Raw genomic sequence first — 59,703 nt, 5'->3', positions numbered from 1 at the left:
GTGCCTCCATCCGGAGTCACCAGCACAAACTTTGCTGTGTTTCCACCTTCCAGGGCAACTGCATCTTGAGTGGATCCTTCAGCAGAGACCAGCAAGATAGTAGTGCATTTTAAAGAGCGTAAATAAACCCAAGGTACCAGCTCTATGGTCACTACCATCGACCCCAGGTAGTGTCCAGCTGAAGGAGCCAGGATCTTCAAAATCTGGTGTTTTAGCTTCAGTCAGGAAAACAAACCGCTGCCATGTTGACTAATCCCCAAGTACACCAGCGACTTTTCCGGAAAGTGATAATCCAACCCAGATTCTGCAGGAGCTGGACAACTTGCTACTTTCTACTTTGGATAAGGCTCTGATTAGCCAATGGTCCAAATATGGATGAATCCCTGCCTTGTGTGTAAACACACTTCTGTCACCACCATCACCCTTGTAAAGGTGGGAGGTGGCATTGCCAAATCAAAATGGAGCACCACAAACTGGAAATGTCTCTCCAGTGCCTAGCATAAATAAGCTGCTGTAAATTGCGGTGAGGCTTACAAAATTTCCCCCGTGTTATCGAGGCTATGACTGAACATCCGGTCCCCATTCGGCATCTGGGCCCCTTCAGTGCCACATTGACAGACTCCAGGTTTCCAGTTGTCAAACCTTAGTTAGCAAGTAATGTGGTTTACGAGTGTTTTGCAAGACGAGCGAAACATTAAATTTTAACCCGATAAACGAGTGTTGTCTTAAAGTATGAGAACATATACCGTACATGCATCACGTCACCAGAACCCATAGTTCAAGTGCGCACATCTTATGCTGAGCACAGCTGAACGTAATAAAAGTGTCACGCCCAATTTACCCCAACTCAAGCACCTACAGCATACAGTATTTTGTATTAAAGTTTTTGGGTTGTGAAGCAAATTTTCTGAGTTTCCATTATTTCCTTTGGGGAAATTTGCATTGATATACGAGTGCTTGGATTACAAGCATGCTTCTAGAATGAATTATGCTTCAAACCAAGGTTTTACTGTATATACATATACACACGTATATAATGGAGTATCCACCTAAACCCAATGCTGCATCCAGCACACACTATACGACCTGAATCTTCAGAAGCCATTCTGTTGTTGCCTCGGGCTTTGTTTATCTGGCCTACTGGCTGGACACTCTACAAAGTTGTCCCAAAAACTTTGAGCTTATAGCCCTCTCGAATGATATCCAGTGCCCCTTAGAACATAAGATTTGTCGCTGCTGGGTCAGACCAGTGATCCATCGTGCCCAGCAGTCCGCTCACAAGGCAGCCCTTAGGTCAAAGACCAGTGCCCTATTTGAGTATATCCTTACCTGTGTAGGCACTAGGTCAGGCCTCCTTAGCCTCTGAAAGTTTTCCTCCTATTCAGGAGAGCTCAGGCTCTGGCCTAGTGTCATTGGGACTTCTTGTAGATGGCTGCTAAGTGGGATCCTGACGACCGAGTTCACCTGGAGTCTTCGATCCTCCATCTAGATCAGTGAAATGATCTCTGAGCATGAGAATGCTGCTCATTGGTGAGATTGTCTGCAACCACAACTCCACCTCCCTTGGGCACGTGGTCTACTGTCTGGTAAATGCTTAGGAGCACAGTCTGTCCAAGAGCATTTGCTCTTTGAAAGGGAATCTGCTCAAAGTAGCTTTAGATGTAGAATCTCCCACCCATTGTCTGATCCAGAGCATTTTGTGGGTAGAGATAGAATAAGCTGACACCTTGCTCATGATCCTGAACAGGACAAATAGAGCATTTGCAACAAAATTGACCTCCAACAGCAACACCTAGGGGTATGCACTCTCCTCCGCAGACAGAGTCTGGCAGTGCAACTTATGGCAAGCGCACACCACAAAGGAAGCCGCAGCTGCCACTTTCAGACCAAAGCTAAAACCTGAAAAATTTGAGGACTAAGTCCACCCTGTGATCCTTTAAAAATTGCTCCCTCTTAGCTACTTGCACCACTAACAAATCCACCTAGGTGGGACAAAGAAACTGCTGGAAATCAGGAGCCACTGGGTACAATTTTGTCATAGCCTTGGAAACCTGAAGAGAGCCTTCTGACCCCTCCCAGTGCTTCGTCAGCATCATGGTGCTCTCTGGATGTGAAGGAAAAAAATGTGGACTGGGTCTTAGAACTGCTCATAAATGAGATTTGAGCCATGGAAGCCTGCGGTGATTCCAAATTCAATTCCCACAAACATACCGTCATCAGATCTACTGGTTTAAAGAAAGTTTGCATAGCATCAGGTCCTCTTCCTGGTCTAAGGCTGACACAGACTCTAGGTTGAAAGCCCCATGTGAGATCCAGAATCCTCCATTAGGATTAACTTTGAGAGCATAAAGGAACTGACCCCATCCCCCAGTCATCTCAGTCTTTTTCCAACTGGACTTCTGGTGCCCAAACACATTTGAGATCATGAATGTTTTCCTGCAGCAGTTGACAACAGCTTTTGATTTGATGTTTAGAAGACTGGGCTCCTGAGGAAGGCATAAACTGCCAAAACAAAGACCATTTTTATCCACATTTGAGAATTGTTTGGCACCTACAGTCATCTGGATACTTGATCCCACCCCATTTTGTAATAATTATAATAAACAAACTACTTCAGTTGTACCACAGAAAGGTGGTATATCAAATCCACAATCCTTTAGGTACATTCACATATTCATTTTGCTTTAGAAAATGAGCCTGCCTGTGTTGACACGGTGCTGTATTACGGCATTGGTTATTTGCAATTGCCTATCATCGTGCCAGAGGTTCATCGTGCAGACCTGGCTTGACCCATTACTGGTGAAAGGAAGCTCTGGAAGAAAAATGTCTCTGAATTCAAGGAATAATGCAAAAACCCACTAGTTAAATTTAGATGGGAAACCCAGGGATGTTTCACAAGTAATACCCTTTCTGGGTTTTGATTGTGACAGCTGGTACTTTAGGGACTTGTTCCCATTGCAAGCTGTGAGATTGAGGGTATCTCATTCACATCGATTATTAGGTGTAAGCTGTTTTGTTTTGGTTCAGCTGCCTCTACCCTTCACCCTGTTTCTGGGTCAGGGGGGACTTGTTGCTTTTGTTTTGTTTTTGAATTCAAGGAAGCATTGGATCTCTAAGGATGGGATAGTAGATGGCTTAGATAGGGCAAATGGTCTTATTTTTATTTACACAATATAATTAAAATCTCCCTCCCCCATCCCTCTCGTCTCCAACCTGTCTTAATTTTGTCCTTGTTCTGGCCTCAATCCCCCCTATTTTTATTTCAATTTTTTTTTAAGCTATTTTAAATATTTTAATTTTTATTATTGTAAACCGACCAGATACTTGTGATGGTTCGTATATCAAGCTATAAATAAACTTGAACACTTGAAAAAAAAAACAAAAAACACCTGAACAGCAAGTCAAACAGCTGCAAAGATTTTATGAATATAAATATTTTGTGGTAGTGGCTGGATGTGCACAACATCCATTCCCCTCAGGAGTAGCATCCAGGGAGTAAACCACCTCCCCCAATTCCATTACAAAAAAAGCAGTAGATTACAACAGATCTGTCCTTTCACACAGTATATTCTTGTTTCCATTAAAGACATAATACAATCCATGGTTGTTAACGTGTCTTAAAGAAACATGGCTAGAAACTGCCTCTGCAGACATTACTCCATTAGCACCGGCTGTGCGACCTCAGCATCTCGACAGCTGGAGTTCAACAACTCCCGTCGCACCTCGGCTGAGATCTGGGGATGGGAGTGAACCCGCAACAGTTGTAGCAGAGCCTCTTTTTGTTCAGAAGACAGATCCTCCTTATAACGCTGGGCAAAGGTGAGGAGGCACTGGTGCCACAGAACAGGCAGCACCCGACTGTCTGTACGAAAAGCCAAGAAATGGAACACGAGGGCATCCACCACCCGGAAGGGCAACGCATATTTCTTATCAATCAGGAGCCGCAGGAAGATGCTGTTAGCTCCATTATACTCCAGCTCTGCAATCTTCAGCATGGCAGCACTAGTAAGGGAGAGAAGGGATAAGAGCACATGAGGTTTGGCTTATGGATGCAACTGCTTCATTCCTAATTCCTTAGCTTAAGCCTCCATCTAAGAGAAATACTATTGATTAAGGCATTAAACCCCTTCCTTAGCACTGATGATAAAACTGCTCCTAGTCTGTCCAGCCGGGTTACCTGGCGTGAAGCACTGGGATGGAACACTTTGTAACGATGCTGCCCACAATGATGGCCTCCCTAAGGGTACATGTTCCCGATTCACAGAGAGGGATCAAGATTCCTGCAGGAAGAGATCAAACTGCATTTCAGAAACAGTAAATATCACTCCTTCCCAACACACTATAAAGGATGCCAACTGTACCAGGTGAAGACTACAAAGGCAGCTTCTTGTGGGGCCACAATATCATGTGGGTATTAAGAAAAATCAGTCTGTAGCAAATGTTTAGATTGGAACTTGAATTGTGTAAGTTATATTTTGAGAATTAAAAAACAAACAAAAAAAAACACTCAAAAATGATAGCTGAACAAACAAAACAGAGTTGGGAGGTTTGGGGTTGTTTTTTTTAGATGTATGAAAGATAATTTGAGTCGGTTTTGCTGAGATGTTTAAGTGCTGGTCTCTGCTTCAGGCAAGGGATAGTTACATATTTTAAATATGATGTAATTGATTTAGGTTTAGAAAAGTAAATGTTTGTTTTTGACAAAAGATCATTCACTCAGGAAGAATGCAACCCACCACAGTATGCACCTCACTAATGAATACAAGAAACTGCTCTCTCACTTGTGTGCACTAAGGGCTTTACCTTTGAACCAGGCACCAGGCTTGAATAAAGCCTTCTTCAAAGCCATGTAGAGATGAAAGTTGAGGCGCTTGTATTCTGCAATATCATCTCGCACACGAGGCAGAAGCACCAGGTTATAAAACCTTTGGGCCATCCTCTCTTTTAGGTTAGAGGAAAAAATCCTGGGGTCAGAAAGACAATGAGATCAGAAACCGTTGTGTTTAAAGGTCAACCCTGTATGAGAACAGTGCATGTCAGGTAGAGATTCCAAACGAACAGAGCAAGCACAAGCTGTGTGTGTGTCAGGCAGGGCACGTACCGGGTTGCTTGGTACAGTGCAGCTGCGGTCCAAGTCTCTGGCTCCGTAATATATAAAATCTGTTCCCAGTTGGATAGTGCAGGGACAATTTTAAAAGCTTTTGGCAGTTTTCCACTTCGGTATTTTGAAAGTACCTGTCAAAAGACATAAAAAAAGGTTTGCATATATGAAACAGTTTTTACATTGCTGTTAAGATGTTCAATCCAGACCTCTAACACACACACAACTAAACGACAGTATAAAGCAAAGGTCTCCAACATGCAGCCCTGGGAATCCTTCATTGCAGCCCTCACATACCTGCCATTACTGTGGACTCCCCTCTTTGGGAGCTGAGCACTAACACAGAGCTTCTCCACCGTGATGCGGTTCTCTACATAAACTTAACCCGCGCAGTGCTGGAAGCTCAGAAGTCTCGCACCTTTAACTCCCATGAGACCCCTGAGCTTCCTGTACTCTGCGGCTCAAGTTTACATAGACAGCTGAATCATGGTAGAAAAGCCCTGTGCTAGTGCACCTTTTGAAGAGGGACAGTGAGAAAGCAGGTAAAAACTGAAGGGAATTAAGATCAATTGGGTCTAGGGAGTATAAAGGACTAAATCAGAAACAAGGAGAGAGCATTGGGGGGAGGGAGGGTTGGGGGAAGTAATATTTCTAAATTTGTATAAGGTTTGAAGAGCTGAGGCAGGCAGTGGTAGTGTTTGCAGCCCTCGGAGCTCTCTCATTACCACTTTGCAGCTCTTGAAGTGTAAAAGGTTGGAGACTCCCTAGCATAAAGGCTGCAGGAAGACTGGCTCAAACTCTCACATCAGAGACCCTGGGCAAGTCACTCAGTCCTCCATAGCCCCACGTACGTTAGCTAGATTGTGAGCCCACCGGGACACATAGGGAAAATGTTTGAGTACCTGATTGTAAAACCATTTAGATAATCTTGACAGATGGTATATAAACAACTAATAAAACTTGAATAAAACCCCAAAAACAAACCTTAACCAATCTTATATTCTGAAATGTACATATTTCTTCTATGAAGTAGTGTAGCTTAGCAAAGGGTAGAGTTTCAAGTTTCACACTTAGAATACTTAGTGGAAATACAATCAAACTACATTTATAATGCGTAGCAAAAAAGAGGGAGGGAATGTAGAGAATGACCATTTGACATTTCTTCTTTCTACATGCTCACCATTCATCTTCTATCTTTATGTATGTATTGTTCCTCATGTTCAGCACCTCTCTTCTCTCTGTCTGGTCAGCCGGGGACCACAGGCAGTTACCTCGACCAGACACTGTCTTCCTAGCTGCACTTGTTTGCCAGGACTGCACACTGCTGACCCGGTTCTGGGTCAGCCGTGTGCAGTGTTACCCGCGGCTAACAGGTAATAGGGAGGGAGGGTGGCGGGCAATTGCAAGCATGAGAGGAGCTGCCAGTGCTGATCCAAAAGGGAAGGAAGGGTGGCAACTCAGCAGATCCTTTACTGCATGGCCAAGGCCCCACAGGGCGGTAAATGGCCTTGTCCCCGTACCCATAGCAACCAGTTCATTATTTCCTCCATTCCAGCAGGTAACGGTCACCGTGTCAAAGTCAGTCCTCAATCCACTTGGGCTTTCAGGATTTCCCCAATGAATATATATTGAAAGCAGTGCATGCAAATAGATCTCATGCATATTCATTGGGGAAATCCTGAAAACCCAAATGGATTGCGGCCCCCCCTGAGGAGGGACTTTTTCATCCCTGCTCTAGGGAAAGGAGAAATACAATTTAAATGGAAAAGAATAAAACAGTGATAGAACTTTACCACTACATATCCTAGGTTCCTGGACTCTGACCTTATTTACCTTGGTCAACGATTTAGGGGGAGGTGGAGAGAGAAAGAGAGATCTTTAAGTGTCAAAACCCTTACAGAAAAAAATGTTAAGGTCAACCTTAAATTTCTGGAAGGTTTCCAAATATAAAAATGCCAGATTCTCAAAATGGAACATTAAATCCATCTAATCTAAAGTGATGAAACAAATTAATTACTTGAAGATTCTGCTATGAATAGTGGTAATCTATGTCAGAATTTTAATGGTATCTGCACATTATAGGTAACCAGTGTTCTGTTTCCACAAGTGGGGTGATGTAGTCAAGTTCCTGAGTTCCAGTGATGCGCGTACCCCCAGTTCCATCATTTTGTATCAATTGTAAGGACCTAATATCAGTTACACAAAGGCCCTGAAATAAGCACCACCATATTCCATGCTATTTATTAAAAGTGCAAGCATTTTTGCATCAAATAATTTTTAAACTGAGTGCATCAATCTCAGTTTCAAAAAACATTCACTCAAAGAGAAAATACAAAGATGGAAATTCAGTTCCAAGATTCAAAGTTACCCTAAGAATTTTCACAGATGCAACAATAAGGATTGGGCCATATTAATGAAGTCTAATAGCGCTAAATCCTGTTTCCTGGCAAATACCCTTCTCAGTCAAAGAAATATGAATTTATTCACACACCACCTGTAAATAAATTAACAATTCTAAGTATAGAACAGTAGAAGAGAATTAATTGATAATTAGGATATAGGATGCTGCACATATGGCATCAAAATGGAAGAAAACTCAGCATTTGTGGTGGAAAAAATAAGAAGAGGATACCATCTCAGCTAATATGCAGAGTCAAGACCAGGAGAAGAACATTAGACTGAAGAACTGCATTACATCAGCTGCCATAAAAATGGGGATACTCTCTTCCTCATCTAGATTTTAGAAAGTATTTTGGTTTTTATGTACTGAATAGAGAACATGTTATGTTTTTGCACCAAGAATAAAGATACCTAACCTGTACCAGGAGAAGCAGAGTTCTGCGTGGTAACAGATAAGAACACAACCTTACTTCTTTCACTCCCTTGTAGACTTCAAGAACCCGGGGATCCAGCTGAGGCATGGGTCTGCCAGAAACATCCGACATGGCTGTCTCCACTTCTGACTGTTTTTCCGTGATCTTCTCCATAATAAAATCGGCCAGAGTGCGCCTGTGAACGAGGAAACACAGGTGATCAGAGGAAGAGGATTTGTATTCTCTTGGGACTGCTGAATGGGAGGGAAAGCAAGAGCACAGTGGAGACTAATGAAAACAGGTTTAAAGCAGAGAGATGTGCATTTGTTTGAAACACTTCCCACGTCACACCATTTCTTCAAGCGGGGGGGGGGGGGGGGGGGGGAGTCTATGTTGCTACCAAAAGCAGGTGCACGCCACATTAGAGAATGACATGGTGACAAAATTCATCACCGTTCCTGTCCCCATCTTCATGTCATTCTTTAAGGAGAGAGGGAAGAATCAGAGTATGAATGGCCACAACCACTGACCCTGAAGCTTTGCTTTGAAGAATGCTGGTGTAGAAGGACTGAGGCTGAAACAGACACTACAGAATGACAGTCTCTGGTATCCAGAGCAGATATTGTGATGTCATAATGCCTCGTTCCACCAGTGCCTAAGAGCCAATCACATCAGTGATGTCACAATGGCTTCATTATCCTTGGCTTCCATAAGAATCAGAGTATGAATGGCCACAACCACTGACCCGCAAGCTTTGCTTTGAAGAATGCTGGTGTAGAAGGACTGAGGTTGAAACAGACTCTACAGAATGACAGTCTCTGGTATCCAGAGCTATTGTGATGTCATGAGGAGTGTGTGGCGCAGTGGTTGGATCTACAGCCTCAGCACCCTGGGGTTGTGGGTTCAAACCCCGCGCTGCTCCTTGTGACCCTGGGCAAGTCACTTAATCCTCCATAGCCTCAGGTATGTTAGATAGATTGTGAGCCCACCGGGACAGAGAGGGAAAATGCTTGAGTACCTGATTGTAAAAAAAAACGCTTAGATAACCTTGATAGGCGGTATATAAAATCCTAATAAAACTTGAAACTTGATAATGCCTCATTCCACCAGTGCCTAAGAGCCAATCATGATCAGTGATGTCACAATGGCTTCATTATCCTTGGCTCCCATAAGAATCAGAGTATGAATGGCCACAACCACTGACCCGCAAGCTTTGCTGGTGTAGAAGGACCGAGGTTGAAACAGACACTAGAAAATGACCTGGGATTATCTCCCGCGGTTATCCGCGGGGACGGTGATGAATTTTGTCACCGTGTCATTCTCTACTCCACATGGCTGCTCCCTCCCCCACTGCTGGCGACCGTCGAGTCGGGACCCTTTGTAAGCTCTCGGGAGCAGGGTCCGTCTCACCTGGCGGGGGGGTTCTTGTTCATGAACGTCTCCAGCGCCTCCTCGTCCTCCGCCGTCACCGGCAGCGCCTCCGCCTCGTCGTCCTCCGGCGCCGGCCCCTCCTCGTCCTCCGAGTCCGAGGGCAGCGAGGCGAGGCCGGAGCCCCGGGGTCCAGTCCCGCCCGCCCCGTGCTCGGCCTCCAGCTCCTCCTGCTGCAGCCGGGCCTGTTCCAGGATCCTCCGCGACAGCCTCTCGTCCACGTAACCGCCGCCGCCATCCTCCGGCCCGGGGCCGCCCCTTCGCTTGCTGCGGGCGCTGGGCCTCGGGGCGTCGGCCTGCAGGATGTGCTCGGCCAGGGGGGGCGGCCGCGGCGGCGCCCCCCGTTCCCGACGGCCCTTGGGCATGGCGCGGCCGCACGCTCGAGCCAGGCGGCGAAACCACGTGCACTGCGCCTGCGCCACCCCTCGAGGGGCGGGACTCGGCCGCGCGACTGCTTCCGGGGTCAGGCGCCGCTCGGCCTTCTGGGAGCGCAGCGAGCGGCTCGTGGCTGCGCCATGGGGGTCACGTGGTACGAGCTGGGCTCGGGGGGAACCGTCGGTGCTAGAGATCCGGAGGCATTAAAAGCCGTGGTGGATACAGAGGGAGGAGTGGAGGGTGGTACTTTTGCATGCAGAGGCCTAGCAAGGGGGCACTCCCCCCACTCAGATTAGGGGTTGCTGCATGCACCAGGAACTTTAATGTAGTTAGTCCTAAAAGTGATTCTATTGCAATGCTTCCTATCTGTCTTTCTCAGTGTATCCCAGATGCCAGTAGCAGAAGGGAAGAGTGTTCAGCAAACAGTGGAGATGTTGACTCGGAAACTGGAATTGCTTGGGGCTGAAAAACAGGGCACCTTCTGTGTGGATTGTGAGACTTACCACACTGCTGCCAGCACTATGGGAAATCCAGGTATGTGAACCTGATGAGTGCAAAACCACTGCTCCAAAGCCCATAGGGATTTAAAGGGCTAGTCTCTCTCTCCTCTGCCCCCTCAAGTCTACATCTCTCACTCATCTTTCTATCCCCACCCAAGCTAGAACCTCTCTCGCCACCCCCACCCCCAATATCCCCAGCCAGCATGTCATGCTATCTCCCCCTGTCCCACCCAGTCAGTATCTTGCTCACCTATGTCCCCCAGCCAGCCAGCATCTCGCTCGCCCCTGACCCCTCCTAGCCAGCCAGCATCTCGCTCACCCCTGTCCCCTCCACAGTCAGCCAACATCTCTTACTCCTGCCCCACCAGCAAGCATCTTTCACTCTCCCGTTGTGCATTACCTCAGTCAATGGCAGCCTGCTGCCAGCATTCCTCTACTGCAGCCCCCATTGAAGAAAGAGACATCATTAAGAGACGGAATGCAGTAGAGGGAAGCCTGTACAGTCCATGCAGTCAACCTAAAGATTTTGCAGCCTGAATCACTGCTGGCAGAGAGGGAGTGCAGGCCCAATAACAAAATTCTGCATAGGCCTCGGGCATTCTGTACAGATTTAGCATTGCACAGTGGTGCAGAATTGCACTAAGAGTAAAATATATTTTGGTTTAGATATGACAATTTCTTAAGGCAGTCTAAGAAATATGAGGAAATCAAAACATTCACCAGCCTGAAGATCCTGCCTATTCAAACATGTTCCTTTTGTCATCTTCATGAAAACACTTCTCATGTTTTATTTGGGCCACTATGCCTTGCATTTGTTTGTTGCAGTGTTTGCATTTTGCATGCATGCCTGCCTTACTCATTAAAATATTCCCAAACTTGGTCTCTCTTATAGCCTGCTGCCATTATAGGTTTTTTCCTTAAGGTGATAATAATATGATAAATCTCAGGCTATACACACAAGGATCTCAAGACTTCTGGAGTATTCTGCTCAAAAGGTTTCACTTTCATTTTTACTGCTTGACCCTCCTTCCTCACAATTTAGATCCTTCTGCAGATATATAAATTAGCACTTAAGAGGTAAAGGGTGGATTCTGTGTATATTGATTTGCAAAGGAACAATGGGGCTAAAGCTGTTTTCTCTCAACTCTATATTTTATAACATTTTGCTGTGAAAAAGAAGCAGGTTATCTCTGCAGACACAAATTCACAGTTTACAGAAATGCAAAACCAAACATCTGTGGTTATATCTTTTAGATAGAAAAACTGCCTGTGAATGGATTAATGGGATTAATTTACCAAAAAATGTCAACATTGTATGAATATACAGCCTCATGTTACATAATTAAAAACTAATCCTTATTTCAAGGCCGAGATTCTCAGGGAGAGATGCTCAAGGCCCAGGCCAGAGGCAGGATATTCCGGCACCAGCATGTCCTATGGGTTGGTGCTGCATGCCGGTGCCAGATTGGGATAAGGGCTTGTTTGGGCCGGCGATGCTTGCAAATCGAGTCAATGCTCAGTTTCCGAGGCATGATTTGCTCGTCTTGCAATACACTCACAAACCGAGGTTTGACTGTATTTAACAATTCAGCTAATTTTAAACAGTCAGGGCTAAATCCGAGTTCACATTTTTAAGGAATTTAGCATTTTGGTGTGTGAAATTAGGGATGGAGCTAGCTAAGCCTAACAGAGGTTTTGTTTTACTCTCTTGGGATCTTGCCAAGTACTTGCAACCTGGATTGACCACTGTTGGAAACAGGATACTGGGCTTAATGGACCTTTGGGACTCATTTGTGAATGCTTGTAGTAATGCTTGAACTACTCTTGTTCCAGCGCAGCCTGGGAAGCTGATGTATGTGATGCACAGCTCTGAGTACCCGCTCAGCTGCTTTGCTCTCTTTGAGAATGGTCCCTGCCTCATCACCGATACCAACTTTGATGTCCTGATGATGAAACTGAAAGGCTTTTTCCAGAATGCCAAGGCTAATAAGATTGAGAGTCGTGGAACGCGCTACCAGTTTTGTGACTTCCTCGTCAAAATTGGCACAGTAACCATGGGACCTAGTGCCCGCGGAATATCAGTAGAGGTGTGCCAGTCTTTCAAAGTCATTGATCAGTGTATTGTTTAGAAAAGAAGTATGACTTAATGGTGTGGGGGATGTGAAAGTATATTGCTTGACTTTATTTGGGGAGGAGAATGTAGAGAAATGGCATTTCATAGTTTTTGGGGTCAAAGAAATCAACCTCTGGATAAGCACTTTTCCATACCATAGATACAGACAGAATTGCCTTTTTTTTTTCCAGCCCCCTTAGGTAGATTGGGTGACATTCTTTGAGCTGTGCTAACTGAATTCTCTGTTATTAGGTTGAATATTGTCCCTGTGTTGTGGCTAATGACTGCTGGAACCTGATGATGGAGTTCATGCAAAGCTTCATGGGTAGTCACACGCCTGGAATCCCATCTGTATTTGGGTCCAAACATGATAGTGTATACAGCCCAGCTGACACCATGATCCAATACATGGAATTGCTGAATAAGATTCGCAAGCAGCAGCAAGTGCCAAGCACTGGAATGAGATGACAAGCCATTCTTACAGGGACTCTGGCTATCCTAGAGATTTGATTGTGTAGGCGGTCTGGTGTAGATTATCTTTTACAGCTAGTGAATGCAAAATAGTTTGAATCCCCCCTCATGTATCCTTTTCATGTTAAACTTAATTTGTCTGGATCTCTCTATACCCCCTTCTAGGTCCACCATGATAACTTCTAGAAGAGCTGTGGCAGATCAGGGCTATTAATGTCCCAAAGAAGCAAAAACTGCAACGCTTTTAGCTATACTTATTGGTGACTGCTGAGGACCAGTCTAAAATGTCTTTCTGACACTTGAAGCCATGCTCGCCGCATTGCCACCCTGGTTCTCCTGCCCTAACTTCCCCAAATCTCTCCTACATAAGAACATAAGCAATACCTCCGCTGGGTCAGACCTGAGGTCCATCGTGCCCAGCAGGTTCAGGACCTGTACAGTAATCCTCTATCTATACCCCTCTATCCCCTTTTCCAACAGGAAATTGTCCAATCCTTTCTTGAACCCCAGTACCGTACCCTGCCCTATTACGCCCTCTGGAAGCGCATTCCAGGTGTCCACCACATGTTGAGTGAAGAAAAACTTCCTAGCATTCGTTTTGAATCTGTCCCCTTTCAACTTTTCTGAATGCCCTCTTGTTCTTTTATTTTCTGACAGTTTGAAGAATCTGTCCCTCTCTACTCTCTCTATGCCCTTCATGATCTTGTAAGTCTCTTCAAGCCTGTGGTTTTAACCCGTGGGTTTAAAGCGGGTTAAAACCACAGGCTCGCAGGGCTAAAAACAACAACAAAAAAGTTTAAAAAAAGATCGTGGCTCCGACGGGCATGCGCAGACCATCTACAGATGGTCTGTGCATGCGTGGAGATTGCAGAAAAGCTTCCAGCATTTGTCAGACCTGCCCAGATCAGGCCCGATCTGACAGGTTGATGAATCTAGCCTCATGTCTTTCTCTGAAGTCTTGTTTAAGGAAGTTTTATGTCAGTAACATTAAGCTAAAATGCTTGTTTGCTTTTTTCTTTTTAAATAAAAGCACTGTTTAATGTGGTTGGTATGGCATTAGGTAGATCACAGGTTTTCAACTTCAAGCCGAGTACCCCCGGCCCAAGCTCTGCCCCAGATCCCACCCCTATAATAATAGTACTAATTGTAATGCAATTTCTTCCAGTTTTCATAGACACACAATATAACCTTATTAATACATAATTGTAACCACAAAATTAACACAAAGCACACTGTACACAGAGAAAATGTTAATTATTTATATTTGGGGGGGGGGGTTTCAAAGAGGTCAAAGCAGATGACTTTAAAATATGCAATGTCACTCAGTAACAACTATAGAAAATTAGACAAATATAGTGCAAAATATAGACAGCAGATATAAATTCTCAAAACGGACACATTTCGATCACTAAATTGAAAATAAAATCTTTTTCCTACCTTTGTTGTCTGGTGATTTCATGAGTCTCTGGTTTCACTTCCTTCTGATTGTGCATCCAATATTTCTTTCTGCCGCCTGCACGCTTCCTCTCCTCTGAACCTCATCCCCTTCCCCAACCAACATCTCTCTCTGTCCCTCCATGAGTCCAACTTTTCTTCCTCTCTCCTCTACCCCCATTTATTTTCTTATGTATAATTTCATTTATTACAGTTGGTATCTTTACCATTTTTCTGTGCAAAAATTTATAATACTTAGAAATTGCCTAATTATAAAATAACCCCCACCCCACAGTCCACTGCTGACTGCACTGGCATCTGTGGCACATATTCAGGCTTGTTCATCACTTCCACGATGTTGATCCTTTCCACAGCATATCCGCTGCTCTCGCTCATCAGCCAAGATCACCACATTGAACTTGATGGTCCACAGCTCCCAAGACATGCACTCGGAGAAAGGAAGAAAATTCTTTATAAATTATGACAATACAGCAATCTTGGCTAGGTAAATGTATTCAACAAGCTATGTTATCTTATTACTCTTTTTGGAAATTAATTAAGACCACTCAGTTCGATAAGTTTATTACTTAATGAGTTTTATATTGAAACTGTATTTTATAATATATCTGTATTGTCTGATTGTCCAGCTCTTTTTAGTGTAAACCGCCTAGAACTCTTGGTTATGGCGGTATAAAAGAATAAAGTTATTATTATTATAATAACAAACCCTCCTCAAATTTCCCCCTGTACAGTGCAATATACTCACTCGTATAGATAGCAGATGTAAATTCTTAAAACTGACATTTTTCATTTACTAAACAATAAAATCATCTATATTCCCTGCATCCTTCACAGTCCAGCAGCTCGCTTTCTCATCCTGTCCTGCTCACTCACTCAGCTTTCAAAATCACGTCAGCAACAACAGTGGCAGTGCTAACTTATTGCTCAGGCCGACACTCTAGGTTGGCCTGGGCAGCATGTTGGGACTCACCAGGGGCTGGGGACTGTTGTGGTCACGGCAGCGGCTGCCTGGCAGAAGTTATGGCAGTGGCAGGGGAAATGTGATTTAAAGCATTAAAATAATTAATGCAAGTTAATATTGTAATATAGTACATTAATCGTGTTAAAAAAACACACTTAATTTGCAGCCCTAAAAATAATGGATCCTGCAATCATTTGCACCCAAACTAATGGATCTCTATGGAGCCAATACCTATTCCCACCAGAAATGCTGGATCCTCATTAAACCTGCACTTGTTCCCACAAGAATAGCAGGAACCTCATGGATCCTGCCCTTGTCCCTCTCCGTACCATCCTTACAAACTGAGCATGCTTAGGGAGTGCATATGGAGGCACATTACTTTCTCGCTCATGAGGCTGTATGATGAGGAAAAGGGTGACTCAAGCAGCAGATTTCTTTGGCTACCCAACAGTCATTGAACAAGTAATGCAGCTTTGACAATTTGCACCCAAGAGTGCTCAGAGAATTGATCGATGTCCTGGCGAAACCATTGGCTGAGCTATTCAATCTCTCCCTAAGTAAGGGGAAAGGTCCCCTGGACTGGAAATTAGCTAATGTCGTACCACTGCATAAAAAGGGTTGCAGGGCAGAGGCTGTGAATTATAGACCGGTGAGTCTCACATCAATAGTGTGCAAACTCATGGAAACACTAATTAAAAGCAAATTGGACACGATCTTGAATGAAGGGAATCTTCGGGATCCCAGTCAGCATGGATTCACCAAGGGTAGGTCCTGCCAATCCAATCTCATTAGCTTCTTTGACTGGGTAACAAGAAAGTTGGACTTGGGAGAGTCTTTGGACGTCGTGTACCTGGACACCGGTCCTCAACTGAGAAGGTATCAATGAAATGGGAACTGGAGCTTCTATTCCCACTAAAGATATACGAGAACCGCATACCATAAGCAGCAAAGCCAATTCAGAGCCACTAAAGACACCAAGCTGGGATGTGTTGATGTCTGGCGGATGATCTGTCCAACCAGAGGCCATGAAGGGAACATCATACAGGAACCCATGAGCCAGCCAGAGCCAAACCAGGCTTATGTGCTTTATGTCAACCGAACAGACATCCGGCCTTCGAGATCTCTGCTGAAACTAAAAGACCCCTACATGCTCCCACCTAGGGGTTCAATATTGCATAGAGCACTTAATGCACAAACACTAGTGCCAGAGTTGATCTCTGAAGCTGCAGTCCAGCACCGCAGGACTGCGTCTTTTTCTCTGACAGTGGGCCACGGGGAGGGGTATCAAGGCACAGAAGCCACCGAGAAACTAAGTTAATGCAAACTTTAAGCGAAAAAAATAAGAAACAGAAGCAGACCAACAAGCAAAAGACTTCTACTCGGACTGCTTGCAGAAATTGAAACAAATTCTAACACTAGGGGGAGTGCAGCATGTGTTCTGAAAAGATGTGTATATCTGCAACACCCAGACTGTGGGTTGGGATTGAACACCTAGCATATGTTATCTGGAAAGGACATAACTGGAATCGTAAATAGTTTAGGCTAGTGAAAGTGAGTAAAAAAAAATGTGTTTGATGATTCCAAAGCAAATGTAGCAATGTATTAACCTTAACACTACTTCACCCGAAATGAACAATGAAACTATTTTCACTACCTTTTCATGCCTGGCTCCTTTTATCCTAATGGAAAGATTAGTTTCAAGTTTATTAAACTTTTGATAAAATGCTACTCATAAATTCTAAGTGTTTTACAATACTAAAAAAAGGGGGGAAACATTGAACAGATAAGTACCAACTAGACAATAATTGATAAACATAAAAGAAAAGTAGGGAGAACTACAATTTTAAAGTAAAGGAGACATAGGCCTAGATTCACTAAATTTACTGATCTGGATCGTTGTTGAGTGATTTGTAGCCGAGTTCTGCTGAATGACCGATTCACTACAGATTCAGCATGCAAATGATCTAATCAGATGGATAGCTGTAGAGCAGGGATCTCAAAGTCCCTCCTTGAGGGCCGCAATCCAGTCAGGTTTTCAGGATTTCCCCAATGAATATGCATTGAAAGCAGTGCATGTACATAGATCTCATTCATATTCATTGGGGAAATCCTGAAAACCCGACTGGATTGCGGCCCTCAAGGAGGGACTTTGAAACCCCTGCTATACAGCGATCGAGACGTATGCGCAGATTATCCTTGTTGCTTGGTAAGGGGGGGTGGATCACTTTGCTGAAACAATGGAGGGAAGAGCTGCAGGGAGCCAGCCTGGGTCGCAGAAACAGAGCAAAGCAAGTGTGGAAAAGAGAGCAAGCAGTTAATTTTGCCAGCATCAGGTTACTCAAAGCTTTTTTTCTGCAACTTGTTTGCTGGATAACGGCCTGGTGATTCATTTTTCCTGGTGCGGGGAAGCACATGGATCTCCCAAGCGTGTGCTGCTTATTTAGGGGGAGGGGGGTGGGGTAGTGTTTAGCTGTGACAGGACAGCGGCACCTTGCACCAGCTCTGAGGAGTGGGAGGGTGGCAGGGGCTGGCAGCAGCTAGGAGAGGGGGACTTTGGGACACAGATCCAAGCCAGGGACCTGCCGCCACTGTCGGCGGAGGTTTGGGGGCGAGGATTTATGTGCACGGACTGCAGGAGGATTTGGAGGGCCTCCAGTGCTACTTCCCCCTTCCTCTTTTAAGGTATCAGGTATAAAATGCATGGACTGCTAGATTTGCATGATTAGATATATGAAACCCTCATGTACATAAATCCTCACCTCCCTGGCTTGGATCCACATCGCTCTTCCACTGCTTCTCCTCAGTCTTGAGGATCTGAACTTTTTCTGCTGCTCAGGAGCCAGAGGACTTGAAATATGATGCGAAGTGGGCTGTTTTGGGGGAGAGTTGAAATGCCCATGCTAGGTTATTTGGGATCTGTGAGTTGCTGGCCTTTGAGGGCGGCAGAGAGCAGGAGTGGGTCCTGAGCAGCCGCTTCATTTCGGATCAGCAACCCCAATCGATGTCTCATTTGCAGGTTAGTGAACTGGGCGGGGGAACCATTGACGAGTGTAGTGAATGTTGCTCAAATTGAGGGTACAACCGCACCTCCTTGAAAATCTGAGCTCTCTGGCTCCGACAGACCTCTAGGACACTTTCCCTCCCTACGCCGAGACTGAAAGTGGCAAAACTTTTGCCCTGAGGTCGGTGCCACTTTTAGGTTCAGCGTAGGGAGGGGAAGTGTCCTAGAGCGGAGGTTCCCAACCCTGTCCTGGAAGACCCCCAGGCTAGCCCTAGTGAATATGCATGAGAGAGATCTGCATAGAATGGAGATGCCAGGCATGCACATTCATTAGGGCTAGCCTGAAAACCCGACTGGCCTGGGGTCCTCCAGGACAGGGTTGGGAACCTCCGCTCTAGGGCACTTCCCCTCCCTACCCTGAACCTAAAAGTGGCACCGACCTCAGGGCAAAAGTTTTGCCACTTGGTTCCCAACCCTGTCCTGGAAGACCCCCAGGCTAGCCCTAGTGAATATGCATGGAGCAGATTTGCATGCCTGGCACCTCTCTCATGCATATTCATTAGGGCTGGCCTGGGGTCCTCCGCGGGGCTTCGCTCCTCCCTCCTTAGCCATTAGGGAAAGCGGTGGAAGGAGGGGGCGCTTTAACTTACTCACTGCGCCTCCGGAAACCTCGGAGCCTCCGTCAGCTTTGCGCGGGAGAAGAGGCCGGGTCGCTGCCCTGAAGCGCTGCAGCTCGCGCCAGGGGCACGTGACGCGCTCGCCCCGCCCCCCTCTGACGCAAGTTCCTCCCCTCTGCCGCGTCCCGCCTCACCGGAAACAGGAAGGGGCGTCAGAGGGGGGGCGGGACGCCGGAGAAAGAAAGCTGCGGGGCCGGTTGCGGGTTTCGGCATGAATTGGCCTTACCGTTGCCGCCGAACTCCTCCGGCCGCTTCAAGGTAGGACGGGGAGGGGGAGGGGCCGGGCTCTAGAAGACGCGTGAGGGAACCTACGGTGTGCAAGTGGGGTCTCGCTGTCAACCCCCCCCCCCCCAATTCCTTCACTGGTCCTTAGGAAAGTGGCTGCATTCAACCCCTCCCCCACCCCCTCAGGGCTTCCTCCTGGGGTGGCCTCGGTCCCCCCCCCCGACACGAACTAGTGCCTCAAAGCCATGGCATGGAGAAAGTGAACCAAACCAGATAGAGCAGAATCAGAAAAGGCGAAAGTGGAGTGAAAAGGGCAGATGTCAGGAGGCATCCAATGAAGCTAAGTGGCAGAGTTCAGAGAAATCGCAGAAAATAGTACTTAAACTCTAGAGGTCGTTTCTGCAACATAAGAATTGCCGCTGCTGGGTCAGACCAGTGGTCCATCCCGGCGGCCCTTAGGTCAAAGACCAGTGCTCTAAATGAGTCCAGCCTCCCCTACATACTTTCCAGTTGAGCAGGAACTTGTCCAACTTTGTCTTGAATCCCTGGAGGGTGTTTTCCCCTATAAGAATTGCCGCTGCTGGATCAGAACAGTGGTCCATCCCAGCGGCCCTTAGGTCAAAGACCAGTGCTCTAAATGAGTCCAGCCTCCCCTACATACTTTCCAGTTGAGCAGGAACTTGTCCAACTTTGTCTTGAATCCCTGGAGGGTGTTTTCCCCTATAAGAACATAAGAATTGCCATTGCTGGGTCAGAACAGTGGTCCATCCTGCCCAGCAGTCCCCTCCCGCGGTGGCCCTTAGGTCAAAGACCAGTGCTCTAACTGAGACTAGCCTTACCTGCGTACATTCTGGTCCACTTCTTTTTCCTGTTTTACTCTTTGTGATCTCACCTTATACTTCTGACCTGAGTTGGCCAGTGTTGATGCTTCGTGGACCTGCTCTTATGTTTTTATCTGCTACTGCTGTTGTGCACATAAATAATAGTCTTGCAAAAGTTTTCTGCACATAAAATTTTTATAAGGCTGACCCTACTCCTTTTCTATTCATTCTTCATTTGAACATAGGGTCAGACCAGTGGTCCATCTAGCCCAGGATTCTGTTTCCGCAGTGGTCAATCCAAGTCACAAGTACCTGACTGAAACCCAAATAGTAGCAACATTCCGTGCTGCTGATCCCAGGGTAAGCAGTGGCTCCCCCCATGTCTTCCTCAATAGCAGACTATAGCCTTTTCCTCAGAAAACTTGTCCAAACCTTTTTTAAACTACTATTACCACATTCTCTGGCAATGCGTTCCTCCTATCGGTTTAAAAGTATTTCAATTTAACTTCATTGAGTGTCTCCTAATCTTTGTAATTTTTGATGAAGTAAAAAGTTAATTCATTTGTACCCGTTCATCACCACTTAGAATCTTGTAGACTTCAATCATATCTCTCCTCTTTTCCAAACTGAAGAACTCTAACCTCTTTAGCCTTTCCTCATGTGTGAGGAGTTCCACCCCTTTTATCATCTTGGTTGCTGTTCCTTGAACCTTTTCTAATTCGATCATATCTCTTTTGAGATATGGTGATTAGAATTGAATACAATACTCAAGGTGAGGTCGTACCATGGAGCAATAGAGAGGCATTGTAATAATTTTGATCTTATTTTACTATCCCTTTCCTAATAATTCCTAGCACCTGTTTGCTTTTTTGCCTGCTGCTACACATTGGGTGGAAGGTTTCAGTATATTGTTTATGATGAAACCTCTCTTGTGCTTTCTACTGTAAGGATAGCATGGACCTTTGTTTCAGGCACAGTGTCTGTGTGTTATCTTCTGGTCATGCAATGACTGTCTGAATTCAACTAAGTGTGGGCTGTGGGATATCTTAGAGAGAGGAAGAGATAATGGTTACTGCGGATGGGCAGACTGGATGAGCTACTTGACCTTTATCTGCCATCATGTTTCTATTAGAGATGGATGTTGAGCTCTGAAGTAGCCACTAGGATCGCTAGCCTCAGCCAGTTTGCCAAGTTGACTCTGCTTACTGCTTCTCGAGAGTGATTATACCAGGGCTGTGGAGTTGGTACATAAAATGTTTGACTCTGACTCCTATATTTATATATCTATGATTGAAGTCTATAAAATCCTGAGTGGAGTAGAACGGGTACAAGTGGTTCAATTTTTCACTCTGTAAAAAATTACAAAGACTAGGGGACACTCGATGAAGTTCAGGGAAATTTGTTTTCACTCAGAGAATAGTTAAGCTCTGGAACACATTGGCAGAGGTTGTGGTAAGAGCGGATAGCATAGCTGGTTTTAAGAAAGGTTTGGACAAGTTCCTGGAGGAAAAGTCCTTAGTCTGTTACTGAGATAGACATGAGGGAAGCCACTGCTTGCCGTGGATCAGTAGCATGAAATATTGCTACTCCTTGTGTTTTGGCCAGGTACTAGTGACCTGGATTGGCCACCATGAGAATGGGCTACTGGGCTTGATGGACCATTGGTCTGACCCAGTAAAGCTATTCTTATGTCTGAGCCAAAGGACAAAACATAAAATGTAGCAAATACATGTTTACAAGCAGTTTAAAGGAAGAAATTCCTAATATAGAAACCAAAACAGGATAACAATAACGATAACTAGAAAAAAAAGTAAAAAGCAAGCATGAGTTTGAATTCCACAGTCTCCTTGATGGTGCAGAACTGGTGTGCTGCTCTGTTATAATGGACACCTTGTAATCTTCTTGTATCTGTGGTTTTCCAAACAGATATACAGTACTGGTATATTCAGTCTCTGTCCACTAAAGGAGCAGGCTTTATATTGTATGTACTAACGGTGAATAGTCTTTTAGCTTCACAGCAAACGGAAAAACCTTATGTGTCTGAACAGGTCCAGTTGAAGGGTCTACTGATGACTTTGGAAGTTGTATTTGGACCTCTCTCTGCTTGAAATTCTGCTCCTGTAGTTTGCAGGGCTGCAATATAATCAGAAAACAAAGAACTAAATGGTAACTGTCCTAGTAACAAAAAGTATGCAGGCATTTTTGCAATCTGATAAGGTGTCATAGAAAATTTTGGTAGATAACGATTCCTTACTATATACAATGCTGCTGGTAACAGAGTCAGCTAGTCCTTAGATGATGAAGGCATAACTTTCCTTAAGGCACTTAATTGTTACCTTTGTTTCTACATAACTATTAGATTGAGGTCGATACACTGTAATAAATTTATTATTCAATCAATTTAAAATTTCTTATACCACCCAATCAAGCCTTCTAGACGGTGTACAAAACAATGCGCCAATTAAAATACAATTTAAACAAAAAAAACCCAGGGGAAATGACATTTTTTAAAGACATTGATGAATGGAAACAAAAGGGAAGAAGGGTTAGAACTACAATTGATAGAAAGAAAGAAAACACTCAATGGAAAGAATAACATAGGGAGGGGGAACTGAAGGTACTTAATAATTCTAGTAGCTGATTCCGGAAATGGGTGGCATTGTTTAGCAATTTGCAGTGGTATACCATGTCTGGATATCAATTCAGTGAGTAAAGAGTGAGAGCCATCTCTGCTGCTGTTTCCTTTTGCATGAAAAAGGACAAACACACACCAACAAGAACCTTTTCTCTTTACATGGGTGTATCATATCAGAGAAATCGATATGCCATTTATGAAATGGTCCCTCTGGAAAAGGTATGGTTCCAGCATATAACGTGTGTTCCTCGGGGATTTGCTTTAATACATACTTCATATCTACCATGTTTCCCCCAAAATAAGGCAGTGTCTTATATTCATTTGGGGCCCAAAAAAGGCACTAGGTCTTATTTTCGGGTATGCACATGACCATCTCTCTCCTTCACCCCAATTCTTCCTTTTTCCTTGCTCTTCCCCACATGTGCAGCATCTTTCCTCACCTCCCATCCCTCATGCAGCATAACCCTTGTCCAGCTTCTATCCTTCCCTCTCTCCCATCCCTTGTGCAGCAGAACACTTGAGCACTCCTGCTGCCCCCCTGCGCAGCCGAACCCCTGATGACCCTCCATCCTTCCCTCCCCGCTGACTGAGCAAGCTCTACCTTCATCCGAAGCAGTGTCGGGCCGGCAGCACTAACAGGCTGCTTAGCCTTGTCCATCTGGGATTTCACTCTGCTGCATTGCTGCATTACTGATTACGTCATCACTTGCTTGCAGTTGGCGGGGAGGGAAGGATGGAGGGTCAGCAGGGGTTCGGCTGCGTGGGGGTGCTGGTGGCGGTGAATCGCATGGCTAGGGCTTATTTTTGGGGTAGGACTTATTTTCAGGGAAACACGGTAGCTACAATTCAGGTCACAATGTTAATTTCATGATGCCTTACCTGGAGGAGTAAGTCATGTATCAGAGTGGCAGCATTTTCATGTAAGGTAGAAAGTAGGTTCTGGACCCATAGCATTAAAGGAATTTGAGCAACACATAACTTCCCCTGTGGATTATACCAGATTTCTTCTATTTCCATGTTTATATTTCTAGGGTTGTGTCATCTAGTAATTATTCTCTCAAATTTCCTTTATCCTGCAACATTCTACTTTGATGCCGTGTTAAAGCAAATATATTCTGGCTTTGTTTAGTCATTATTTCACATGCCCACTTGGCAGCTTTATCAGTTCTGTCATGCACATGCTGTTAGTTGTCAGGTTAGGGAACCCTGCTATCCTAAAAACCTCTGCTGCCTGTTAAATCTGATATAACATTGCTTTCATGTCCCCTGAAGCCAAAGTATATCCTGAGGCCAATTGTTCAAATTTTGCAATCAAATTAGAAGTGCCCCGCAGTATTACATCAGGGAACAACATAAGTATGTGAATTTTCCATTTTTGCCATTCCAGATATAATGAGCAATTAGCTTGCAAAGTTGCTTATGAGTTGCTGCTGTAAGATATAATGGTATTAAATGAAAGACATAAAGCTGCCCCAAAAGGGAAATTTGCTAAGTCTGCCATATTTGGAGCTTCTGGTCTTTAGAGGCTAAAAGACAATAACAATTTATTATTTCTATAGCGCTACCAGGCACACGCAACGCTGTACATTGTATATGTAAGAGACAGTCCCTGCTAAGAAGAGCTTACAATCTAATTATGACAGACACACTGAGGGGGCTAAAAGGTGAATTCTTTGTGACTGCTGGGAACCCTCCTGCTCATTGCTTTGTTTGAAGCAGGTTGTGTATGATTTTGATTTTTCTGCTTTACCCAAATTAGATATTGTGGTCATTGAAATCGTCCATTATTATACAGTTGCCCAATTCTCTAGCTTTCCTAATCTCTGAAAACATTTCTTCATCTGTCTGCTCATTTTGTCCTGGGGGATGGTAGTATAACCCTACCTTTATATTCCTTCCCTTCACACATGGCATTTCTATCCATATGGATTCCACACTGCTATCTATGTCATACAGAATGATTATTTGATTTGATTTAATTCCCTCTTTAACATATAGCACAACCCCCCCTCCAATTTGATCTGCTCTATCCTTGCAATATAATTAGTACCCAAGTAACACAGTATCCCATTGATTGTCCTCCTTCCACCAGGTCTCTGAAATGCCTATTATAGCTATCTCATCATTTAGTGCTATACTGTAAACTCTAACTATCCCATTTTATTTTTTTAGGCTTCTAGCATTTGTATACAGACACTTCAAATTGTGTTTTTTCCTTGCAACTACAGGCTGCTGAGAAGACGGAATATTTGAGTCTTTTACTCTGCCTTTCTTTTTAAAAAAAATCCTCCTGGCTTTCTTTCATCATTGTTAGAACCTCGCTACTAGGACTCCCTAAATATTCTGTTTCAATAGTAGTCTTCAAGGATACTTACACCGAACCATCCGCTCTTGGGCGATTGTCGTCTTTCCCCCACATCTCAGTTTAAAAGCTGCCCTATCTCCTTTTTAAACGTTAGCGCCAGCAACCTAGTTCCATCCTGGTTAAGGTGGGAGTCCATCCTTTCGGAACAAGCTCCCCCTTTCCCAGAAGGTTGCCCAGTTCCTAACAAATCTAAATCCCTCATCCCTGCACCATCATCTCAAACACACATTGAGACTTCAGAGCTCTGCCTGCCTCATGGAACTGGGAACAGTCACCATGTCCTTATAAAGGTGCATTCAACTAGAAGTTTAACTACTTCATGGGCGGAAGCTCAGGTAGTCTTCCCCCTCCTCAAGGAGATTTGTAGGACAATGTCTTGGTCCACTGTACATACTTTTTTCCAAGTTTTACGGAGTGGATGTAGTATCAAGGGAGGTCTCTACCTTTGAGTCCTCAATGTTACAGGCCAGTGCAGCGGTCCTCCCTGGGACTGCTTTTGTACGTCCTATGCCGGGCAATCAGATCGCAGAAGGATAGCGAGGAACTCCAGAGCGACTTGTGTCAGTTAGAGAAATGGCAGATGAAGTTTAATGTGGAGAAATGCAAAGTAATGCATTTAGGCAGAAAGAATAAGGAACACGAGTATAGAATGTCAGGTGTAACTATGGGTAAGAGTGAACAAGAAAAGTACCTGGGTGTACTGATAGATAGGACCCTGAAACCGTCGGCACAGCGGTGGCAAAGGAAGCAAATAAAATGTTAGGCATGACAAAGAAGGGAATCGCTAGTAGATCGGAGAGGGTTATAATGCCGCTCTATAGAGGAATGGTCAGACCACACTTGGAATACTGCGTCCAACATTGGTCTCCCAATCTAAAGAAGGATATAAAACTGCTAGAGAGGGTGCAGAGACAAGCAACGAAGCTAGTAAAAGGCATGGAGAAACTGGAATACGAGGAACGACTTAAGAGACTGAGATTGTTCTCCCTTGAGAAAAGGAGACTGCGAGGGGATATGATCGAGACCTTCAAAATACTGAAAGGAATTGACAAAATAGAGCAGAAAAAAAATTATTTACATTGTCCAATTTGACACGGACAAGAGGACACGGATTGAAGCTGAGGGGGGTCAAGTCCAGGACAAATATCAGGAAGTTCTGCTTCACGCAGAGAGTGATCGACACCTGGAATGCTCTCCCAGAGGAGGTTGTTGCGGAATCGACTGTCCTAGGATTTAAAAGCAAACTAGATGCACATCTCCTTACGAGAGGCATAGAGAGATATGGGTGACTAAAAATACGCCAGGTCTACACCTGGCAGGGCCTCCGCGTGTGCGGATCGCCAGACTTGATGGACCGAAGGTCTGATCAGAGATGGCGCTTCTTATGTCCTATCCATCCAGAATGACATACCTATTGCACTAGAAAATGAGATTAGGTTCTTGTCTTGCTAATATCTTTTCTAATAGATAGGCTTGTCATTCAGGAGTCCCACCCTGTCAGTTATCTCCTGCACCTACCTACTATCTCAAATCAGAAAGTTCAAGTCCAAACTTAAATTTGGATATCAGTTAGCCCTTAGGAGAATGAACTATTGCTATAACACATTGGGGTTATAATTAAGCTCCATAAATGTTTCTGTTTTGATTATTTAGTGGCAATGTTTAACATGTTTATTATGATTTCAGAGCAGAACAGAGTTGGTTTGAAGAGTTTCCCTGTACCCCTCCTTCACATGTGTTTCTATGTTGGGCTGTTGCCGTCTTTGGTACAAACTGAAGGAGGAGGGATTCAAAAGCTAGAGTGGATTCCTTCTGCCTGGCTCATGAGCTGAACCAGAATGTATGCAGGTAAGGCTAGACTCAATTAAGGCACTGGTCTTTGACCTAAGGGCCGTCGCGGGAGCGGACTGCTGGGCACGATGGACCACTGGTCTGACCCAGCAGCGGCAATTCTTATGTTCTTATGACTTCGCGCATGCATGGATGTCGACATGATAACATCATTGCGTTGATGTCCGTGCACTTCCGGATGCCTTGAGCTTGTGGCATGTTTAGTGTGCTGCGGCTTCGCAAAGTTTGCGAGATACTGGCTTAGAGTCTTAGACTCGGTTTTTTTTAAGCCAAATTAATTATTTTCAAGGCTGTTCATATAAACATAATTGTGTTGCCCTTATGAAAAATGACCTGTGTTTTATTAGTGGACACCTCCGTCTTCCTCATGCCCTTCCCTTGCAATAAGTGATGAGGGCATGCTTTCACTACGTATTGAGCTGTGAAGTGTGAACCTGGTCATTTCACACTTTACTTTGAACTAAATGGATGCCATTTATCAACCAACCTTAAGAAATCTTGCGATTTCCTTCAGAGAGCATCTTTTTTCTGCTATTATGTGCATTCTCAGAATCTCTTGGGCTTTTTTTTTCCATACCTATTTACTGGTCAGTCTGTGAATGAACATTGGTACGTTAGAGCTATAAAAATGTTTAGTACTGTGAATGGAAAAGCAGTTAAGTACTGTAGAAGCAAAATTCGGTCCTCTGGAATCAAGTCAGTAGTAGATGAGCCAGTCCAAGCACCTCTTGGACTGGCTCAGCTTGAGCTTTGGAAGTTGTTTTAGCTTGTTCTGGGCTTTGGCATTTTGAGCCCTTTTAGAAACCTGTGTCCAAATTAAAAGTGACTGGGAGGAATTTTCAGGCTGGTGCTGGGAACGCCACCAAATGTTTCTGATCAGGTGCAGAGGATGTTTTGGATGTTAGCACTGGACAAGATTTTGTTTCTCTTTCAGCTTGTGGCTTTTCTGGGATTAGTGTGTTACTCCTCTTCTGCGAGAAGCTGACCCATCACCCACCGCATCACCTATAAAACTTTAATGCTGGTCTTTAAAATCAAACTTTCGCGTCTCCCATCTTTTCTTGATAAACTCATCATCCCCTTTTGCCCTCCCCGGACCCTAATCAGAACTTACTGAACATACCTTCCATGAAAGAATTCTGCTACACTAGAAAAACTAACTTTTCCGTTGTAGCTCCAACTTTATGGAACGCCATGCCACCTCAACTCCACCTCAAGAATTCACTTGACAAATTCAGGACTAAACTAAAAAAGATGCATACCATAGCGTCTAAATATTTCCTTTCCAACAGTGTGCAAAATAAACACGAACCGCTTTAAAGAAGCGATCCTCATTCCTGGTGTTTTATCCTCCCCTTTAATTCATTTGTTTTTAATGATGTAACTATTAATTTTCCCCTCAAGCTCATGTTCATATTTGTAATTTATCTATTTAATATTCACATTCCTTATTTTAACCTTTCATTTTTAGCATTATAAACCAGCCAGGTGCCCATCGATGGTCGGTATATTACAATTAATTAAACTTGAAACTTGCTGGGTTTTGGGGGGCTGGAGGGATTCTGGCACATTTTTAGGGCGCTGTGATACTTTCAGTATTTACACCATTGTCTTCTCTGCTCAAAGCCTTTGCTTTCTTTAACACTTCTTACTCAGATTTCTGGTCTTTTGGGTTTTTTGAACAAGTAGCGGTTACTTTGACATGACCCCTTTCATTCTTTGTGAAGGGGGGTGATTTGAAGGAACATTGACCGACCACACATGAGGTTTTCTTTTTCCAATTTTGCTGGCCCACGGTTTCCCAGAGTGGGGGGAAAAAGCCTAGTCACTTATTTAATTTGTAGAACTGAAAGCTTGCAGGCCCTCTTCTGTTCCTTTTTTTTCAGAGGCTAGGAGTAGAAAGGATTTTTAATTTTAAATGGCATTATGGGATGCCCTCATTACTGGCCCCCTTCCCACCTTCTCTTTCTGAGGGTGGCTGTCCTTATTGGTATCTTAATGACATTATATTGGGGAGGAAGTGAAAGGATTATGTAAGTCTTGAGACCAAAAAGAGGGACTTCTTGTCTCCTTTTTTCCTCCTTGAGTACCTGATTTCCTATTGTCTCTTCATTTGCTTCAGCATGCTTTTCTTTCAATTCTTCTCATGGACCTAAAATTCTTGCAGCGGTATTTTAAATGCATTCCTTCCACTGCTGGATGCAGATCTTGGTCAAAAACTTGTTCCTCTTCTCCAGCATCCTGTCGACATTTGAGGGATCTGGTGGGATGCAGAATTGACACCAGGAATTACCAGCCCTTCAACAGTGAATTTGATTCTTTGGTGTTCAGGAGGAGCCTACTGTTGCTGTTTGTGGCCCTCTGTTAAATCACTTAACCCTTCATTGTCCTAGAGACGGAGAAAGTGCCTGTATGTAACTTAGTAAATGACAGCAGATAAAGACCTGAACGGTCCATCCAGTCTGCCCAATAGTCACAGTCATTATACATTCATGCTTAAATTGTCTTTTCCTTAATATTTCTGGGCAATAGACCATAGAAGTCCGTCCGAGTTGCAAGTTTAATGAATTTTAATATACCGACCATCGCCGTGCACCTGGCCGGTTTACAATGCTAAAAATGAAAGGTTAAAATACATTTATGTAGGGAGGGGGAAATGTGAACATTAAATAGACAAATTACAAATACGACTATGAGCTTGAGGGGAAAATTAATAATTACATCATTAAAAACAAATTAATTAAAGGGAAGAGGGGGAGAGGATAAAACGCAAGGAATGGGGATCGCTTCTTAAAAGTGGTTTGTGTTTATTTTGCGGGGAGTTGCCATTGAAGCCCACTCCAGCCTATCCTAAACCTAAATCTATTACCAACGAAGCTGAGCAATATAACAATAGCCAGAAGCCGTCAGTAGATACTTTGGCAAATTTAAGGACAAAATTTTGACAATAACTTCTTCTTTTTCTAATATTTTAGAACCATTTTCTCTTCTACACACTGATCAACTTACTGATAATATACCAGTAAATAGACACTGGACCTTTTTTGGTTCAATTACTGAAAATCAAATAGCTGATCTCTGTTTGAAACTTGGAAAGAAAAAATGTTTACTTGATCCTTTCCTAGCTTCTATTTTTTGTAATATTCCTGTCTAAGCTATTTCTTGGTTAACTGCTTTAATCAATCATTTGCTTTTCAATGCTCATTTTTCTATAGATATGGGACACCTCTGTTAAAAAACTCAAACTTGGATCTGACTGTTTCAGCTCATTATCATCCAATAGCAAATATACTTCTATTGACCAAATTGACTGAGTCTATTGTATCCAAACAACTCTCAGAATATTTAGATACATTTTCAATATTACTTCTTTTTCAGCATGGGTTTCGTTCAAATTTCACTACGGAAACATTATTAATTTCATTAGTAGTGAAGATTCAGGGTTTGTTATCTCAGGGACAATATGCTATATTGCTTCAATTTGATTTATCAGCACATTCAATGTTGTTAATGATAGTATTCTTCTTATTCAACTGCTGGCTAACTTCGGCTTGATGAGAAAGTTTTGGATTTGTTCAAAGGTTTCAAGAACCGGTGGTCCATCGTGCCCAGCAGTCCACTCACTTGGCGGCCCTCTGGTCAAAGACCAGCGCCCTGGTTTTCTAACATTAAGATCATATCAGGTGTACAATGAGGGTAAACTCTTCTCCCCTTGGACCTCTACTTGTGGAGTGCCACAGGGTCACTGTTGTACCCTATTCTATTCAGTATATTCATGACTACATTAGAATACCTTATTACTCCATTGAAAAAAGAGCCAATTAACCTGAAAAAAGGTTCTAAATTTGAGTGAAGCCTGTTGTTCTAAGCCTGAGAGACTAACGCTCCTGTATGACTAAACCCTGATGTAGCGGCTTCTGCTGTAGAAACTATTGACTACATATGAAATGATAGCAGTCTATTTTCTAAGGCAACAGATAAGATAAATACTGTTGCCTTTGCTGGGTTTTCTCATTTGTAAACGCGCCATATAACCGAGAGTGTACTAAGATGATTATATGCTAAATGGAAAAACTTTTTTGATATAAATATTTATCTACCTTCAGTCTAATCTGTGACTTTTGGAACTATATTTAAAAACACATTTCATGAAAAAGTTTTAGTAAAAATGAGAAGATAAGTAGGATAATAGAGGAAAACACAAAATAAAAAATGAATTAAATTTTTTTTTTTTTTTAAAAGGGGGATTTATTAAAGAAATGATATAGATAGAAGGTAGGATGGTGGTTTTCTGGCCAATGATTGAAGATAAAAGTGAAAAATAAGCTGGATATTAATACCTGTAAATACCTACGCTCCAATTCTGAGACCTTTTCCCACCTTGAAGAAAATTTAAAAATTTAGAACCTTTTCCGGGTTAATTGGCTCTTTTTTCAATGGAGTAATCATTTATTTGGTTACATAACTGGTTCCATTGTATACAAACTGAGTTTTTTGCTTTGTATATTACAATACCTGAAATTATTTCCAACAGAATCAATCTTTATTTATGCAGAGGATATTTTTGTTCTGCTCAAAATTGACCCTTCTTTAAAAAGTTTAACATCCAGTATAAATTCCTGTATTTTAAGGATTCAGGACTGGGCCTCATTGGTACATATGAAATTAAACCCACAAAACCAAAACTTTTGTGCTTTGGATAAATGCTGCCCTTTATAGTACTATTAATTTCAGATTATTCATTGAAAATTGAATTTCCATCTAAAATCCTGGGCTTTATCTTGGATTCTTCACTTTCTTTTTCTTCTCAAGTTAGTAATGTAATGAAAAAATGTTTTCTCAGCCTCGGGATGCTTAGGTTCATCATTTAGTTTTCCAACAACATTTTACTGTTTTGATCCAGGCAGTTATTTATCACAATTAGATTATGCAAATTCACTTTGGGCTAGATTCACTAAGCAAACCGATCGTGTACCGATCGGTTTGCAACCCGATTTTACTCCGGCCCAATCCACTTACCTCTCTGCCGATTCGATTGAACTGAAATGATGGTCCGGGGTGTGTGTCAAAAAATGATGGGCCCTGGGTGTCGCATACTAGAGGTCTGCACGGGAACGGGGATCGCGGGAATCCCCCCCTAACCCAAGGGACTCCACGGGGACGGAAGACTTTGGAAGCAGGGTTTGTCCATATAATATAATGGACACGTCAGCCTTAGTAAAAGAGGGGGTTTGTAAGTTAATTACCTGAAGAGAAAACAAAAAAAGGGTTCCACCAAAGAGATTCCACAAGGAAAACAGCAGCGCAAACAGAAAAGAAACTGGAATTGATGATCCTGTCAGAAGTAATTGCTGCTTTTTATGGGGACGGGTGGGGATGGAGGTAATTCCTTGCGGGGATGGGTGGGGACGGAGAGGATCCTGGCGGGGATGGGTGGGCTTTCTGTCCCCGCGCAATTCTAGGTACACCACTGATCTTAATATTGGTGTTTTCTTTAAGTTGCTACGGGAGTTGGAATATGTACTCTTAAGTTCCCCTAAGATTGCTAGTTATTTATTAGGTTATGGTAATGTTTAATTTTTAATATTATTGTGTAATGTTGTAATTAGTAAGTACTCTCCAAGGATTTCTTAGACTATTTCTTAAGAGCTAATTACTAGCGAATTGCTTTTTTAGCCTTCAAGGACATAAATCGGAGATCAGGCCAGGGATGGATGGGAGTTAAACACTAAGCAAGACTTTCCTCAGCTGCTATCTGTGCCCTAATCTGATCTTATCCTCTGAAATGCAACCTAAAATACTAATCAAGACACAAACACTTTTTAAATGAAAACCCTAACAGACTCTAAAGGCTACACTATTGCCTAAGCTGGCTTTGCTGCAAAAGCAGAGTACTGAACTAAAAGAGAAAACCTACTGAAGCCCAAGTTTTACCTTTTCCCAAGATTATCAGGTAAGAATCTAATCTTTTACCCTCTCGCATCCCTTTCCATCCCCATGCAGGATCTGTCACCACCACATCCAACATTTCTCCCTCCCTATACTATCAGAGGGAAAGCTTCCAAGTCAGCAGTGGGCAGCATATAGGAGCCGCTGCCTGGATTTTGAAGAAGGAAGGAGGCATGTCTTGGAGCTGGTACAGAGACAGGTATACACCCGCCAGAACCCTGTAAAAACTTCCATCCCTGTGGGATCCTCATGGACCTAGGGAGAACTCTGCGGTACCCCTGCCAGCCCCATTCCCGTGCAGCTCTCTATTCTAGCATTAGAAGTTATTTGTAATGACTAACTAGAACATCAGTCATGGCCTCAGAATAAGCTAGACCTTAAGGCAAGTTTAAGTTAAAATTTTTTATTGAACACGCCAAAAAAGACAATGAATACAGTAGAAGGTACAGTTGTTCAAAAAACTTATACAGCAATTATCCCACGGTCCCAATACACCCCCTCCCAACCCCTATTCCCCTAAACCTTGTCCCTCACAACAAAGAACCAGAATATACAAAGGAGTAATTAGCTGCCAAAAGAACCCAGACCTTAAGACAAGTTTTAATAAACTGTTATTTATTTGTACTGCATAATAGTCCCGTGCATGCAATAGGTATTGGGGTTGGCTTTCTTTGTGCCCAGTTAAAAGCCCACTTCTTTGAGAGTGCTTTCGATTCCTAATTCCTCTCACTTTGGGTTCTGCATCCCCAACACTATATGCCATGTCTGTCTGTCCAAGTTAGATTGTAAGCTCTTCCGAGCAGGGGTTGTCTATAAATGTCAAAATGTACAGCTCTGTGTACACCTTTCAGCGCTATATAAACGATTAGTGGTAGTTGTAGAGTGCAGATGATTTTTTTTCCTTGTTTCACACTAGTATTGTTCTGTTGCAGAGCGTGAAGTGAAGCTGGGCTACTTTCCATATGCCAATCCAAACGTGAGCTTTACACCTTAAGGATTCCCTTGGCTGTCATGGGACCGCTGCAAGCTCTGATCCTTGACATCTGCAGAGCAGAATGCTTAGTCAGGACTCCGTGAGTACAGATTGGTGATGAGACCTCACCTAGAATATTGTGTGGGTGATGTTAAAGAGAGAGCTATCCAAATTATACCCTAAAGGAGAGGAGAAATAGGGGATTTGAGAAACATTTCAAATGAGCATAAGAAGCAAATTTCTCTCAGAGAAGAAAAAGCAGCAGAAGTCATAGTCATGATGTGAGGATCCAGGTGGGGGGGGGGTACTCAGGACCAGCATTAGAGTGTCGTATATAACATTTAATAGTAATAAATCCAACCAAGGATCTTAGTTTTGAGAAAAGCCAGAGGTAATGCACCAGGAAGAAGATTGGACAGACAGAAAGGGCCTTACAATTACTACTATATACTCAGCCTGCATCATATTCTCTGGTTTGAGGTACATGTTCACTCCTGAGGGCAGTGTGAGCTGTCTGACCAGAGTTTCTCACCTCTTTTTCTTATTATTATGTAAATATATCCTACCAGAAGCTCTTTGTCTGGAGGGAAGGGATGCCACTGACACTTTCTCTCTACCATTTAAACCCACTCTTTGTTTTGTCTTTCAACCAGTTCTCAATCCATAATAGGACATTCCCTCCTATCCCATGACTTTCTAATTTCCTCAGAAGTCTTTCATGAGGTACTTTGTCAAATGCTTTTTGAAAATCCAAATACACAATATCAACCGGTTCACCTTTATCCCCCCTTCAAAAGCAAGATTTCCCTTGACTAAACCCATGTTGGCTTTCTCTCATTAATCATTATTGTAAACAGCTTTGATTTGCTGTGAAAGGCCGTGTATAAAGTATACCATAAAAATAAACCATATAAATTATAAACAATAGTGGGAGGGTGGGGTAGAAGTTTAGAGGACTGTATGCAGGAGGGTGGATGGAGATGCTCTGCTGGCTTTGAGACAGAGACTGGGATGTTGCAATGGTGATGATTTGGCTTACTTGCAGTGGAAACATTAGTTTGATGCCTTTGTTAATGAGATACATTGGCTGTTGGAGCCTAACCCTCTTTCTGTATCAATATTAAATAAAGCGTGACCAGGGAGGGGTATAAAACAATATATTTTTTGAACACCAGATGGGAGGAATGGAAGGAGTTCAAGGAGGAATGTAGAGTTCCAAATGCCCTATAGTTCATAATATAGGGAATGCTCATACTGTATCTTATACAGAGCATATTTTTCACCACATAGAGTATTTCGAGCAGGGTCTATGGATACTCCATTTTGTTCTAAGTGTACTTGTATTCAGAGGAAAGTACAGCTCCACAGTTGGTTTTCTTAACACAATTGTAGCCTTTGGGTTTGGTGTTGGGGTGGGAGAGCAATTTGGGTATCACAGGGAAAAGATGTAAATTATCGGTCCAAAAGACCAGAGTAGTGGTATTGAAATGTATTCTTAGGCAGTAGGAATGGAGGAACAGATTCCACACACTCTGCATTATGAAAGATTTGCATAAATACAGAAAACAGTTTCTCACTGTTTGGGAGGGTTATGTTCAGTCCTTGTCTCCACATAGAAGCTAAATTTTAAATGTTTTGGGTGGATTACCAAGGAAATCAGAAATGTTGAGAAGGATTCTGGAGGGGTGGGGCTTTCTCCAATCCCCCAATATTATAGTAGTGTTCGAGAGGGGCTATAAGAACACAGACCCTCTCCAATCCCTGATGGATTGTTACTTGATGAGTTAGAGTTGGGGGATTGGGCTATGAATATGGAAAATATTGGTTTTAAGAAAGGCAAATTCATGGACAAATTCATGGAGGTAAAGTCCAAAGTTTGTTATTGAGACAGACATGGGGGAAAGCCACTGCTTGCCCTGGATTGGTAGCATGGAATGTTGCTACTTGTGACCTGGATTGGCCACTGCGAGGACAGGCTACTGGGCCCAGTAAGGCTATTCTTATGTTCATATGTATTTCTGTCTTATTATGGTGTTCAATAAAAAAAAAATGGAGGAGGATGAATACAGCAGTGCCATCCCTAGGTTTGTGCTGCTCTAGATGGACACCGAAAGTTAGGTGCAGAGTGCTGAGAACTAGGCGCAAATTCTGTATTGGCGATTATACGTTAGTCTGCCATATGAAAGTCAGCGTAAACACTTGTGCCTAACTGCTTTCAGTATTCTATAAGTTTAGTACCTAAGTTCTGGATCAGCCCTGGAACTGCTGATGCCTCTTCCACAGCCACACCCTCCTCCAGCAATCGCAACTAAAGGCAATTAGACATGCAACTGCAAATTAACATTTAACTAGTAGCGCTACTAGACATACACAGCACTGTACATCAAAACACAGAGAAGAGAGTCCCTGCTCAAAAGAGCTTACAATCTAGTCAAAACAGAAAAACTGGACAAGAAAGTGCTCAGGTGGGGGAATTTCAGAGGGAATGATAAGACCGATGATACCCTATTGACAGAGCTAATTAGTGCCTAATTCTAACAATTAAGTTGTATGTAACTGCCATTATTCTGTAATCTGCATATGCAAAAATGTGGACACCGATGATAGAACTAGGGGTTAGTGCAACAGTGTGCAGATGTTTGAGGTATGAAGTAAACATCTGTATTTCTTATTAATTATGTACATGTTGTCTCATCTTTTCTCCTCAGTTTGAAGCAGCGGAGACCCCTGTAAGATATGGATAGATGCAAACATGTTGGGCGACTACGACTCGCCCAAGATCATTCCATCCTGAACCCACAGAGGTGGCACTGCATGGACTGTGAGACCACAGAATCTGTCTGGGCTTGTCTGAAATGCTCTCATGTGGCCTGTGGACGGTACATTGAAGAACATGCATTCAAACATTTTCAGGAGACCAGACATCCACTAGCCATGGAAGTCTCTGAATTATATGTGTTCTGTTACCTGTGTGAGGACTATGTGTTGAATGATAACCCTGAGGGGGATCTTAAGTTGTTGCGGAGCACACTGTCTGTGATTAGGAACCAGAAAAATGTCCTGTCCCTCCGAAGTGGGAGGACCTTGCGATCCAAAGCCTCAGGGGAGCACATGTGCAGCCATCCCAGGAACTCTCAGGGAGAGCCACAGATGCTTACTGCTTTGTGGCATAGGCGTCAGTCCTTGTTAGCCAAAGCCCTGAAAACCTGGTTTGACAAGAGTTCACGAGGCCAATTGAAACTGGAACAGGAAAAGCAAAGGGAAGAGCTGGAGAAGAAGAAGGAGGAGGCCAGACAGCGGAGACAAGAAATGAAACGGCGGCTGTTGGAGGAATTGGCTAGCACCCCCCCAAGAAAGAGCGCTAGACTACTGTCCCATGTCCACCGGGACAACTTGATCCCTAGAAAGTTCAGGGAGATGTCAACAGGTGCCCCTACCTCAAAACGAGTGACAGCCAGCAGGTTTAACCAGTTCTACTCCATCCGCCGTAAGCCAATGATGACCCCTGGTGTGACCGGCCTGCGCAATCTTGGAAATACCTGTTACATGAACTCCATCCTTCAGGTGCTCAGCCACCTTCAAAAGTTTAGGGAGTGTTTTCTGACACTTGACCCTAATGAGACTGAAGAGTTATTGGCCAAAACAACAAACGGGGGATCGCAAATATCAAACAAGCCTGCAACTGCTAACGTATCTGGAAAGCATGATAAACTAGGATCAAGTGGGAGGCAGAATTTACCAGCTGGCCTAAATGGCGGCTCTTCGATCAACCGAAGCTTGGAATTGGTCCAGCCTAAAGAGCGGAGTTCAAAGCACATTTCGCTCTGTCATGAACTGCATACGCTTTTCCGAGTCATGTGGTCTGGAAAGTGGGCGCTGGTGTCGCCTTTTGCCATGCTACATTCGGTATGGAGCCTGATTCCTGCCTTTCGAGGATATGATCAACAGGATGCTCAGGAATTCCTTTGTGAGCTACTGGATAAAGTACAGCAGGAGCTGGAGTCGGAAGGGACTAAGCATAGAATCCTCATCCCCTTCTCTCAGAGGAAGCTCACCAAGCAGGTCCTCAAGGTGGTGAACACCATTTTCCATGGGCAGCTGCTCAGTCAGGTACTTTAATTTTCTGCTTGCCCGCAAAAGATAGGAAAACAAACAAGACATTCTGGAAGTTGTAGGAATTAGTAATGACACACACATACACCCTACTTGCTGGATGAGGAGGGTGTGTTTGTACTGGGAGAGGGGCACACATTTTATGGGTAGGAAAGACCACATGTAACCTCCGTTTATTTAGGTCCTTTTATTCACACAGGTGACCTGTCTAACATGCAGTTATAAATCAGACACTGTTGAGCCTTTTTGGGATCTTTCCCTGGAGTTTCCAGAACGCTATCACTGCATCGAGAAAGGGGTCCTTCCTGTCAGCCTTACAGAATGCACATTAACGGAAATGTTAACAAAGTTTACGGAAACAGAGGCCCTAGAAGGGAGAATATATGCTTGTGATCAGTGCAACAGTAAGTGTCTTCCTCCTTTGCTTCTGGCTGCTTGATCAATGTTTTCTGTCCCAACAAAAGGGACCTGCTTTCTGTCTGTTTATTGCAGTCATTGATTTCCACAGCAGGGGGCCGATACCTTAAAGCTGCTTCTTCATTCTGTTATGTTGATGACACAGACTCTGTAAATGTCATGGGATTGTACAGTGTTGCTTCCTTCCCTAATCCTGGTAATCTTCTTTTGAAAGACTTTTCAAGGAGAGTGCAGCAGTGTCCCTTAGGTGGATAAAGAGCTGCTCAGCTGAGGCTTTTCTTATGCCACTGTGTGTCTAGCTGAAAATAAGTGATTTTGCCACTTGTTAAATTATTCAAATTTTTCTTTGCAGGCAGACGGAGAAAGTCCTCTCCAAAACCTCTTGTTCTGAGTGAAGCTAAAAAACAGCTATTGCTGTACAGACTACCTCAGGTCCTCCGGCTGCACCTTAAGCGATTCAGGTAAGAGCAGACGTCTGGCACAGGATGCTTTTGTGCCAATGGTTCTTGCTGCATCGCTTCAGCAGTGCAGCAGGAGACTTTTATTTTCAGTATTTTGCAGTAGCCCAAAAATAATGTAAAGTTGTACACTTCTCTCTCCCTATTTGCGGGGGTTAGGGGCAGATCTGGCCCGCGAATAGGGAAAATTCACGAATAACTTTTGGGCTGGCTCTGACCTACCCCCGGACCTTACCTGGTGGTCTAGCAGTGACGCGGGGCAGGAGGGATCTTCCTACACTCCTGCCTCGTGCAGAGCTGTGATGTGAGTTCCCGTGGTCTCACGAGACTACAACAGGAACACTCCCTGAGACCACAGGAACTCACAGCATGGCTCTGCATGGGGCAGGAGTATAGGAAGATCCCTCTTGCCCCGCGTCACCACTAGACCATCAGGTAAGGTCCGTGCTTCTGGGGCGGATGCTCGCCTCCCTCCTTGACCCGATTCAAGTCCCGGGGTTTTTTTTTTTCGATGTGGGCTGCCAACGAGCGATTCTCAGGGGGGGGAGCTGGGGAAAAAAATCACGAATAATCGAAACTGCAAATAGGGAGGGGGAAGTGTAGTCAAATTTTAGGTTTCAAAGAATCCATAAGTGAGGAAAGTGAGGGGGAGATATGATAAGAGACATTTAAGTACCTACATAATATAAATGCGCATGAGACAAGTCTTATTTGAAAGGAAACTCTAGAATGAGAGGGCAAAGGATGATGTTAAGAGGTGATAATCTCAGGAGCAAGATGTAATTTACTTAGATTTCAGCAAAGCCTTTGACACGGTTCCTCATAGGAGGCTGTTGAACAAACTTGAAGGGCTGAAGTTAGGACCCAAAGTGGTGAACTGGATTAGAAACTGGTTGTCGGACAGACGTCAGAGAGTGGTGGTTAATGGAAGTTGCTCGGAGGAAGGAAAAGTGAGTAATGGAGTCCCTCAGGGTTCGGTGCTGGGGCCGATCCTATTCAATATGTTTGTGAGTGACATTGCAGAAGGGTTAGAAGGAAAGGTTTGCCTTTTTGCAGATGATACCAAAATTTATAATAGAGTGGACACCCCGGAGGGGAAAACATGAAAAAGGATCTGCAAATGTTAGAGGAATGGTCTAATGCCTGGCAATTAAAATTCAATGCGAAGAAATGCAGAGTAATGCATTTGAGGATTAATAATTTGAAGGAACTGTATATGCTGGGAGGTGAGAGGTTGATATGCACGGATGGGGAGAGGGACCTTGGGGTGATAGTGTCCGCAGATCTTAAGGTGAAAAAACAGTGCGACAAGGCAGTGGCTGTTGCTAGAAGGATGCTAGGCTGTATAAAGAGAGGCGTAACCAGTAGAAGAAAGAAGGTGTTGATACCCCTGTATAGGTCATTGGTAAGGCCCCACTTGGAGTATTGTGTTCAGTTTTGGAGACCAAAATTGGCGAAGGACACAAGAAGACTTGAAGCAATCCAGAGGAGGGCGACGAAAACAATAGGAGGTTTGCGCCAAAAGATGTATGAGGAGAGACAATGAAGATATGATTGAGACATTCAAATACTTGAAGAGTATTAACGTAGAACAAAATCTTTTCCAGGGAAAGGAAAATAGTAAAACTAGAGGACATAATTTGCGGTTGAGGGATGGTAGACTCAAGAGCAATATAAGGAAATTCTTCTTTATGGAGAGGGTAGTAGATGCCTGGAATGTGCTCCCAAGAGAGGTGGTAGAGAGGAAAACGGTGACTGAGTTCAAAGAAGCATGGGATGAACACAGAGGATCTAGAATCAGAAAATAATAGTAAATATTGAAGAACTAAAGCAAGTACTGGGCAGACTGTGTTTGTTTATGGTGTTTGGTTGGGGATGGGCTGAGGAGGGCTTCAATGGCTGGGAAGGTATAGATGGGCTGGAGTGAGCTTTGACAGAGACTTCAGGAGTTGGAACCTAAGCACAATACCGGGCAGAGCTTTGGATTCTTGCCCAGAAATAGCTAAGAAGGAAAAATTTTTTTTTTTTTAGATTGAATCAGGTTGGGCAGACTTGATTGGCCATTCGGGTCTTTATTTGCCGTCATCTACTATGTTATATTATATAAGAACTGGGACAGACCGAAGGTCCATCAAGCCCAGGATCCTGTTTCCAACAGTGGCCAACTCAGGTCCCAAGTAGTAAAACAGATTCTATGCTGCTTATCCTAGGAATAAGCAATGGATTTCCCCAAGCCATCTCAAGAATGGCCTAGGAACTTCTCTTTTAGGAAATTATCCAAGCCTTTTTTAAACCCCACTAAGCTAACTGATTTTGCCACATTCTCCAGCAACGAATTACAGAGTTTAATTACACGCTGTGTGAAGAAATACTTTTCTCTGGTTTGTTTTAAATCTACTATTTAGTAGCTTCATTGTATGCCCCCCTAGACCTAGTATTTTTGGATACAGTAAACAAGTAATCGTAAGGAAAGGGTGGTAGATGCATGAAATAGTTTCCTGGTAAAGATGATGGAGACAGACTGTGTATGAATTCAAGAAAGTGTGGGACAGGCATGTGGATCTCTTAGGGAGAAGAAGAGATAGTGGATGCTGGGGATGGGCAGATTGGATGGGCCATTTGGCCTTTATTTGCCATCATGTTTCTATGATAACCACCACTGTGTATGAGTATTATAACATTAGAGGTTATGGCTAGTTTTGATTATGGTTGTGGGCCTATAGGCAAGAGGTCAATTTAGGCTTGGCTGCATACAGTCCATTCTCGTTAAAATGTTTGCAAACTGTGAAAATGCAAATAAAATGTCAAGTCTATGAGAAAAGAGAGGTTAGGTGCCTCAAAATCACAGAAAGTGAACGGTGGATCCGGTTAGGTTCCCGCATGGCACAGCACTCTCCGGCCATTTTGGGGCTACATCTGGAAGCGAAAGCCAGATGCAAAGTGAAAATGAAAACAAAGACATCTGGGGATTTTTAAAGCAGGTATGCCAATACAGTGAATGGGGAATATTGGTCACAATAGATGTAACCATCGCTATACAAAATCGCCCATTAGACCAGGCCTGAACTGCATTTGCAAGAGAATTATTGATCCAGGCTGCAGGGGAGAAATGGCAAGTCACTTAACCCTCCATTGTCCCAGGTCCCACGGTTCGACTGTGATCCTGCTGGGACAGACGGGGAAAATACTTGAGTACCTGATTACTATTCAATGAATCTCTTCATGAAAAAGCAGTTGAGCACCTCTCGTTTATACAAGGCATAGCATTAAGCGAGTATACAGGTAGTGCCTAATACAGTAACAAAATAAGATGTATTTAGTATGTTTTTCATTTGATTCGGTGTGGGGTTTTTTTTGGTTTGTTTTTTTTTTTGGGGGGGGGGGTTATTGTTTGTAAGGCTGAAAAAGCTGAGGCTCAATAGCCTTTCATTTAGCTAGGAGAAGACAATTTAACAGTAGAACAAATACTCTGAACCCTCTACTTTCAAGAACCATGGCTTTCTCCAAGCAGCTGTCAGAGAATTAGAAAATTAATGAATTATTTTATTGAAATATACACCATGAATAATAGGGAGGGGGAAGGGTTCTTATTTTACTGTGTATACTATTAATAATAATGGGAAGGGGTGGGTTATGGGTTTATATATATACAATTGTTCTTTTTCTTGATAGACTTACAAGTGATGTTTTCAAGAATATGTATGATATTAAATTGTACACTTGTTGAATGATTAAAAATGAATAAAGATTAAAAAAAGAAAATGAATGAATGAATTCTCACAAAGCAGTGGAAGAGTATTTAAAAAATCTGTAAACATAGGGAGGAAACTGTATCAACTAACATGGACACTTACAAATGCTTCCTATAGAAACCAAGACAGAGAGCGAGTGAAAACAAGAGATAGTCACAGAAAAAAGGAAAGTGTAAAAATGTCAAGAGTATGAACTGATTTAGGTCTCTAAATGGAGTGCGTTCAGTGGACTGTGTGGCACCACATTTAGGCTCTTGTGGAGGAATGGTACAGGACTGACCTGACCACAAATGACGCAGTCACCAAGCAGGATATCAGAGGATAGTTTACAGAGTTGAAAGAACAGTGTGTGTCTATTTAAAGGAAAGATAAGAGAGATACAACTAAGGACCTTGAAAAGATTCATGAGAAGCAGAGATGGGATTAACTAAGATCATTACATTTGTCGATGACACAAAGTTGTTAAATGGCAAGGGGATTGTGAAAAATTGCAAGAGGACCTTGGCAGACTGGGCACCAAAATGGCAGATGACGTTTAATGTGAGCAAGTGCAAAGTGATGTAAGTGGGACAGAGGAATCCAAACTATATCTACATGATGCTGGGTTCTACATTAGGAGTCAATGCCTAGGAAAAGGATCTAGGTGTTATTGTTGAGCATGCGTTGAAACCCTCAGCTCAATTTGTGGCGGTGGCTAAGAAAGCAAATAGAATGTTAAGAATTATCGGGAAAAGAATTGAAAACAATGATGAAAATGTTATAATGCCCTTGTATCGCTCTATGGTACGGCTGCACTGAGTGCAGTTTTGGTCGCCGTATCTCAGAAAAGATAACAGAATTAGAAAAGGTACAGAGAAGGAATGGGACAACTGCCCTATGAGGAAAGGCTAAATCAGCTAAGGCTCTTAAGCTTGGAGAAGAATTGATTAAAATCCAAGATGGCCGCTGCCAGCGAATTTGCACCAAAAACAGCAAAAATCAAGAAAATTCAACAATAAAAAATAGTGATTTGATTTGGGGTTTGGAGAGGTGGGAGACCTGAACTGTACCCTCAGAAACTCTGAAAAATTAGTTTTAGAGCATTCCACAGACCACCCTGAAGCTCCCATAAGAAATAATGAAGGTGTACTTACAGTCTGTGAAGTGCCTGCCAGCTCTGTTACGAATCTGATATAAAACAATTTAAAACAAAATTAAAAGACATTTCTATTCCAAGATGCTTTTTGTTAAAATGCCCTTTTAAGGCCTAAGTTTATAATCAACCCTTAATCATTTTTAATAATTTTTTCCTAACCTATTGTTTTATGCATTTATGTTTTGCCTATTCTATATCAATTGTAGTTCTTCCCCATCTGCCCTTTTGTTGCCGTATGTCTGTGTAAGTCACCCGTTTTCCCCGTTTTAATATACGTCTCATTGTAACTGTATAACTTGTTTTCATGTAATTTTATTATGTTAACCACTTAAAAATTAGATTAAGCGGTCAAAAAAATATTTTAATAAATTTGAAACACTGCAGCTGAATGAAGGAAAAGGATTTTCTGCCTGAGAAACTGCTCCAAATGACCAAACTTGAAGATCTTCGAACTGCTAGTCAGACGGACACTGACTGTAACCTCTGCTCCCACAGAAACTCTCCACACGACTGGGGGTGGGAAACGCAGCTTGCACCCTGAAACCCGGAGGGATATTTTACTCGGGACACATCCAGCCTGCACTTAAAACCCTTGACAGACTCAGAGAGCAAGCAAACTCCCAGGGAAATGGACCCAGAGTCTGAGAAAGGTGGCACAAGCAGACTGGCTCCACAGATCCATTGAAGTTTCTCTGTGAAGCAGCAGTCTGGCTCCACAGAATTGCGTCCTTTCCTCTGGCAGAGGACAACGCATGGGGTCTCATGGCACTGAGGTTCCACAAAAAAAAACCAATGAACTTTAAGTGAAAAAAAAATAAGAAAAAGATGCAGAGCATATTCAAAAGACTTCTGCACAGATTGCTTGCAGAAATTGAAAACTGTAGGGGGCTCTAACTCACTCTTTAAAGTAGGAGAGCACATGCTCAGAAAACTGTTTGGATTTCTGCAATTCCTGGATTGCGGGAAGGGATTGAACACCTAGAGTATGGAAGCTAGAAGGGACGTAACAAAAACTAATCTTTGCCTCTTGGCAAGGCGTACATTTGAGGCTTCTCGTGGGAAAATGGGGAGGTGGAGGGAGGAATTTGACTGCCCCAGTGTGACACCCCTGAGGTGGAAATGGCCCCCTGGGAACCCAGCTCAGTCCAACAGAGAAAAATAGGGGCAGATAAAAAGGCCACTGCCTAACCTTTCAACAGACCCTGCTCAAGGCTGGAAGATGAGCTGCTGGAGACTGAGTACAGACTGATTCTATGAGGGACTGCGCAGCCCACTTGTACTGTAAGAATTCAGTATGTTCTCAGTTTCCATCTGTGCTGGTCTGGAGCGATGATAAAGAAATAGCGTAAGTTAAAATTTTAATCTTTAGCACTCTCCAGACCAGTATAGGAAATCTGACAAGCAGGTATATATCTCATCATGAGCAGGTGGAAACTGAAAGAAGGCTAAAAGAAAATAAATTAGCAGGTAAGAACCTAATTTCTCCTTTATGAATTGCAGATACCTCTCAGTCACAAATTGCTAATAATAGATCTACAATCTTGAAAATCAAGCTTGATACCTGAAGATTGGAGGGTTCCCTGTGATGGAAATAGGGCCGTGGAGCCTGTGCTGGGAATGTTCTAATGTGCCTTTCTTTTGCAGGTGGTCTGGACGTAATCACCGTGAGAAAATTGGGGTCCATGTCTTCTTTGACCAGGTATTAAACATGGAACCTTACTGCTGCAGGGACACACTCTCCTCTCGTGACAATGCCACCTATGTCTACGACCTCTCCGCTGTGGTGATGCATCATGGGAAAGGGTTTGGCTCAGGACACTACACAGCATATTGCTACAATACAGAGGGAGGTGCGTGCTTTTTCACAATGAAATGAGAACAAAGCAGAGCTGGTCCAAGGGGATTCCCCCCCTCATAGTTTAGCCTCTCTCCTGCCTTTGCCTTGCCTCTCACCACCACATGCCCCAAAGGATTGTTCACAGTCTGATGAGCATGTCTTTTTGAATGGCAGGAAGCTCTACAGAAGAGGTGCTAAATGCTACAATGCTGCTGTTTGTGTATGTGAGGGGATGAATTCATCTGAATGCAGTACCAGGTTACTGGACTTCTAATGGTTGTGTATGAAATATGCAAGGGAACTCTAGAGGGTAGGCAGAAAAAATGCATCGGAAGCAGCAGGTGCCCCAATTTGAAAAAAAGTTGTAGTGATACTTTTCTCCCCATTTATGCAGAGAGGTCCCCACCCCATATTGTTGATTTGTCTACTTCGTCTAAGCATTGATTGAACATAAGGGTTGAGAGCCTACGGAGCTGTCTCTTGCAGTGGTGAATAATGTATGTTAGCTTGACCTTGGAGAAACTAGCTCATTTGATCTGACTGCTTGAAGTTAATTTAAAAAAAAGCCCTCAAACCCCTCAATTGCTGCTAATATCGCTGCTTTTTCCTTCTAGGATTTTGGGTGCATTGTAATGACTCTAAGCTAAATATGTGCAGTGTGGATGAGGTATGCAGAACCCAGGCCTATATCCTATTCTACACTCAAAGAACAAACCTGCAGACCAAACCAGGGATCCCTGAAGCACCCTTCCCAGCTCAGGTGCCATCTAACACCAGCACGAAGACCTGCCTCTGACACCAGCGAGGATGCCAGTCTCATCTTCTCTCGAAGAACACAATAGCTGCTTGTGTGTATCCCTTGGGATGGGGGTCTGCATCTTAACGTTTCTTAGGACACTGCAGTCGTGCACAAGTGTGAGAATCCTCTCAGCCAGCTATGCTGTCATTCTCCGGAATCGTCATGGCCTCCTTTTAAAAAGGGTAGGAAGGAATTTACTTCTCTGGCATCATACCTGTTTGTATTTAGGACAACCTCTAGGGGACAGATCTTCTCAGGTTATTCCTGTGGGAAAGATGTAATTTTTACCTTTTTTGTGGCTTTTTCCCTCATTGGGTTCAGCTGCCAGTAAGTGCCCCTTCCTCATTCCTTCTTAGAGTAATATGGTTTTTGTGGCTCCTTTAAGCGCTGTGAGCACCAGCTCCTGCTGGACTTTACATTTTAAACAGAGATCTATTTTTTGTACACGTTACCGTGGCAGGAACCCCACTGCCATAAAACCCAAGGGTTACCTAGACCTGCTCGTACAGTGCAGCAGGAACTGTGTGTTTCCTGTGATAGGAGGAGGCAGTCTGGAAAAAGTAGCTGTACTCTTCTAAGAAGCAAACTCGACTGCAGAGGCAAATCAAGCCGCAGTCCAGTTTCCCTGTAGTTCTCACTATGACTGCTCATCTTTTGACTGAGTGTTGCATTAATAGTTGAATTCAGGTAGGAATACAGTTGTCATTTGAATGGAGTAGGTGCAGAGGGCTGGGAGGCTGAAGGTAGTGCCCCCTCCTCCCCTGCCAGTGCACCAGGCTCCTAAATTTTACACTGGCCTCTTTCTGTAGCATTTAGCTTTTATTTGCAAATGATAGTGTCAAGTTGTGTTCTTACCCTCTGCTTCTTGCTTATATTGGTCTTCAGTGCTAGCTGCTTCCTCTCATAAGCTGGAAGTTTTTTCTCTTTACAGCTGTGCATAATGAACTAGTTGCAGGGCTTAAGGCTGGCCTTAATCTCTGTGGCATGCCATGAAAGAGTAGAGGAGATTGGAAAACCTCTGGCCCCGACAGAGCAACATTAGCTCTGGCACAGTTTCCTTTGGAATATGTGACAAGAGGCATACAAGTATTAATATATATGCCCTGTGCCTTAGAGATGAGCCAATTGCCGCTGCAACCTCTCCCTCTTTCATGGTTTCCAGCTGTATCGGGGTAGCATTCATCACAGATCATTGATGGGGAGGGTGCTTTTTCTGAAATGCTACTGCTAGTACACCAATAACAGAGGCTGTTTCCAGTGATCTACCTCCTCTCTGGGAAAAAAGCTACTCTGGCTGAAATTTTCTTAGAAATAATGAACAAGCTGGACAGGATGTTAGAAAGTTGCTTGGATCTGGAAAAGGTGAGAATCAAAATCCACCACCTCCCCTTACTTTTTGTATGGAAGCTCGCTGGTGGGCATCTGCCCTCTCAGAGAATACAATTCAGCTGTGGCTAAAGCTTTCAAACTCCAGTTGGTGCCTTTTTATCTGCTGTAACTTTCCTAGAGGAGATGAGTGAGTGCAAAGTGATACAAATCCATTCTGGACTGATGAGAACGCAGCCTGTCCTCTTTTGTTCTTATCTCCTGGCTTCTTTAAACCTTTCTGTAGAGGAAAGCGACAAAAGCTTTTGCTCATCTCACAAACTGAACACTGCTGCACCTTAGTTATAGGCAGTGGTTTAACTGTAATTGAGTGCTTAGTGTGCTCCTATCCTATGCTCACAAACTCTGGATCTAAGTAAGTTGACTATGGAGAGGGCTCCCTTCTCTACCATCTTTATTAAATCTTTCTCTCCTAATAGCCATTGTTCAGTATGCAAAAGTTATCTCTCTTTTTTTAAATCTGTGTTCAAGAAATAATTGTAATAACAGAAACGTAATGCAACAACTGGACAGGTGCTATGAAGCATGGCCACCTTGCCAGAGGCTGAAAATGTACATGCTTCCAGCATGTGTAAAGAGCAGTGAGGTTTGCTAGGTTGACATAACTCTAGTAGACACAGCAGTGGCTGGCAAAAAAGCCTTCTATCTCTGTGAGTTTTGCCCAAGAATAATTTATGGCAGGCTAAGAAAAATAGCTCAAGCAACATTAAACAAAAAAACTGCATCAGTATTGCCCCAAAAAGCTAAAATTTAAGCCAGTGCCATCAACTGCAAGAAGGGACAAATTCTAAGCTTTTGTACATCCTCTCCTTGTGGCTTTAGTCTAAAGGAAGACCTGAGCACATCAATAGCACCAGCTGCCCCTCCCTCCCCAGTCCATGGAACAAGAGCAGAAGGGCACAGGGTGAATGCTGCCAGGCAGTAAATACCCTTGACACAGTCTATTCAGTTTAAGGACTGGAATGGACCTATTTTATTGAACAGGGGCCCCAGAAGCTGGGTTTACAAATTAGTTACTGCATAACCCAACATCTTCAGTCCAGCCACCATGGAAAATGTTTCCCATCCTTGTGTACAGGGATCTCATGTCCCATGGACCCTGAAACTGCAAGAGTGACTTATGGGAGGCCAGCATGTGAAGTCCCAGCTCTCTTCCCTCATCTCTTCTACTGCTCCCACCAATTCTTGTGGAGCAGAGGAGGCCAAGGCCCTTTTGGATGAACAGCTGACAGGTTCCACATGCAGTACAGCATGGGGAACATGTTCTCTTCTTTTTTGGGTGTGAATTATGAATCATGTTTTTATGATTTTTTTGTAAATCTTACTCTTTTTACACTGTGTTTTTGTAATATGAAAAGTTTCCTATTAAAATGAATAAAATGGTCAAGTTGTCAGGCCTGTTTTATATTTAATGTGAATATCTTTCAGACAATTTATTTGCACAAGAACATGGCAGATCGGCTCTCTACAATCCCAGTAACAGTCATAAGCTGTGAGTTACAACTTCATCAGCAGCCTGTGTCCTTACAAGTAGAGATATGAGGCGTGATCAGCATTTAAGATGCCTCCACAGAGGGTTAAGAATGATAATTAGTGCAGATACATCCTTCCAGCAGCATTTTCAGAGCAGCCTAAGGAAACAGCAGAAAAGGTAGCTTGATTAGTAGAGCAGAAGGACAGGCAAGTGCAGGATTATGAACAGAACACAGTAGCAGGCATGGGAACATATGATCTCAGAATGGCATCAAAGCAACCCAGGAGTAAAGGCAGTGCACCTTGTACACAGGCCCAGTTTTTTGCCCCCTTTGCTAGAACACCAGGAATCTCCCTTACTAAATTTAAGAGATTGGTCCAATCCTTTTATTTTATTGCAGTACTGATTACCCATTCGCTGAGAAACAGTACTTAAGCACTGAGGGGAAGCTGTGAGGACATTCCCTTTTTCAAGAGAGGCATCAGCCCCTGTACCCTACCTTCAAGCTGAAGCATCTGGATGTACCTGATAGATGACAATAAGGAAAAGCCATTCTAAGTCTATCTAGCTAATATGTTTTAATGATCTCCAAATGCTTTTTAAACGGCCAGCTTTTTGGCAGCAAACTCGGCATTTTACATTTTTCCCCCTAAAAACACTCCTAGCAAATATTTAAGACATTAAGTTCTCAAAGTACTGCTCTGACAGTTACAACACTGAGATCAAGTTGGCTTTGTCAGTGTTTTACCTACCTTTCTATGCCACAGGCTGAGGTGCCATCAAGTCAATGTCGGTTAGGTTTCTAGCGATCCAAACGCCTACCGCAAAGAGTCCCAGGTTAACAATCAAGTTCCTTGGAGTAAAAACAAAAAAACAATTCCTTTGTAACAACTGCTCCTTACTCTACCCACCACTCTCCCCATGCTGTGAATTCAAACTAATTAAAACAAGTTTTCCAAGTTCATTAATAATTTAATATACCGACCATCAACATGTATCTGACTGATTTACATAGCTAAAAATATATACCGGTATATAAAAAAGTAAATATATAAAGGAGAACAAGGAAATTTGAACAAGACATTGACATAACTGAACATGGGAAGAAAAAAGGGAGAGGAGAGTTGATAATTACATTGTGAAAAATAAAAATAAATGAAGGTACGAGGGGTGGGGGGTCACTTCATAAAAGCAGTTTTGTTTTAAAAAAAATTTGCTACGGTTGAAAGAGTGTTAACTTGTACTGTGGAATGCATCTTTGAATAAAAAGGTTTTGAGACTGCAGAGGCTCCCTGACACTGAGCTGGAGGAACAGGGAGAACCACGGCTGCTGGGGCCACCGAGGAGCTATCAAGATCATGGTGGCGCGGACCAGTGTCCTGAGAATCAGAGGAAAGGGAGGCAACGCATAGACGAACCTGCCCGTCCAATCGAGAAGGAAAATATCTGCCTCGAGACAATCTGGGGAGTACATCCTCGAGCAGAATCGAGGCAACTTGTGATTGAGGGGCGAAGCGAACAAATCTACCTGTGGAGTTCTCCACTGAACAAACACCTGTCGCAGAGCATGAGAATGGTGCGACCATTCGTGCGGCTGAAGAAGACGACTCAACTTGTCCGCAAGACAATTCTGCTCGCCCTGGATATACACCGCCCGAAGAAAGATGTTGTGGCGCAACACCCACTGCCAAAGACGAAGGGCTTCCCTGCAGAGCAATAGGGAACCCGTACCCCCTTGCTTGTTCACATAATACATCGCCACCTGGTTATCGGTACGCACCAGGCCCACGCAATCCTGCAGTAAATGACGAAAAGCCACCACTGCATTGTAAATGGCCTGGAGCTCCAGAAGGTTGATGTGGCAGCGACGGTCCGCACTCGACCAAAGACCCTGAGTTCGAAGGCCGTCGATGTGCGCTCCCCAAGCGTATGCCAAGGAATCCGTCGTCAGAACCTTCTGTTGCGGGGGTACGAGAAAGAGCAAACCTCTGGACAGATTGGAAGAGCTGGCCCACCAATGAAGCGAGCGTTTCAAGGAGGAAGTCACCACAATGAGCTGAGAAGTGGGATCCCGATCCTGCCGCCACTGAGACGCCAGAGTCCACTGAGGAACCCGAAGATGCAACCGGGCAAACAGCATGATGTGAACGGTGGAGGCCATGTGCCCCAGGAGGATCATCATCTGCTTGGCCGAGACCTCTGAGACACCAGCTGACTCAGCCGTAGGAGGGCGGCCTGCCGCAGCAGAGGTAAAAACGACCGGAGGCGGACCGTGTCCAGCACAGCTCCGATAAACTGCAGGGACTGAGAGGGGCACAACTGAGACTTGGGGAAATTTATCTCGAACCCCAGACACTGAAGGAAGATAATAGTCTGACGGGTCGCTGAAATAACCCCCTCCCTCGATGGAGCTTTGATAAGCCAATCATCGAGGTACAGGAAAACCTGAAGGCCCTGCGACCACCACGAGGCACTTCATGAAGACCCGTGGGGACGAAGCGAGCCTGAACGGGAGGACCCGATACTGCAAATGAAGGTTCCCCACCCGAAAACGGAGAAACCGTCAAGAAGCCGGGTGGATCGGAATGTGAGTGTAGGCTTCCTTCATGGCCAGGGAACACAACCAGTCCCCCGTGTCCATCAAGGGATACAAAATGGGAAGCGAGAGCATGTGGAATTTTTCCCGAACTAGGAAACATAGAAACATAGAAGATGACGGCAGAAAAGGGCCACAGCCCATCAAGTCTGCCCACTCCAACAACCCTACCCCCTTGAATTTACCCCCCTAGAGATCCCACATGTGTATCCCATTTCTTTTAAAATCTGGCACGCTGCTGGCCTGAATCACCTGAAGTGGAAGTTCATTCCAACGATCGACCACCCTTTCAGTGAAGAAGAACTTCCTGGTGTCGCCATGAAATTTCCCACCCCTGATTTTCAGCGGATGTCCTCCTGTGGCCGAGGGACCTTTAAAAAAGAAGATATCATCCTCCACCTCAATACGGCCGGTGATATATTTAAATGTCTCTATCATGTCTCCTCTCTCTCTACGTTCTTCGAGTGAATATAGCTGCAATTTATTCAGCCTTTCTTCATACGGGAGGTCTTTGAGTCCCGAGACCATCCTGGTGGCCATTCTTTGAACCGACTCAACTGTTCAACTTCCGTAGATCCAGGATAGGACGGAGGTCCCTGGTCTTTTTGGGCACCAGGAAGTACCGGGAATAAACCCCGGAGCCCTGTTGACAAGGGGGAACCTCCTCCACAGCCCGAAGGCGAAGGAGGGCCCGTGCTCCCGAAGAAGTAGGGGAAGCTGTGCCATGTTGGAAAGAGACTCTCCTGGAGGCCTGTCCGGCGGATACACCCGGAAGTTGAAGGAGTACCCCTCTCGGATGACGGATAGGACCCAAGAGTCCACAGTAATCTCCACCCAACGTTGGGAAAAAGCGCGGAGATGCCCCCGATAGGAAGAGGGGAAACCCCCAGGGCGGAGGAGGCCAGCTCCCTCCCACCGGGCCAGTCAAAAAGATGGCGGCAGCTTAGTCGCTGCAGGGGTCGAAGGCTTAGGAGGAGCCCTCTGCTGCTATGGACGCCAAGGAGGAGGACGAGAAAATGCCAGCATGGACTTCTGCAGATATCATTGGGGAGGCAGCCTGTAGGACTTGGGCGGAGCGGGCTTAGCCTTAGCCCGGACTAAGGAAACAAAGGAGCGTTCGTGTTCGGAGAGGCGTTTCGTGGCAGCCTTAATGGAATCGTCGAACAGCTCATTCCCCAAGCAAGGGAGATTGGCCAACCGGTCCTGCAGGTTGAGGTCCATATCGACATTGCGGAGCCACGCCAGGCGACGCATGGCCACCGCGAAGGCCGAGACCCTGGATGACAACTCAAACACATGTACAGCCGAAGCTGCGACAGAGTATCCACAAGCCTGCGAAACTCCGCACGGCGCTTGATAGGCAAATCATCCTCGAAAGATGGAAGGGACTTAATACACCAGTTGAGATAGGACGTAAAGGTAAAGTTGTAATTCAGGACTCTGTTGGCCATCATGGAGTTCTGATATAGGCGCCTCCCAAACTTATCCATAGTCTGGCCCTCCCGGCCCGGAGGGACAGCCGCAAACACCTTGGACGGGTGAGACTTCTTGAGGGTAGACTCAACCACTAAGGACTGGTGGGAAAGCTGAGCCTTCTCAAACCCCTTGCAGGGCACCGACCGATACCGAGACTCCATTTTGGATGGAATGGCCGGGATAGCATAAGGGGTCTCCAAATTGCGAAAGAAAGTCTGTTGCAACACCGGATTCAAGGGGAGCCTCAAGGACTCCCTAGGAGGATAGGGGAGCTCCTTCTCCTCCAAATACTCCTTGGTATACTTGGAATCCGACTGGAGATCCAAGTTTAACACTCTTCCCCATATCCTGAACAAATCTAGTAAAGGAAGAGGGTCTGCTCTCAGAATGCCCCTCAAGGGGAGTGGTCGAACGAGACCTCAAGGCAGCCGAAAAGGAGGGGGGAAGCCTCCCTGGAATATTGCGCCGGCACATCCGTATCCACCAACATGGACGCCGAGGAAGCCCCGCTAACAGAACGGGGGGGGGGGGGAGAGTCGATGAGAGCCTGCGCTTAGAAGTCCCCGGAGGGGAGGACCTCGGGGTCCGAAGACGCCTCCTCGGAGAACCTCGGCCTGAAGACAAACCTCGGGAAAAAGAGGCAGGGTTCCCTGAGACCTCAACAGACTCTGGTTGGACAAGGTGAGGTCCTAGGTCTTAATGGACCCGGTAGTGTGAGGCACCAGGGACCTACCCCGCCTCGGGGGGGGGAGTCCCGGGGCCGCTTCGTAAGACGCCTCGACCGAGGTTGGCTTGAGGGAGAAGCGTGCCTCGATGGAAGGGGTAAAGAGTCTGACGAGGACAGATGCCACGACCGATGTACCTTGCCCCGAGAACCCTCGATGCGACGCTCAGGCTGGTCCACAACACGCGAAGTTGAGGCAGGGTAAGCTGAGCCAAAGCCGAGGAGAGCTCCGAGGAGATGATCGCCTTCAACACCTCCTCGAACATTGGCACCGTGACCATATTAGGCCGGGCAGATGCAGCAGTGCGTTCCACCGAGGGCGACCTCAAGGAAGAGTATTCCCGTATGGTGGAAGCATGCCTGGAGGATGGTCTCGTCGAGGCTGGCAGGACTACACTCACTGCCTGGATGGCCAGAGACTCCGAGGAAGGTTTCTTCGGCAGCTGAACTGAACCTGAAGGAGGAAGAGGAGACTTACCTGGATCCGAGGTCTTCGAGGTCAAGGGAGACTTGCCCGGGGCCGAGGTCTTCAAGGCCGACGTCGAGACCGTGGCCGAATTAGGAGCAGCCTCCATGGCAAAGAGCCCGAGGCTGGAGAATGGCACAACAAGGACATGAGTCTGTCGGGTGATCAACACCCATGCACAGAATACACCAGCGGTGCGGATCTGTGATTGAAATAACCCGATTGCACTGGGAGCACTTCTTAAACCCGGTAAGAGGCCGATACATAAGGGCCGTGGTCGTGCAATCCGGGAGCCCCTGGTCGCCGAGTCGAAAAACAAAAATAGATGATCAAGTCAACAAACGAAGCAACTAACCGCACAGTGACTCCCGAACAAAATAAAGAAGCCGCGGTGCTAGAAAGGCACTTAGAAGAACGCAGAGAAGAGAGACAGGGCTTTCTGGCTCTGCAGAAAACTAAGAACTGAAGACCACGAGGAGGGGATGCGCCCTCTAGTGGAGCAGGAAGGCACACACATGTGTGGGCAGCACTAGAAAACTTTGAGATCTTCAATCAAGTTTGCTTGAGAAGCCTGTCCGCGACGGGGGTCCATGGATGACGTCACCCACATGTAGAGAATATGCTGCCTGCTTGTCCTGGGATAAAATAGTTAATGTCTTAGTAAAGAAATGACAATTTTGCATGAGGTAAAACTCTTTCTAGTTTATAAATCTTTCCTTTTGGTTAAGTCTTAATAATATTGTCATTTATAGCTAGAGACATATGATTAAGAAACTGTTTTAATTTTGTGATTATGATAAACATACCAAGGGCCTCAAAATAGTACCTGGTGGGCCGCATGTGGCCCCGAGACCACTGTTATAGAAGAACTTAGCAAGTAAAATGAAGAATTACTAGGTTGTTGGTTCAACATTGCCTTGATGATGAGTGTGACTGCTGGGCAAACTGGAAGGACCATGCAGGGCTTTATCAAAACACCTGTGTGCAGCTTTCCTATAGTAGGTGTTGATGTTCCAGAGACAGGTATGTATGTTTTTATTCTGATTTTTTTTTTTTTTTTTTTTTTGGGGGGGGGGGTCTTTACTTTGTCTCTGCAGTGGTTATCTGGTTCACTTTGGATATCTTTTTGGCGCTTTTACCTGTTTTCACAATGTATCAGTTTTGTCCAGGAAGTCAATTCTCCCTGCAGGATGACTAGGTCTGGGTCTGGGTCTGCCGCTCTCCCGCCCTAACCGTGTCCCCAGCTGCATTTAGAGGTCTTAAAGGTCCCTCAATGTGGTCTGATTCTCGGCATTTGGGTCGTACAAGTGATTGAGCTGCTTTTTGGTTCTCTCCTAGACAGAATGCCACCCGCTTCTGCTGCTCAGTTACCTGCGGAAGTCGTTCTTGTCCGTTGCGAACCGGTAAGCACCTCGTAGCCACTGCCGAACGCTGTCGCCCTGCTCTCCGGCCGCCATAGCTGCTTCCCTTCCGCTCAGGAACGGCGCGTCGTTAGTGCGTCACTTCCGGAAGCCTCGGCGCCACAGGCAAAAGAACAGCCCTAGCGGCCATCTTTAGTTTGGGCAAGAGCACACAACGTGACGCGTCAGTGACGGTGCGTCCATGCGTCCGTTCGGATTGGTTGTCCCCGTTTCTGCGCCGTTCCGCAAGGCACGTGCCTCGGCTTTTCTCGCTTGTAAACACGGGGGCGGAGAGCAGTGGGCATGGGCAGGAGGTGGAGCAGAGAGAAGGGGGCGGAGCGGAGGCGGGATTCTATGGCGCGGGAAGGAGATGGGGCAGAGATAGCAATGGCAGAGAGAAGGGGCGGGGAAAAGGGATAGGAGGCGATGGCATGGGCGGGGATGGACGGCGTGGCACAAGGAAGGGGGTGGGGCTGAAAAGGGGCAGGGGTGGGGTAGGAGGCGATGGCATGGGCGGGGATGGAGGGCGTGGCACAAGGAAGGGGGTGGGGCTGAAAAGGGGCAGGGGTGGGGTAGGAGGCGATGGCATAGGCGGAGATGGAGGGCGTGGCACAAGGAAGGGGGTGGGGCTGAAAAAGGGCAGGGGTGGGGTAGGAGGCGATGGCATGGGCGGGGATGGAGGGCGTGGCACAAGGAAGGGGTGGGGCTGAAAAAGGGCAGGGGTGGGGTAGGAGGCGATGGCATGGGCGGGGATGGAGGGTGTGGCACAAGGAAGGGGGTGGGGCTGAAAAAGGGCAGGGGTGGGCTAGGAGGCGATGGCATGGGCGGGGAGGAGGGCATGGCACCAGGAAAGGGGTGAAGCAGAGACAGAGCAATGACAGAGAAGGGGCAGAGAAGGGGTGCAGCAGGGGTGGGGTAGGAGGTGATGGTATGGGCGGGGAGGAGGGCATGGCACGAGGAAGGGGTGGAGCAGAGACAGAGCAATGACAGAGAAGGGGCAGGGCAGGGAAAAGGGATAGGAGGCTGGGGCAGAGAAGGGGCGCAGCAGGGGTGGGGTAGGAGGTGATGGTATGGGCGGGGAGGAGGGCACGGCACGAGGAAGGGGTGGAGCAGAGACAGCAATGACAGAAGGGGCAGGGCAGGAAAAATGGGTAGGAGGCGATGGCATGGGCGGGGAAGGAGGGCGTGGCATGAGGAAGGGGGTGGAGCAGAGACAGAGCAATGACAGAGAAGGGGCAGGGAAAAGGGGTAGGAGGCGATGACATGGGCGGGGAGGAGGGCATGGCATAGGGATGGGAATGGGGCAGAGACGGAGCAATGACAGAGAAGGGGCGGGGCAGGGGAAAGGGGTAGGAGGTAATGGAAAGTGCGGGGAAGGAGGGCGTAGCAGAGAGGAGGCGGGGACTCCCGTAAAACGCTGGCCTTTCCAAAAACATAACACTGATGATGGTCAAAGTGTCAGACTGAGCTCTTAAAGCACTATTAGCAATACCATCAGGGCCAGGTTTTTGAAACGCGTGTCCCAATTCCAGGCGGTTGTAGGCATCCTACCATTGCCATTTGTTTTAGAACTTGTTCAAGGAAGGATGCCTACATTGTGGGTACCCGTAGCATGTCTACGGAGATACATCAGGGCGTGGGCATGGTTACGCCAGAAGTGGCCTTGCGCGTGCTTAAGCGTATCTACACGTTTCCATAGGCCCGAGACAGACACCTGCAAAATGCTGGGCCACATTTAAGGTGTCTGTTCAGCGATGCAGATGCGATTCTCTTTAGGACGCCGATGCGTGATTGGCATCTGCCTTTTAGGCGTCTACCGAGATCAGCGTCCTACAGAGAATCAGGCCCTTAATGTCTATATTGTGAACACCTTCTCCCTTCCCAGTATTGATCAATTAGATCCCCCCTTCGCCCAAAAAGAATTAATCAATTAACTAAGCATAGCACAAGTGTCCAGAACAGACTTTGAATCCAACAGTGAAAAGTACTTATTATAGTGGGTGGTGGATGTGTTGAATAGTCTCCCAGTGGAGGTGGTGGACATGAAGACTGTATCTGAATTCAAGATAGCATGGGACAGGCATATGGGATCTCTTAGGGAGAAGAAGAGATAGTGGATGGGCAGACTAGATGGGCCATTTGGCCTTTATCTGCTGTCATGTTTCTATGTTTCTATCATAGAAAACCCACAGCCTCAAACTAAATAAGAACTAAAGCAATTTCCTTGAGCTAGGACCTTCAATTGACTCACACTACACTCCAAGGGTTATAGTAGATGACACAGACTTTCCATTAGAACTACAATCCCAAATCATGAGTAGAATTTGATAACCACCTATCCGAAAAGCCACCGTACAATCAAAAATGACAAACTAAGATCCATCAAAAAATACTTTGAACAGAGGCTTTCTGAATTTCAGTGCAATCCCTAATGCTATCTCAACTAGATCAGTGTTTCTCAACACATGGTACACGTACCCTTAGGGGTACGCAGGCCACTTGTTAGGGTACGCAGCCTGGCTGCCACGGAGGATATTCCCGCCCATCTGTAGAAGCCACCTGGAATCTCGCCTTCCTGTCCGCCCCCTGCCACTGCCGGGGATCTCAGCTTCCTGCCCACCCCCTGCTGCAGCCAGGGATTCCTCCCTCCCTGCCCATCCCCTCCCCCACAAAGCTGACCCAGTTCTTGTTTGAGCCACACTCGCTCCTTCAGTCTTCAGTGGCACGTGCCTTGCAGGGACAACACAGGCAGCGATTTCCACACTGCATGTAAGTAGCTGACCCGGAAACCTCTCCAACGTCAGAGAGAAGGCTTGTGGGTCAGCCTTGTACAGTGTGTGAATCACTGCCTGCGCCATCCCTGCAAGGAGTGCTGTGGAAGACTGAAGGAGCGAGTGCGGCTTGAACAAGAACTGGTTCGGCTTTGGGGGCAGGCAAGGAGGTGGAATTCCCGGAGACAGCAGTGGCTTCTACAGATGGGCAACTACTTACATGCAGGGAGGGGGGGGGGGCATGAATATAGGACACTGAAGGGATGGAGAAGGGGGCACTAACTTGGGACATAGGAGGGAGGGAATAGAAAGGGAGAATTGTTGGGTATGAGTGTGTGAGTGAGAGGGAAAGATGGTGGCATATGGGGAAAGGAAGAAAAAGGAAAATTGATCAGAGAGAGGAGAGAGGGATTCATGGGGGAGATAAGGATGAGAGGGAGAAATGTTGGATATGGTGGTGGAGAGGGACAGATTGAAAGGGATGCATGGAGGAGGAATGCTGGACATAGTGTTGGAGGGAGAGATGTGGCATTGTGCTGGAGATGGGTGATAGAAGGAGAATTGGGCATGGGGCTGGTGGGCAGTGGTGAAAAATGCTGTCCATGATCTGGGGGATGAGAGAGGAAGAAATGTTGGATGTGAAAATAGAGGGGGTAGAGAGATGCCTGGATCTCTCAAGACAGATGATCAGTGAGAGCGAGAGAGCGAAACTTGTTGCTAATAGGGGTGGAGGAGACAGGAAGAAAAGTTGGACTCATGGAGGGACAGAGAGAGATGTTGATTGGGGAAGGAAATGAGGTCTGGAGGAGAGGAAACGTGCAGAAGGCAGAAAGTGTTAGACTCATGGAGAGAGAGTTTGATGGGGAGGGCAGAAAGGAGGGAAGGAGAAATGTCACACTCAGGGGAAGAGGAAGAGGGCAGAGAATACAAAGTTGAATTCATGGAGGGAGAGAGATAGATGTTGGTTGGGGAAGGGAATGATCTGGGGGATGAGAGAGGAAGAAAAGTTGGACTCATGGAGGGACAGAAAGAGATGTTGGTTGGGGAATGGAATGAGGGCCAGAGAAGAGGAAGCATGCGGGAGGCAGAAAGAAAGAAATGTTGGATGCACAGTCAGAAGGAAGTGCAACCAGCGACTCATGAAATCACCAGACAACAAAGATAGGAAAAATGATTTTATTTTCA

The 59,703-nt window shown here is 45.0% G+C and overlaps 4 protein-coding genes across 9 annotated transcripts; 2 read left to right on the top strand and 2 right to left on the bottom strand.

The window, feature by feature from the left end:
* Positions 1 to 3,401: 3,401 nt before the first annotated feature.
* Positions 3,402 to 9,742, bottom strand: BYSL (bystin like). The gene is made up of 6 exons (XM_033918459.1): positions 9,325 to 9,742; positions 7,972 to 8,110; positions 5,102 to 5,235; positions 4,804 to 4,964; positions 4,178 to 4,280; positions 3,402 to 4,002 (listed from the first exon to the last, which is right to left on the bottom strand). The coding sequence occupies exons 1-6, from the start codon at positions 9,705 to 9,707 to the stop codon at positions 3,654 to 3,656; spliced, it is 1,269 nt and encodes a 422-aa protein (XP_033774350.1). The 5' UTR covers positions 9,708 to 9,742; the 3' UTR covers positions 3,402 to 3,653.
* MED20 (mediator complex subunit 20) lies at positions 9,725 to 13,294 on the top strand. 2 transcript variants are annotated; one of them, XM_033918460.1, is made up of 4 exons: positions 9,725 to 9,871; positions 10,097 to 10,251; positions 12,051 to 12,304; positions 12,583 to 13,294. In XM_033918460.1, exons 1-4 carry the CDS (start codon positions 9,858 to 9,860, stop codon positions 12,796 to 12,798), a joined length of 639 nt encoding a protein of 212 aa, XP_033774351.1. In that variant the 5' UTR covers positions 9,725 to 9,857; the 3' UTR covers positions 12,799 to 13,294. The 2 variants fall into 2 exon arrangements, with proteins under 2 accessions (XP_033774351.1, XP_033774352.1); XM_033918461.1 differs by lacking the exon at positions 9,725 to 9,871 and having other exon boundaries at positions 10,113 to 10,251; positions 12,056 to 12,304.
* A 20,215-nt stretch (positions 13,295 to 33,509) lies between these two features.
* Positions 33,510 to 55,949, bottom strand: TOMM6 (translocase of outer mitochondrial membrane 6). Of its 4 annotated transcripts, XR_004536740.1 has the most exons (5): positions 55,719 to 55,949; positions 49,838 to 49,938; positions 43,588 to 43,621; positions 35,953 to 36,022; positions 33,510 to 33,893 (listed from the first exon to the last, which is right to left on the bottom strand). XR_004536740.1 is itself a non-coding variant. In XM_033917732.1 (4 exons), exons 1-2 carry the CDS (start codon positions 55,802 to 55,804, stop codon positions 49,842 to 49,844), a joined length of 183 nt encoding a protein of 60 aa, XP_033773623.1. In that variant the 5' UTR covers positions 55,805 to 55,949; the 3' UTR covers positions 33,510 to 33,893; positions 43,588 to 43,621; positions 49,838 to 49,841. The 4 variants fall into 4 exon arrangements, 3 of the variants coding, with proteins under 3 accessions (XP_033773623.1, XP_033773624.1, XP_033773622.1); XM_033917732.1 differs by lacking the exon at positions 35,953 to 36,022; XM_033917733.1 differs by lacking the exons at positions 35,953 to 36,022; positions 43,588 to 43,621.
* USP49 (ubiquitin specific peptidase 49) lies at positions 33,676 to 48,994 on the top strand. Of its 2 annotated transcripts, none has more exons than XM_033917729.1 (6): positions 33,676 to 33,814; positions 36,423 to 37,824; positions 38,027 to 38,231; positions 38,597 to 38,705; positions 45,234 to 45,439; positions 46,041 to 48,994. In XM_033917729.1, the coding sequence occupies exons 2-6, from the start codon at positions 36,451 to 36,453 to the stop codon at positions 46,220 to 46,222; spliced, it is 2,076 nt and encodes a 691-aa protein (XP_033773620.1). In that variant the 5' UTR covers positions 33,676 to 33,814; positions 36,423 to 36,450; the 3' UTR covers positions 46,223 to 48,994. The 2 variants fall into 2 exon arrangements, with proteins under 2 accessions (XP_033773620.1, XP_033773621.1); XM_033917730.1 differs by having other exon boundaries at positions 45,234 to 45,288; positions 46,041 to 46,211.
* Positions 55,950 to 59,703: the final 3,754 nt, after the last annotated feature.

Source organism: Geotrypetes seraphini, chromosome 13 (genome assembly GCF_902459505.1).
Source record: "Geotrypetes seraphini chromosome 13, aGeoSer1.1, whole genome shotgun sequence".
Classification (NCBI taxonomy): Eukaryota; Metazoa; Chordata; class Amphibia; order Gymnophiona; family Dermophiidae; genus Geotrypetes; species Geotrypetes seraphini.
Note: the sequence above shows the minus strand (reverse complement) of the source record. Positions and strands in the feature narration are given on the sequence as shown.

Bases quoted from the DNA above. Each gene is read 5' to 3' on its own strand.
- MED20 (XM_033918460.1), top strand. The intron at 10,252-12,050 runs GTATGTGAACCT...CTCTTGTTCCAG, and splicing joins CAGCACTATGGGAAATCCAG to CGCAGCCTGGGAAGCTGATG. The intron at 12,305-12,582 runs GTGTGCCAGTCT...CTCTGTTATTAG, and splicing joins CCCGCGGAATATCAGTAGAG to GTTGAATATTGTCCCTGTGT.
- BYSL (XM_033918459.1), bottom strand. From the start codon at position 9,707: ATGCCCAAGGGCCGTCGGGAACGGGGGGCGCCGCCGCGGCCGCCCCCC. The intron at 8,111-9,324 runs GTGAGACGGACC...CCTCGTTCACAG, and splicing joins AACAAGAACCCCCCCGCCAG to GCGCACTCTGGCCGATTTTA. The intron at 4,003-4,177 runs GTAACCCGGCTG...CTCCCTTACTAG, and splicing joins ATCCCAGTGCTTCACGCCAG to TGCTGCCATGCTGAAGATTG.
- TOMM6 (XM_033917732.1), bottom strand. From the start codon at position 55,804: ATGGCGGCCGGAGAGCAGGGCGACAGCGTTCGGCAGTGGCTACGAGGT. The intron at 49,939-55,718 runs GTAACTGAGCAG...TTTTACTCCAAG, and splicing joins GACAAGAACGACTTCCGCAG to GAACTTGATTGTTAACCTGG.
- USP49 (XM_033917729.1), top strand. From the start codon at position 36,451: ATGGATAGATGCAAACATGTTGGGCGACTACGACTCGCCCAAGATCAT. The intron at 38,706-45,233 runs GTAAGAGCAGAC...TTTCTTTTGCAG, and splicing joins CTGCACCTTAAGCGATTCAG to GTGGTCTGGACGTAATCACC. The intron at 45,440-46,040 runs GTGCGTGCTTTT...TTTTCCTTCTAG, and splicing joins TTGCTACAATACAGAGGGAG to GATTTTGGGTGCATTGTAAT.